Source organism: Spea bombifrons, chromosome 3 (assembly GCF_027358695.1).
Source record: "Spea bombifrons isolate aSpeBom1 chromosome 3, aSpeBom1.2.pri, whole genome shotgun sequence".
In the NCBI taxonomy this organism is placed as follows: Eukaryota; Metazoa; Chordata; class Amphibia; order Anura; family Pelobatidae; genus Spea; species Spea bombifrons.
Window position 1 is genome coordinate 101,689,706 of NC_071089.1, and position 57,794 is coordinate 101,747,499.

General features: G+C 39.6%; 2 protein-coding genes across 6 annotated transcripts; one reads left to right on the forward strand and one right to left on the reverse strand.

Moving 5' to 3' along the window:
- Window positions 1-9,028: 9,028 nt before the first annotated feature.
- LOC128484309 (NACHT, LRR and PYD domains-containing protein 3-like) lies at window positions 9,029-17,866 on the reverse strand. Of its 5 annotated transcripts, none has more exons than XM_053460645.1 (8): window positions 17,826-17,866; window positions 16,321-16,656; window positions 16,195-16,230; window positions 13,909-15,616; window positions 11,970-12,140; window positions 11,095-11,265; window positions 10,353-10,520; window positions 9,029-9,400 (listed from the first exon to the last, which is right to left on the reverse strand). In XM_053460645.1, exons 1-8 carry the CDS (start codon window positions 17,839-17,841, stop codon window positions 9,181-9,183), a joined length of 2,826 nt encoding a protein of 941 aa, XP_053316620.1. In that variant the 5' UTR covers window positions 17,842-17,866; the 3' UTR covers window positions 9,029-9,180. The 5 variants fall into 5 exon arrangements, with proteins under 5 accessions (XP_053316620.1, XP_053316622.1, XP_053316623.1 ...); XM_053460647.1 differs by having other exon boundaries at window positions 17,720-17,853; XM_053460648.1 differs by having other exon boundaries at window positions 9,211-9,400; window positions 10,396-10,520.
- A 13,781-nt stretch (window positions 17,867-31,647) lies between these two features.
- Window positions 31,648-55,034, forward strand: ANKMY1 (ankyrin repeat and MYND domain containing 1). Its single transcript, XM_053460431.1, has 17 exons — window positions 31,648-31,734; window positions 37,727-38,307; window positions 38,748-38,894; window positions 39,847-40,298; window positions 41,389-41,605; window positions 41,943-42,107; window positions 43,290-43,441; window positions 44,264-44,435; window positions 46,491-46,631; window positions 47,302-47,457; window positions 47,806-47,913; window positions 48,976-49,107; window positions 50,452-50,565; window positions 52,685-52,838; window positions 53,590-53,662; window positions 53,753-53,907; window positions 54,772-55,034. The coding sequence occupies exons 2-17, from the start codon at window positions 37,738-37,740 to the stop codon at window positions 54,930-54,932; spliced, it is 3,069 nt and encodes a 1,022-aa protein (XP_053316406.1). The 5' UTR covers window positions 31,648-31,734; window positions 37,727-37,737; the 3' UTR covers window positions 54,933-55,034.
- The last annotated feature ends 2,760 nt before the right edge of the window (window positions 55,035-57,794 follow it).

The following is a 57,794-nucleotide window of genomic DNA, read 5'->3' on the forward strand; positions in this document are numbered from 1 at the left end:
CTCTATGCCGCTGCAGGACAGTCAGCAATGATGTACTGCGTCCACCATCAACCAACCAATCCCCACACACACCGCCTTAAGTGGTATTTGGCTATGGTACCTGGATTACTTGGCAAGGTTGGTGTGTTCATTGTGTTTATTGTATATATATTTACATGTTTGTGTTTTGAGTCATTGTCCTTGTTAACGCACCTATGTTTATTGTTTCAGGTTTTGGCGTGACAATGACACTAATAAATAAAATTGGCTGTGGCCTTTTCTTATCCATATTCTATGGTGTGTGGCAGGCCCGGACTGGCCATCGGGCACACCGGGCATTTGCCCGGTGGGCCGGGCCGGGACAGGGCCACGGCCGGGCCAGGACAGAGCCACGGCCGGGCCGGATTGACTTAGGGGCTAATGGAGCTGCAGCTCCAGGCCCTTACCTTAAAATAGGCCCAGTCAGGACCGGACTGACTGAGCCTATGCGGCCATCCTTAACGCAGGGCAAAAGGGGCACCTGTCCCTTAAGCCCACAGCAACCGCGACCGGGCCCACTACTTACCTTGCAGACGCGCGAGCAGCGTCCCTTCCACGGCCAGGGGGACGCAGGAATCCAACGGAACGGAGCCATGTGACGTACGTCACGTACGCCACATGACCCTGCTGTGCGTCTGCTTCCCCTGTACAGATCTGCGGAATTCTGCGAGCGGCGCGTACATCATGAGTCCAGGTAAGGGGGTGAGGGAGGCTGTATGGAGTATGTGAGATTGAATGAAAGAGAGAATTAATGAGTATCTGTGAATGAGTGAGTGAATGAATGTTTGTGAATGAGTATATGTAAATGAGTATCTGAATGAGGGAATTCATGAGTATCAATGTATGAATGAATATCTGAATTAGTGAATAAATATTTGTGAACGAGTGAATGAATATGTGTGTGTGATAGCATGGATGTGTAGGGGGGGGCAAAGATGCCACAGGCAGGCTGTTTTGGTGGCAAAGATGCCACAGGCAGGCTGTTTTGGTGGCAAAGTTGCCACAGGCAGGCTGTTTTGGTGGCAAAGTTGCCACAGGCAGGCTGTTTTGATGGCAAAGTTGCCACAGACAGGCTGTTTTGGTGGCAAAGATGCCACAGGCAGGCTGTTTTGGTGGCAAAGTTGCCACAGGCAGGCTGTTATGGGGGCAAAGATGCCACAGGCAGGCTGAGTGAAACCGTCCGTGGAAACCCTCCGGATGCGGGTGTCAGTGTGGCATAGCCTGTCCTGGTGTTTGTGATTGGGTGTCAGTGTGGCAGAGCCTGTCCTGTTGTGTGTGTGGGTGTCGGTGTGGCAGAGCCTGTCCTGGTGTGTGTTTGTGTATGGGTGTTGGTGTGACAGAGCCTGTCCTGGTGTGTGTGTTTGGGTGTCGGTACGACAGAGCCTGTCCTGGTGTGTGTGTCTGGGTGTCAGTGTAGCAGAGCCTGTCCTGATGTGTGTGTCTGGGTGTCAGTGTGGCAGAGCCTGTCCTGATGTGTGTGTTCGGGTGTCAGTGTGGCAGAACCTGTCCTAGTGTGTGTGTGTTTGGGTGTTGGTGTGGCAGAGTCTGTCCTGGTGTGTGTACGAACACAGAAAAGAACCCCAGCACTCCAATCAGCTTCCAATCCTTAGGTTACTTTATTCAAAGAAAGCAAAACAAAAAAGCAACGTTTCGGCCAAACAGGGCCTTTGTCAAGCTTAAAAGGCCCTGTTTGGCCGAAACATTGCTATTTTTGTTATGCTTCCTGTTTTTGTTTTGCCCTTTTTCCTGCTAGCTCCCAGCTTCCTGGGAGTTGAGTGCTGAACCATTTCTTCTTTCTTTAACTGTCCTGGTGTGTGTGTTTGGATGTCGGTGTGGCAGAGCCTGTCTTGGTGTGTGTGTGTTTGGATGTCAGTGTGGCAGAGCCTGTCCTGATGTGTGTTTGGGTGTCGGTGTGGCAGAGCCTGTCTTGGTGTGTGTCTTGGTGTCGGTGTGGAAAAGCCTGTCCTGGTGTGTGTCCTTAATTTACAGTAGGAACTATTTCATTTTTACTTATCCAGAGATAAAACACCCTCGTGAATTTGTAGTGACTTCAGGGAACAAAACATTCAAGGCCCTGAAATCATTTAGTGGAAAAGATAAGGTATTGTGTTATTTACTCTATAATATAAATTTCAAGGATTAGTCGCACTAAATTGTGGCTTCAGGCTTCCCATGTTGAATGACCAAGTATTATGTATGTGTATGTACATATATGTTTTTTCATAAAAAATGGGCTGCTCAGTCTGAAATGCCCAGGCCTATTTTTTGTCCCAGTCCGGGCCTGGTGTGTGGTGTCGTTATTGGGGTTAATAGGGAGTGAAGCCTAGCCTGGAAAATCGAAGCTACAACAGTCAATGGAGAGCCCACTGAAATAAATGGGGCTTCTTCTGTAGACAGTGACAAAATGGTTGCCAACATTGCCTTACATCTTGCAGGGTAGCGGCTAGTTCCTAACCAGTAGAAGGACTCTGGTGATGTCAGCAGACCATGTGACTGTTTGGTCACATGGTACAAAGAACTACAGAAAGACGAAGAAGCAGCGTGGGAAGTGAAAATGGGCTGTGCTGGGCTGCTGTTTCTTTTTCAACAACGTGGGATGTGAGGATGAAGCTTTAACAGAAATACTGAAAATACAGAATATTATGGAGGAGAAAGAAAACTTGAATCTGTGAGATAATTCACAGTGAGTGAGAGAGTGAGATAATTTACAGTGAGTGAGTGAGATAATTCACAGTGAGTCTCTCTGTCTCTCTAGTCTGTGTCTCTCTCTGTCTCTCTATCTCTCTCTGTGCCAGTGAGTTTCTATTTCTCTGTGCCAGTGAGTGTGTGTGTCTCTCTCCCTCTGTGCCAGTGAATGTGTGTGTCTCTCTCTGTGCCAGTGAGTGTATCTCTCTCTCTTTCTGTGCCAGTGAGTGTGTGGGTGTCTCTCTCTCTGTGCCAGTGAATGTGTGTCTCTCTCTCCCTCTGTGCCAGTGAGTGTGTGTCTCTCTCTCTCTGTGCCAGTGTGTGAGTCTCTCTCTCTCTCTCTGTACCAGTGAGTGTCTCTCTCTCTCTGTGCCAGTGAGTGTGTGTATGTCTCTCTCTCTGTGCCAGTGAGTGTGTGTATGTCTCTCTCTCTGTGCCAGTGAGTGTGTCTCTCTCTCTGTGCCAGTGAGTGCGTCTCTCTCTTTCTCTGTGCCAGTGAGTGTGTGTCTTTCTCTCTCTGTGCCAGTGAGTGTCTCTCTCTCTCTCTGTGCCAGTGAGTGTGTGTCTCTCTCTCTGTTCCAGTGAGTGTATGTCTCTCTCTCTCTGTGCCAGTGAGTGCGTCTCTCTCTCTCTGTGCCAGTGAGTGCGTCTCTCTCTCTCTGTGCCAGTGAGTGTGTCTCTCTCTCTCTCTGTGCCAGTGAGTGTGTCTCTGTCTCTCTCTCTGTGCCAGTGAGTGCATCTCTCTCTCTGAGAGAGAGCGCGTGCAGAGAGAGAGAGAGAGCACGTGCGCTGAGAGAGAGAGCGCGCGCAACTCATACTAGTTAAGCCAGGGATCTCAACTCTCCTGCACATCATTTTTTAGTGAATAGACTTTTGTTATAGACTAAATGCCATGTCTGTAATTGAGACCTTCACAATGTATATGAGAATGTGATATAATAAAGCAACAGCTGTATATGTTTCATAATTATAATAGTAATAATAATATATGTTCACGAATAATTAAATGAACATAATGCATGTAATATTTTTGGAGTTTTTTTTTCTTTAACTCGATGTTTATACTGTTTTCTTCTTCTACAGTCTATCTCAACCACTCACAAAACATTAACTTTTTAGTGACATGGGTAGATTAATAGATTAGGTCCTCATGGTGGTGGCTTTTTGGAATAGGAGCCAGGCATAAGCTGTTGCCCACGGAGTATTGTGCAGCAGACAAGTGCAAAGGGAAACAAAAGGTGCAATGGGAACAGCTCAGCTGTGTGCGTCGGACCGCCATACACAAGGGAGAATATCCAAGAAAGCCCCCATTGGCTGTGTCTTTCTCCTGCTCAGATGATTAGGGACCACACAGGGTTAAGATGTGAATCCAGGACAGATGGAAGAATAGTGGAGTCATAAAAAGGACACGTCGGTACCCATTAACACAACAATTATTAGGAATATCTATGGCACGGCCGTCCAACCTGCGGCCCTCCAGCTGCTGCAGGACTACATCTTCCATAATGCTCTTTCAGCTAAGGGGCTGGCTGAGGAGGATGGGAGATGTAGTCTTGCAGCAGCTGGAGGGCGACAGGTTGGACGCCTCTGATCTATGGGTATGTTATGAAACCGTGTTCTAATAGACAATGTTTCTGGAATTTTTCTTGCCTTTATGACCATGGCATGCAGATGTGTGTTGTACCTAATCCCAGTGCCACTTTACAAAGTGTCAAGATGAAATAAACCAGTTTCATTCATTTTTAACAATCCTTAGACCAGTTTTGACCAACACACCCTTACCAAGGTAAATCGAAATGACCATAAAGAACACAAGCCACTGTGCAGACACAGGAACGTAGTGAAGTACAGAATTATCAGGAACAAAATAATAAATCAAATAATAAATACAGGGGTCAGGCAGAAGAGTAGTCGGGGTCACAAGCAGAGGTCAGGACAGGCAGCAAACATCAAAGGTCAAAAACTAGCTGGAGTCAGAACCAAAAATAACAAAACAGTACTGGAACGCTAGTGAAGGCTATAAGGCACTATCACAGGCAAAGGTGAAGTGCCTACTGAGCGTTTAAATATCCCTCTCAATATCTGGATCCTCCTACCAACCTAATTAGGGGGAGGAGGGAAAAAGATGTCGCTTTAAGAAGCGACATGAATATTCATGACGTCGAGACGCGCGCCTTTGATCTCAGCAGACAGAACAGGCAGGGGGCTGGACGCGCGCTGCGGCTCAGCTCCCCTACCCGCGGGATGACAGAGGAGGTAACACGCTGTGAGGGGATTTTTAAAGGTGGTGCACACTGAAATTGTGCCTAATAGTGACACAATCTTAGTGTTTGACAATTTATAATGCTACCCCGTGACAAAAGTAGAGTGTTTGCACTATTTTTGCTGGTTCAGACTTTCTTTGTTGCTCTGGTGCTAATTGCTAGAGTGCTTCCTGCCAAAAATTGCACTAATAATCTCCACCACAATGGGTGGAAGACTCAATTTCAGGAGTGCAAAAAAGTGCAATGAATTTTATAAATATAACAGCTATTGCTCCTTTTTTTTTTTTACTCTCCTGAAACTTGCGACTGCTGTTCACTCTCCTCCCTTCAGCTTCCATGGGTCAATATATACTACCCACACCACTCTCTCCACTGTCAGCAATCGAATCAGTTCTATTCCCCTCCCATGCACTGTATCGCAGTGTATCCCACTTTTCGCACTGCTACAGCTTTACCGAGTTGGGGGCAACTCGCTCTCCCTACCGGAGAGTAGATCTGGTCATAATGAGATGCAAGGGCAGCTGGAGATATGAGTCCCTTTGCAGTATAGGAACTAGGGATTGTTATGCTTGTAAAGGACCATTGTTAGCTGAAGGTATGAAAGTCCTTTAGCTGGATAGAAACTAGATTTCTCACTGTAAGCCGTCTAGTTCCTATCTCTGTAAGGGACCTGTGTGAGCTGGCGGTATAATTGTCTCTTGGCTGTATAAGGACCTGTGTGAGCTGGAGGTATAAAAGTCCTTTAGCTGGATGGAAACTAGATTTCTCACCATAAACCATCTAGTTCCTATCCCTCTAAGGGACCTGTGTGAGCTGGAGATATGAGTCCCTTTGCAGTGTAAAAACTAGGGATTGTTATCCTTGTAAAGGGCCTGTGTGAGCTGAAGGTATAAAACTCATTTAGCTGGATGGAAACTAGATTTCTCACTATGAACCATCTAGTTCCTATCCCTGTAAGGGACCTGCATGACCTGGAGATATGAGTCCCTTCGCAGTATAGGAACTAGGGATTGTTATCCTTATAAAGGACCATTGTTACCTGATGGTATAAAAGTCCTTTAGCTGGATGGAAACTAGATTTCTTACTATGACCTGTCTAGTTCCTATCCCTGTAAGGGACCTGTGTGAGCTGGAGAGATAAGGGTCCTTAAGCTGGATGGTAACTAGATTTCTCACCATGAACCATCTAATTCCTATCCTTTAACAGGACCTGGCCACGATGGAGCAAAAGGTCCTTTACAGGGATAGAAACTAGCTCTCTTTACATGAGTTGGATAGTTCCTATCCCTGTACAGGACCTGACCACTAGGGGGCAAAAGGTAATTTTGCTGGATAGAAAATAGCTCACACACACTGAGCAAGCTATTTCCTATCCCTGTAAAGGACATGGTCCTTCTACCGGATAGGAACTAGTCGCAACCTTTTAAGTTTTCCAGTTTGGCCGTTAGGTTTGCATCTGAACTGAATAAAGAACTGCTCTGTGTAGTGCCGGCTCCTGCTCTCCATGTTAAATACTACACACAGAAAACACTACATGCTGGCAGAAGTGCTGATAAGGATATTGTTACAATGACTTTACTTACAGCTTATCCAGCATCAGCATGGCGTTTTTCAAACCACCAGGCCCTCTGCGGTTCACAGGAAATATAAGTTGGAGGAGATGGGAGCAGAGATTTTTAATTTATGCTGAGGCAGTAGAAATTTACAAGAAGAAACAGAAGACTCAGATTGCTAAAGCCCTGCATGTTGTTGGTGGGGAAGGACAAGAGGTTTACAACACACTGGAGTCAACCCTGTCTGTTGAAAGAACATTACATTCAGTGCTGAAGTTGTTCAGGGACCAGTGTTCCCTCTAAGCTGTGCGCGCGTACACAGCTTTCAGAGGGAGCACACACGAACAAAAATTGTGCGCACAACCAGTAGCGTACCAAGGGGGGGGCGGTCCAGAGTAATGTCCGCCGCTAAAGAAGAGCAAGCTCGGTTGGGGAGATCAAGGATCTCTAACAGTCTTTAAAAAAATCAAGGGAGCTGGAGGTCTGTTAATGCAGACCTCCAATCCTTCTCCCTTTCGATGCGCACGGCAACTGATGCTGTGCGTTGGGATTTGATGTCATATCCCGGCGCACAGCACTGAAGCCACGCCCACCGCCTCCACTGCACAGGAAGGAGAGGACACAGAAGAGGAAGAACGAAGAGGAGGAAAAGTGACAGGTAGGAAAACATTCTGTGAGAGTGAATTAGTAAGTGTGTGAGAGTGGTGGGTGTTATGTTGTAGTTTAAACTTAATGTTTGTGAATGAGTGTGTGTGTGATAGCATGGATGTGTAAGTGTGTGGGGGAGGGATAGCATGGCATAGGGAGGCTGTAATCATATTCCTATCATGCTCAGGTTCCAGCATGTACTGGCTGCCCGAGCATGATAGGATTGCTGTTAGCAATTATATATATTTTTTGTTCAATTTTGGTCTGTTAACCACACCTTTATTAAAAGTAGGTAACACACCAAAGTTGGACAGCAAAATTTGATAACAACATTAATATATATATATGATTGCTAACAGCAATCCCACTCCTATCATGCCCAAGCAACCAGTACATGCTAGAACATGGGCATGATAGGAGTGTGATTGCTCTTAATCATATATATATATATATATATATATATATATATATATATATATATATATATATATATATATATTGTTATTGATTTTTTTGTCTAATTTTGGTGTGTTACTTTTAATAAAAGTGTTTTTTTTTGTTTTTGTTTTTCAAGGTGTGGGGGGGTCATTTTCGGTTTCAGTGAATGCTAAATTTTCAGGTCCAGAATTTTCATTTCGGTGCATCATGTCCAAAAACAATCGGTGTGCTTGCCATATTTTCAAAAGCCGCGATTCAGTCCTAGTTCATAGACACACGTGCAAAAAATGTGGATAAATAAATAAAGTGTCCAGGCCACTGTTGAGCAGCCAATTCAAGGGACCACTGTAATCCAAAGAAAAATAAAATGCCCAGTGTTTGGGTGTGTTTGTTACACCTGCAACAAAAATAATCACTTTGCAAAATGCTATAAATCTAAGAGCCAGGAGGGTGAGAAAGTAAAAACAGTTAAGACTTTATTTATGGGCGCAATATTGAGAGATAAGATGTCTAACCAAGGAAAAGGACACAAACTAAACCACTCAGCATGCTTCTCTGATATGCAAATCAGTCGTGCACCCATTAACTTCAATTACTAAAGACTTTATTAGGGCTGCAACAACTAATCGATAAAATCGATAATAATCGATAATGAAAATCATTGACAATGATTTTCATTATCGATTAGTCGAATCGACTTTTATCGATTATAAAAAGAGGGATTTTTCAGAGCAAATGCTCTGAAAAACTCCTCTCCTTATATAATCCGACCTCAAACAGAGATCGGATTATAACACTAGAATCCAGATCCCTCGCAACACTGCAGGGGACCTGGATTTCCCTCACTGTCTGCTGGTGGGTGTCCATGCGATGTGCACAGACAACTTCCGTCTCTCCCCTCCACTTCTGCTGGGGCTTCTACGATGCAGCGCCAGCATCACATGATGTAGAAGCCCCAGCGGAAGTGAAGGGGAGTAACGGAGGCTGTCTGTGCACATTGTGCAGACCCCCACCGGCTGACAGAGAATCGAGGTCTCCTGCAGAGGATCATCCTCTCTGTCAGCTGGTGGGTGTCTGTGCGATGCGCACAGACAGCCTCCGTTACTCCCCTTCACTTCCGCTGAGGCTTCTATGAAGCTCCAGTGAAAGTGCCTGTCAGCAACAGAGGTTCACAAAACACCAGGGAGTCGGGTAGAGAGGCAGCGTGGTGTATGGGAGGGGGAGGAGGCAGAGCGGTGTATGGGTGTTGAAAATAAAGAGTGTTTATGGAGTAGAATGTATAATTTACCCCATAAGTAGAATAAGAAAGATATAAATATCTCTCCTTTCCCACACTTTCAAACATTCAGAGTGACAGGATTGATTTATCGGTCTACACTGCAATATCCAAACCGGTCCAGACGGATTTACTGATCTCTTCTATGAAATGTTTAGTCCTCATATAGCAACCCATTTAACTACTACTTTCAACGCTATAGTTCAAGAAGGGAAATTCCCACAAGAAATGACACAAACTAATATTCTTCCCATACGAATATTATTAAAACTGGAAAGTCACCCACAAATGTAGCAAATTATAAAAATGTCTTTTTAATACTAGACACTAGATTAAAACAATTTATTGACTCTTTAATACATCCAGAACAAATAGGTTTTGTACCAGGAAGATATATGAGATTCAGCCCGTAAAGAAATGATCCCAGAGTCCTGAAGGTTATTCTCAGGGTCCAGTATATAATAATAACATCTCGCAGATCCTCACAGCAGGATGAGGTTAGACTACAGTGCAAGAATCTGCAGACAGAAAATAACAAGAATTAATCCCGATTGCTTCCTAGTGCCTAGGATTTTACCTGCTGGACATGAACTGATTATAAAAATAGTCTGTGCGTCTGACAGCTGTTTCTTTTTTAACTCCCAGTCCGGCTCCCCTCTTTCCCCTGTAAGCTGTTCTCCTTCCAGTTCCCACATGCACACGTTACATTTCCCTTTCCCCTCTCCTGTTTTAGCATACGATGATGATTGGAAAGTAAGAAATGTTCTGTATCCATCGTATGATCAGCGAGTCAGTGTCCTCACTGCTGATCTTCATTCCTAGACAGTGCGTTGTCTCTGAAACGAATTGCCCAGGACGCAGGACAAGTCCCCCTAAATGAAAATCCTAACCCAGAAAACCCTGGATGCGTTATCTCCCTAATACTCACACAGGGAGTTCTTCAGGACTTTTGTTGTGCTCATTAAATATTTCATTCCGTTCCAACTTTTGTGCTTTTGTCATAAGAGGTAATACATAACTACAGCACCATCCTAGATTTTAACCCATCTATGCCCTCAGGTGAGATGATTATTGTATAAATATTAGTCCAGCGTCACCCAAGGTCCCGCAGGATGCAGTCTGGGTGCCGGAGACACTCACGCATAAGTTTTTGTTCCAAGTCCTGAAGGTTATTCCCTGACAGATCCAGTTTGGTCAGAGATTGGTTTGTGAGAACATCTTGCAGATCCTCGCAGCAGGATGAGGTCAGATCACAGTCATACAACCTGCAGAGAGATGAGAAAAACACAAGAATTAGACCTGATTATTTGGCATTTTTAGTCTTGGATTAGTCAGACGGCCGTCACCAAGTGAGTGAAGTAAGCTGTGGGAACTTGAATGTTGCTGGATTTGGGTAATGTGCGACTTTGAATTCACAAACAAAACTTGACAGACCTGAGATAAACAAAAACATATTAGTCCAGCTCTCACCGCAGGTACCGCAGGGTGCAGTCTGGGTGCCGGAGACCCTCACACAGAAGTTTTACTCCTGAGTCCTGAAGCTTATTATATGACAGATCCAGGTTGGTCAGAGACCTGTTTGTGATAACATCTCGCAGATCCTCGCAGCAGGATGAGGTCAGATCACAGCCCCACAATCTGCAGAGAAATTAGAAAAACACAAAAGATAAGTACTTGTCATAATTACACTTTTAATTTATTTAACCCCTTCAGTTCAATCATGTTTTGTTAAACTATGATTTCCCTTTCCTTGTTTGATAAATCCCGACAAATTATTAGTAATGATAGATAAACACTATACTAAAACAGAAAACAACTATTTTATTTTTTATTTTTGCTGGTTCTACTCAGTAGGTGGTAAGATTTTATTGGCTCCGGACTGACCAAGATGGTGGCACGTGTTGTCTCATGACCCTTCCTCATTGGACAGCCTGTGAGGACTACCTCAGCATGTGAAGCATATGGGAAGCGGGCCTTCCCACCCCTTTTTTCTCTATATATCCTATTTCTCCCCTCTCCTTTGCCTTTGGTTTTTCCCCTCTCTCTCTCTTCCCTCTACTTTTCAAATGCCTTATTTAAATATTTTATTCCATTCAAACTTTTGTGCTTTTGTCATAAGAGGTAACACATAACTACAGCGCTATCCTAGATTTTATCCCATCTATGCCCTCAGGTGAGATGATTATTGTATAAATATTAGTCCAGTTCTCACCCCAGCTCCCGCAGGGTACAGTCTGGGTGACGGAGGCCTTCACACAGAAGTTTTACTCCTGAGTCCTGAATGTTATTCTCTGACAGAACCAGTTTGGTCAGAGATCGGTTTGTGATAATAACATCTCGCAGATCCTCACAGCAGGATGAGGTCAGATGACAGCCCCACAACCTGCAGAGAGATGAGACAAACTCAAAAGATAAGATTTTTAACCCCTTCAGTCCCAGTATATTTTTACTATATTTTTGTTAAATTATGATTCCCCCTTTCCTTGTTTGATAAACCCACACAAATTATTAGTGATGGTAGATAAAAACACTACTAACATTTTTTTATTTATTTTGCTTCTTGTACACAATAGGTGGTAAGATTTTATTGGTTCCGGACTGACCAAGAGGGCGGCACATGTTGTCCCATGACCCCTCCTCACTGGACAGCCTCTGAGGACTTCCTCAGCATGTGAAGCATATGGGATGCGGGCCTTCCCACCCCTTTTTTCTCTATATATCCTATTTCTCCCCTCTCCTTTGCCTTTGGTTTTTTTCCTCTCTCTCTCTTCCCTCTACTTTTCGAATGCCTTATCTTTGCTCTTCCTGCTCTCGAGCTTCATCAAGACCGTGAAATTTCTGTTGAATTCTTTTGGTGTGAGTATTTTACATTTAGTCCTCTGTGGCTTTTCTTACAATATTCTAAGAATACTCACACAGGGAATTCTTCAGGACTTATTGGTTGAGGTCATTAAATATTTTATTCCATTCAAACTTTTGTGCTTTTGTCATAAGAGGTAACATATAACTACAGCGCTATCCTAGATTTTATCCCATCTATGCCCTCAGGTGAGATGATTATTGTATAAATATTAGTCCAGTTCTCACCCCAGCTCCCGCAGGGTACAGTCTGGGTGACTGAGGCCTTCACACAGAAGTTTTACTCCTGAGTCCTGAATGTTATTCTCTGACAGAACCAGTTTGGTCAGAGATTGGTTTATGATAATAACATCTCGCAGATCCTCGCAGCAGGATGAGGTCAGATGACAGCCCCACAACCTGCAGAGAGATAAGAAAAACTCAAAAGATAAGATTTTTAACCCCTTCAGTCCCATTATATTTTTACTATAGCTTTGTTAAATTATGATTCCCCCTTTCCTTGTTTGATAAACCCGCACAAATTATTAGTGATGGTAGATAAAAACACTACTAACATTTTTTTTTATTTATTTTGCTTCTTGTACACAGTAGGTGGTAAGATTTTATTGGTTCCGGACTGACCAAGAGGGCGGCACATGTTGTCCCATGACCCCTCCTCATCGGACAGCCTCTGAGGACTTCCTCTGCATGTGAAGCATATGGGATGTGGCCCTCCCGCCCCTTATTTTCTCTATATATTCTGGACCAAAACATTCAGGGTTCACTTAGCCAAAACCGAAAATGACCCCCACCTTTAAAAATAATAATAAAAACTCACATTTTTAATAAAAGTAGGTAACACACAATTGGACAAAATTAGCAATATGACTTGGCATGATTTGGCATGACAGGAGTGTGATTGCTAACAGCGAGCACGGTCCCTTCATGCCTAGGTACCAGCATTTACTGGTTGCCTGGATTGCTGTTAGCAATCACACTCCTATCATACCCAGGCAACCAGTAAATGCTGGTACCTAGGCATGATGGGACTGTGCTCGCTGTTAGCAATCACACTCCTATCATGCCAAGTCAGCCAGTACATGCTGGTACAGGGTGGCTGTAAGTGATGTGCAGACCCCATACTGCTGGCAGCATCACTACACAAGGGGGGCAGCTAGCTAGGTTTCAGCATGTACTGGCTGACTTGGCATGATAGGAGTGTGATTGCTAACAGTAGTCACAGTCCCATCATGCCTAGGTTCCAGCACTTACACATCCATCCAGTAACTGCTGGAACCTAGGCATGATGGGACTGTGATTGCTGTTAGCAATCACACTCCTATCATGCCAAGTCAGCCAATACACGCTGGTACAGGGTGGCTGTAAGTGATGTGCAGACCCCATACTGCTGGCAGCCTCAATACACAAGGGGGGCAGCTAGCCAGGTTTCAGCATGTACTGGCTGACTTGGCATGATAGGAGTGTGATTGCTAACAGCAATCACAGTCCCATCATGCCTTGGTTCCAGCACTTACACATCCATCCAGTAAATGCTGGAACCTAGGCATTATGGGACTGTGATTGCTGTTATCAATCACACTCCTATCATGCCAAGTCAGCCAGTACATGCTGGTACAGGGTGGCTGTAAGTGCAGACCCCATACTGCTGGCAGCATCACTACACAAGGGGGGCAGCTGGCCAGGTTTCAGCATGTACTGGCTGACTTGGCATGATAGGAGTGTGATTGCTAACAGCAATCACAGTCCCATCATGCCTAGGTTCCAGCACTTACACATCCATGTTATCACACACACACACACTCATTTATTCATATAATCATTCATTCACAGATTCATTCCCTCAATCACACACACTCATTCAAACACCCTCCCCACCCCCTTACCTGCACTGCAGCTCCTCGATGCCGCTTACAGACTTCAGCAGGGGGCGCGGCCTCCCTCTGCCTTCTCTGCTAAAGCACAGAGGAAGTAGGATGTCACGTGAACTCCGCTTCCTCTGTGCAGTCCAGAAGACCCTCCCACAAGTAAGTAGCAGGGCTTGAGGTGCGACCCCTGCGACCCCGGTAGTTCCGCCACTGGATGAAGCCATGGCCATTAATCTACATGAACACCCTCCCCTCCATCTATAAATCCTACTCACAGGATCAGTCATGGTACAAACACTTACGTGATCTCTGAACACTCGCAAAAGCTTTTGGAGAGTGTCTTCATTGCCTCATCAGTCATTTTATAATGAATGAACTCCACTGTGTGAACTGTCTCACTATTCACCAAACAGTAGGCCATGGCTTGGACAATGAGGGTTTCTACAAATTCTTCATCATAAGCAAATAAGGAACGGATCTTCAAGTGCATCAAATGAGGCATCATTCTCTTCACAAACGTCGTATCCTGAGTCTCGTACAAATAGCACAGGATTTCTTTACTATCTGAAGCTGTGGATATCCTTTTCTTCATCCATTCTTCCAGAATAGGTTTCAGTCTCGATGACATTTTACACCCAACGCTTTTTACAATTTCATTTATTTGGTTTTCCCAACAGAGGCCAAACAAGAATTGTACAGTTAATTTTAAGTGTGATTGTTTCTCAGACTCCTCCAGCAGTCTCCTGACCTCCTCCTTATGACGGTTCGGATCAGATTCCTCAAGCAGGACATAATAGAGAGCTGCGAAGAACTGCTGTACACTCAGGTGGATGAAGCTGTAACATGTCTTAGTTTCAATGTCCCTCTGAAACACGTTCTCGTTCAGGAAGAGAGATTCTTTTTCTGACAAATCACATCCATACTCTTCCAAATCTCCTTTCTCAAATATGATCTTCTGGTTCCAGACTCCATTCTTGGCCAAATCACTCAGCTTCTTCATGTAGGACTTTATGGGCACATCGGACGTTCTGCTGTGATATTTTAACAAACCTTTCAAGTAAAGCGTGTAAACAGAAGTGGGTGTTTTATAACGAGTCACATTAAAAGTCTTTTTTATCTCCTGTTTGAGTACAGTGCATACAATCCAGCATGTAACAGGGACAGCACACATAGTATAGAGTGCCGCATTCTCTTTTATCGCATTGAGAGCTGCTTCAGCTTCGCCTTTATTCTCAAAGAAGCTGAAGAAATAGTTTTCACGTTTTTGCCCCGTAAATCCCAGAATTTCCACATAACGAGGACGCTCAAAATACTTGTTTAACTTCTCCAGTGAGAAAGGTCTTGTTGTAATGATCAGTGAAGACGTCTCGAGAACCTGTTTTCTTATCAAGCTGCTTAAGATTACTTCTTTGGGGACCACCTGATAAGGATGGCTACAGTCCTCACTGAGACCCATAAATGACTGATCCAATTCATCTAACCCATCAATAAGGAAAAGGATTTTCTCAGGATCTTGTAAAATTGACTCCATTGCACTCTGTGAGCATTTTAGCCGACACATTTTGGATATAAAATCAGCAATGCTCGTTTCTCCAATCATTCGGTTTATCTCCCTGCAACTCAGGTAAAACACATAATTAAATCGGTCTTCATACAGTTTTCCCGATGCCCAGTCCAGCATGATCTTCTGGGCTGTCATAGTTTTTCCGATCCCCGCAGGTCCCTGTAACACCACAGTTTTCGGAGAAAACCCATCTTCGTCAGGATCAAACAGCTTGTCAGCAGTGGTTGGGAAATATTTATCCGAACATCTCCGCTCCATCATCTCAAGGTGTCTTCTGCCTAAACCTCTTATTTCCTGTTTTCTCTCTTCTTCGTCACGCTGCATTTTTATTAGTAGTAGGTTGGTGTAGATCGTCTCCATGTTAACGTTCTCTCCCATCCGGCCATTTTTATATTGAATGCTTTGGTATTGATTCTTTACAAAATCCAGGTAATTTCTTCTGCACTCTGTGGAGGATAAAATATATCAGATCACCTCAGTGTGGAACATTTTAAGACTGGGCCAGAGTTTTCAGGAGAGATATGGTTTCAACCCTCCCAACTTCTCTATTTAATATTAAGGGCTTGCAAGTTTCTCCATCTAGGAAGGCTGAGCATAGTTCACTGTATAAGAAGACTAAATAAATCTTGCCAATTTAACTATACACCATACAGGGCCAGCCAAGCTTTTCCTGGAGTAAATGCTCAGTAGGGTTGGACTTTTATAATGTTTGCTAAAGACAAGGGGATGAAACCACAACTCTTGTAAGCTCTCTCTTCGGTGAATAAACCCAAATGTCATAATAAGAATATGTCTTGATGCTGGATAGTTGAAATATGATGGTAGAATACACGGAAGCTCTCCTTTTTTATGGGGTGTAGTCAGGAACCAGCGAGCATTGGGGGTTGTCCACCTACCCACGTTATCGCAGGGAGGTGGCCATACCTGTAAATCAATACATCTAAAAGAATCTGGTTCATTTCTGTGTTAACTCACACCATTGAACTGTTGGCATTATAAAGACAAATATCTATAATTTACATACCGTTAACGTCTTCCGACAGTTTCAGGCCGAATGAGCCTGAAATATAAAGTACGGCCAGTCAGCATCATGTAAATAAACACATTAAATAAATAGAAAAGTCGAATCTTCTACATTCACCAAACTTACATGATTTTAGTGTCTCTTGGAGTTTTTCTACAAGTCCCATCAGACCAATTGACTGTAAGACTTGACACGTCACATCCAGAGCGTTCCTCTCTCCATAATAATCCACAAGACGCCATGAGATATCAATAGGGTCTCCACCTTCCAGGTGTCCTCGTCCTAAGGGATCTTTATTGTTATATCTAAAATCTGACAGCTTACTCCGGAATCTGTTGAAATCTTCTCCTCCCAAATCATACAGAAAGTGCTGGAGAATGTTCAGAATAGTTGGTGTATCAGTCCTAGAGCACGCGTCTGGAGAAGACATGCTGGAGGTAAATGCAGCATCAGAGGATGAATCTGAGAAAGACATGGAAGGGGTGAATAAAATAATAATGCCATTCTACATCCACGTATATGTATGGTTAATCCTTTAAGGACAAAAAACGTATTAGCATTCATGGGACAGGGATATGGCTATCCTAACGAGACCAAAGACTAACTTACAGCTATCTCATTTTAAATACCCACCCATTTTGAATTTAGCATTTTTTTAAATTTTTTTTAATTTTTGGGTGCTGGGCATATAAGGGTTTTTCTAACCCTTCTAAGGGTTTTTTATTAAGGTTCACAGGATGCATTATTGAAATTTAAAAATACATTTTTTAATTTTTACTTTTTTTGTTTTTATTTTTCTTTATGTTTGGGAACCACAAGGATATTTCTTGTAACTAAAAGTAACCTCAGATGAGGTCATAATGATATTGCAGGGGGCCCTTTAAGACTATATCTACAACTACAACAGTTTTTTTTTAATAATTATTCATTTTTTATTTATGTATTAGTTTTTTAGGGTGTTTATATTTTTAAAATTATTAGTTTGTGTTTACTTTTGTAAATGCTTGACAAAGAAACAAAGAGTCTGAATATATCACAGAAAAAAAATCACAAACCTTATACTCTAGGGGCCCACAACAGGTTAATTTTCTCTGTGGGAAGAGCAGTAAATGTTACATATTCAGAGTTGCAGGGTCACTGCTGTCATAAATGCTGTAAAGTGAGATTGTTCATTCATTTTTAGTTCTTTAGCCTCAGATTGTGTACAGACTGCTGAACAGGAGAAGAAATGATAGAAGCGTTAAGAGAAAAGCTAAACCAAACATAAACAAACAGAGAACCAGGGAGTTCATGAGATAAATAGTGTAACAAAAAGCAAAAAGGAGGATAACACGCGATTCAAGGAAAAGAGAAATAATACAAATACAAGAAAATTTATGGTAATAAAAGCAGACACTGTAAAAGGAAAGAGAAAAAAGAAGGAGCAGAAATTGAAAGTGAAACAAGATGAAGGAGCGAAAAATAACATAAGGAAATTGGGTTGTTTAATTGTTCTCCTCCCCGTTAATATTTCTTTCCTACGTACCTTAGTGACTTTCCATCATAAGAAGAAAAACCTGATTTCCTGGGAGATGCTGATTTCATAGAGGTGTCAGCACTAATGAGAAGATGAAGGGGACGTGCAGCCTTACCTCTGCTTGCGTGCATACATTCAGCAGGATGGACTGGGTGTGCTGGGACAACTAACCCTTAACTGGGAATGGGAGGAGCTTTACTCTTCAGTAAAATACTTTAACCCCTTCACGACATAGACTGTACATGTATGGACTCACAATGCATTGTTCTTCAGGGGTTAAGGATGTCCCTGGCTTACTGACAGGTTTTTTTCATCTAATTATTTACCCCTAATTACTCTCTGTCACTTTCCAAATGGATCTGCGGGTACATAGGGTACACAAGTTTTTGTTTTTAGAGTAGCTGTCCCTGTCTATAGACTAAAAAAACATCCTTTCTAAAATCCACACCTTTAGTTTTTGTTTTAAAACTTTGTATTTTTCCCCAAAACTCTAAATGTTTACCTGCTGACGATTGCTGGATCCAAGGAGTTCATCTTCAGATGTAACACCGTATCACTATTTTTTAGCAAATGTAATATTGCTTCCTCGCTGCTTACTTCCTTAATCAATTGATTTAAGATTTCCTTCCTGTAACGACTCACAATGTAAATGTGTAACAAGAACTTTAAACCGTCCTCCTCTTGTTCAGTGACTTCTCTGTAACTGTCCTCTTCAACAAGTGGCTACACTCACGGAGCTTGCTCACAGTAAGGGCTTGCATCGACTTGCTTTCGGCAAGAGAGAGAGAGAGAGCAAATCATCCAGCGTATATGGGATCTGGAAGGAAGGGAAGCCCCGGCAGGTTGTGGTAGGGACCCTATTATTAAGAGAACAAACAGGGAAATCTGTGGTTCTGATCGCAGTAACCGAATAGTTTGCTGTCTCCCAGGTTCGGCATGTTGCAGATGGAGATAGATTATTAGGATTGGCTGGTGAGGATCCAGCTGTCTTGGTACACCAATAACATAATAAGAGGAAGATGAAGAGTCCTAAAAGGTAATTTTAGGGATAAGAAAAGGACCTCCCAGGTAGTATTCTCGGAGATAGTCGTGGCAACTGATAATGTTGATGTAGTGGCTGTTACTGAGACCTGGTATGAGAAAAATGATTGGGACATAGTGATACCAGGGCACTCTTTATATACAAAATACAGCAAGGGCAAGAAAGAGGGAGGGTTGGCCTTATATGTAAAAAATACAATAAAATCTAACCTAACACAAGTTGGTGAGCAGAACATGCAGTCAGTTTGGGTTACTTTACAAAGTAACGGTAAAAAGTAAAGTAACTCGTGTTGGTGGGATTTATTGACCACCTGGGCAAGTAGAAGAGCTCAATAATCTACTAATTGAGGAAATGGCTAAAATGACAGTGAAAGGGGATGTTATAATCATGGGTGACTTTAATCTTCCTGATGCGAACTGGAAAACCAAAGAAGCCGGTTGTGCCCGGAGTGCAGATATTCTAACATCCCTACTGGGATTATCTTTAAAACAAGTAGTTGAGGAGCAACTCGTAAGGCAGCCATATTCGATTTATCACAAATGGAGATTTGTTAATGGATATTACTGTAGGTGAAAGTTTGGACTGTAGAAGCATATTGTGCGCACAAAATTTTGGTTCTGGAAAAATTTTGCACAACAGAAATTTTCTGCGCACACCACCCAAGAAAAATTAGAGGGAACATTGCTTACTGTCCAAAAAAATTCAAATAAAATATAAAAACATAAACACATTGGGTATTTCTAAACCCAGGACAAACAGTAGAATCTATTTAGGAGGTCTTCTCTATAGCTTTCATAGATGAGTAAAAGACTTTTCTAGGGCTGCAACAACTAATCGATAAAATCAATAACGAAAATCGGGGGTGTTTAAGACATATTGGGGCACAGAATGGCATATAGGAAGTATAAGGCATATCTGGGGCAGAGTGGCAAGCTGGGGGTCAGATGTGAATAAATGGGGGGGCAGGTTGGCAAATAAAAGAATACAAACAAGAGGCATTGTTCTCATAGTTTTTATTAAATATGAAAAAAAAGTTTCCATATGAATTAATATTTACTAATGAAACTTTTTTATAGGTATTAACCCCTTAAGGACCGGGCTCATTTTTTCTTTTTGTACCCTGTGAGACCGAGGCTGTTTTAATACTTTTGTGGTGCTTGTGTTAAGCTGTAATTTTCTCCTCACCCATTTAGTGTACCCACATAAGTTATATATTGTTTTTTTCAGGACAAGATGGGCTTTCTTCAGATACCATTATTTTGATCATATCATCTTATTTACTATAAAAAAAATTAAAAACACATGGTGAAAAACTGAAAAAATACCCCAACATTTTATGACTTTTATTTGAAAAATCTTTTACTCACCTAAAAAAGCAAGTAAAAAAACTAGCTAAATAGATTCTACTACATGTACTGAGTTTAGAAATACCCAATGTTTTTATGTTTTTTTTGCTGTTTTTTGTAAGTTATAGGGCAATAAGTACAAGCCTTTCCAAACCTTTTTTAACAAATCTGGTCAGTCTGCCTCCATCTCCTCTTTTGGAACATCTTTGAATCCAGTTAACTCAATTTAACCCATTCAAACCATATATTTTTGAAAACTAGACACCCCAGGGTATTTCAAATGCTGTTATTTTAACCCTTTCCATGCACCAATTATACAACCACACTTTGTCAAACTTTGTAATAGTAATTCTTTTTTATTTTTTTTTCACACAAATTGTACTTTAGTTATAGATATACAGGTTCTGGTATATGTCACTGTCAAACAACACCCCAATGTGTGTTCAGGAACATCTCCTGAGTGCAGTGATACCCCTTAATGACAAAGCCCGTACATGTACGGGCTCAAAATGCATTGTTTTCAGTGGGTTTAGGGAGCGCCCATTGTCCTTAAGGGGTTAAAATGCCACATTTGGGAAGTGCGCTTTTTTTCTCCATTTTGGTGAGTCTGTACCTATGCCCTGTCTTTGAGCTCGGCCACTCCAATTTACCCCATCAGCCATTTTTTTTATATTAGACATTTGGGTATTTGAAGTGCTTTTAATTTTACTCTTTGTTGAGATTTTTGAGAAATTTTAGTACTTGCCCAAAATAATAAACTTAATTTTTTTATTAATTTTTTTTAATACTTTTTTTTATATTTTTTTTTACACATTTTGCTGGTACTGGATGGTTCCTCTAGTGACATCACTGCATAATTATTTTTAAATGTTAGCACATTTTTTAAAAATTTTTTTTTCCATTTTTTTTAATTATTTTTTGAATATTTTACTAATCACATTGTGATTCGAAAGCTGGGCTCCATTGACTTGCATGGTTGATTGCAGTACCTGAGTTCTCTAGAGGGTCTGGAGACCATCTAGCGAACTTTTAAAACTTTTTTACAGGGGGGCCGCCATTTTGCTGATGGTGAAGATCACCGGCAGTGGTGGCTGTGACCGCTCTCTGGAGCGGTCACAGCCCGTCTTAAGGTAAGTGATCGAGGCATTCCAGCGACACCATTTAAGTTTAGGAAGCGATCGTTGATCGCCTCCTAAACACTCTTAAAACAGGCATCCCGGGGAGGGACCAGGCATGGCCCCCGATGCTGATCTCGGCGTTACTGAATGCCTCGACATCAAGGCATTGCAGCAACGCCGTTTAAGCGAAGAAAGTGATCGTTGATCACTTTCTAAGCTTATTTAATTTTTTGACGGTTCAGGACCGGCAAAGGTCGTTAAGGGGTTAAAACCTAGTAGGGCTGCAACAACTAATCGATAATAATCGATTTTTATCGATTATAAAATGAGGGTTTTTTTCAGAGCACTGAAAAATACCCCTCATTATATAATCCATTTCAGTGACTCACAGCAGCAGCTCCTACTTACCAGTCCCTCCCTGTAATCACTGTGAAAACTGGCCCCGCCCCTTCCTTCTCCCAGAATCACATGGCTGTGACACTCATCAACTGTAAGTATAAAATTATCGTATTTGCTCGATTATAAGATGACCCCCCAAAATCTGAAAATTAATTTAGGAAAAAAAGAAAAAGCCTGACTATATGACGACCCTATAGGAAAAAAGTTTTACCAGTAAGTGTTAATTCATGTAAACTATTTTTTTGAAAATAAAAGCTATGATTGAGACAAATATTTTTTTGTTTTTATTTCCTTGTATTTTACAACCTGCCCCCCAGTTACGCACATCTGCCCCGAGGCTTGCCACTCCAATACGGCACTGTGGCCCATGATATGCCTTTTAACCCTCTATATGCCACTGTGCCCCATGATATGCCTTTTAACCCTCTAAATGCCACTGTGCCCCATGGTATGCCTTTTGGCCCCCTATGTGCCACTTTGCCTCCAGAAATGCCTTATACCCCTATATCCCACTCTGGCATTTAGGGGGTTAAAAGGCATATTATGGGGCACAGTGGCATATAGGGAGGTATAAGGCATTTCAGGAGGCAGAGTGGCATATAGGGAGGTATAAGGCATTTCAGGAGGCAGACTGGCGTTAAGGGGGTTAAAAGTCATTTCATAGAGCACTCTGCCTCCAGAAATGCCCTATGCCCCCATTTAACACTCCCCCCCCCCCACACACACACACACTTACCGGTGCTTCCGACTCCCTGCTGTATTGCCGGGGCAGCGGGTTGACGTCTACGCGATTCGCGTAGGCAACGTCCGCTGCAGCCGGAAGGAGGTGGAGTTGGCAGCGGGGGTTTGTCTGCGTCCATCACGCAGACCTTCCCCGGCTGTCAGAGATCAGAGTTCCCCATGCTGATCTCTGACAGCCGGGGAAGGTCTGCGCGATGGACGCAGACAACCCCCGCTGCTAACCGCACCTCCTCCTGGCTGCAGCAGACGTTGCCTACTCGAATCACGTAGACGTCAACCCACCGCCCCGGCTACACAGCAGGAAATTGGAAGCACCGGTAAGTGTGTGTGTGTGTGTGTGTGGGGGGGGTGTTAAATGGGGGGAGACAGGAGGATCCAGGTCCCCTGCAGTGGTGCGGCGGATCTGGATCTTAGTCTCATAGTCAGACCTCTATTTGAGATCTGATAATAAGACGACCCCGATTAGAAGACGAGGGGTATTTTTCAGAGCATTTGCTCTGAAAAAAACCTCGTCTTATAATTGAGCAAATATGGTAATATTTGGGCTGCTGAAAGCTAGGGGAGGTGGGGGTTAAGTTAGGGGCAGTTATGGTTAATGGGGTGTTTAGGGTTAATTTAGGGGCAGTTGTGGTTAATGGTGTGTTTAGGGTTAATTTAGGGGATGCTGTGGTTTATGGGGTGTTTAGGGTTAATTTAGGGGCAGTTGTGGTTAATGGGGTGTTTAGGGTTAATTTAGGGGTAGTTATGGTTAATTTAATGCTGAGGACTGAGGGTTAATTTAATAAAGTTAAGGTGCATTTAGAGATAAAGGGGGGGCAAACTATGGGAATCTAAATCCTGGGCGCAGCGAAGATTATTTATAAAAGTATGGTGTCAGTGTGATGTGAACGGGTCTGTGACTCTATGAGGGGACTATGAGATATCTGGGGGGGGTATAAGGTGCTGGGAGGACGGAGTGACATATCTGGGGGTATAAGGCATATCTGGGGGTATGAGGCATATAGGGTATATAAGGCTTATGTGGGGAGGGCAGCATGGCATGTCTGGGAGGCAGTGTGGCATGTCTGGGAAGGATGGAGTGGTGTATCAGGGTATAAGGCATATCTGTGGCCACAGTGGCATATGTGGGGGTAGAGTGGAGTGGCATGCCTGGGAGGCAGTGTGGAGTGGCATGTCTGGGAGGCAGCGTGGCAAGCTCAAATGTGCATAAATGGGGGGCTGGTTGGGAAATAAAGACAAGAAATGCATTTTATCACAGTTTTTTTATTCTGCTGTTTGTATTTAACATTATTTGTTTATTAAATTATTTTAAATAAATGAAAACTTTACATTCATTTGTTTTATCCGATTAATCGAAAAAATAATTGGCCAACTAATTGATTATGAAAATAATCGTTAGTTGCAGCCCTAAAACCTAGTTTGAGAAATATTGTGTTTGTGTTCTTGTAGCTTTTATTATTTATGTCAGTAAAATAAGAAGGGGGATAGAGAAATGCCATTGTGATAAAGAGATAAACGTGTTAATGTGTAAATTTTAAGTTTTTAATTCTGCGGTTTGTTCATTACATTATTTTAAATAAAAGAGAAATTAGCATATTGGTTTTTTATCCGATTAATCAAAAAAATAATCGGCAAACTAATCGATTATAAAAATAATCATTAGTTGCAGCCCCACCATATGTTTTTTTTATAGTAAATTATATGATATAATGGTATCTGGAGAAAACCCTTCTTGCCATGAAAACAATATATAACTTGTGTGGGTTCCCTAAATGAGAGAGAAGAAAATTAAACGAGCTAAACACGAGCAGCGCAGAAATGTTACAATAGCCTGCACTGATATATGGGGTGCTATATATTTAACTTTCCACAGTAAAAATGCACCAGGTCTAATGCACATTTTGCTAATCTAAAGAAAAGCGTCTGATGGCATGACCACTGATTTGAAAGTGTCTGATAGCTTGACTCCAGTTAGATAGGAACTAGTCGCAACCCATCTTGTAGGCCTTAGTTGCCATATATTCCTTCCAACAATGCCCAGTTCTTCTATACCTGAATACTAAAGTAAATAGATACAGGGCCGGACTGGGACTGAAAAGCAGCCCTGGAAAAATTTGGAGACCAGCCCCATATAGTTTATCTCACGGTGAAGCTCTTATACCCACACGCACCCCTTATACACACCCGAGTCACACTATGTGCCATTCTTTTTATCTCATTATTTGTATTGAAATGCCAGAAAGCAAAAGTGTTAAAAGGCCCTAATAAATGAAATACATTACACATAATGGGATCAAAACATTTACTACTGCGAACATTTTTAGATGAAAGAGTTCCATTTTATTCAGTGGAACAGAACACTGATCACATTATTCTTCACGATATTCTGGTGAGAAACTTTTATTTCTTTATTAATTCATGTAGACTATTTTTTTCCATATTTAATAAAAGCTATGATTGAGACATGTTTGGTTTTTATTTCCTTTCATTTGACAACCTACCCCCGAGTTATGCACCTCTGCCCCCAGGCTTGCCACTCTGCCCCCTGATATGCATTCTAACCCCCTATATGCCACTCTGCCTCCAGAAATGCCTTATACCCCCTATATGCCACTCTGTCCCATGATATGCCTTCTAACCCCCTATATGCCACTCTGCCAAATAGGGGGTTAAAAGGCATATCATGGGACAGAGTGGCATATATGCCACTCTGCCTCCAGAAATGCCTTTTACTCCCTATGTCACTCTGCCTCCAGAAATGCCTTATACCCCCCATATGCCACTCTGCCTCCCTGATATGCCTCAACCCTCCTATATGCCCCTCTGCCCTGTGATATGCCTTTTAACCCCCTTTTTGCCACTCCACCTCCAGATATGCCTTTTGACCCCCTATATGTCACTCTGCATCCAGAAATGCCTTATACCCCTATATGCCACTCTGTCCCATGATATGCCTTCTAACCCCCTATATGCCACTCTGCCATATAGGGGGTTAGAAGGCATATCATGGGACAGAGTGGCATATAGGGGGGGTATAAGGCATTTCTGGAGGCAGAGTGGCATAAAGGGGGTTAAAAGGCATATCATGGGGCACTCTGCCTACAGAAAAGCCTTATGCCCCCTATATGCCACTCTGCCTCCCCAATATGCTTTATACCCTCCTATATGCCCCTCTGCCCCATGACATCCCTTTTAACTCCCTTTATGCCACTCTGCCTCCAGATATGCCGTTGACCCCATATATGTCACTCTGCATCCAGAAATGCCTTATACCCCTATATGCCACTCTGGCATATAGGGGGTTAAAAGGCATATTATGGGACAGAGTGGCATATAGGGGGGTATAAGGCATTTCTGGAGGCAGAGTGGCATAAAGGGGGTGAAAAGGCATATCATGGGGCACTCTGCCTCCAGAAAAGCCTTATGCCCCCTATATGCTCCTCTGCCCCATGATATACCTTTTAACCCCCTTTATGCCACTCTGCCTCCAGATATGCCTTTTGACCCCCTATATGTCACTCTGCATCCAGAAATGCCTTATACCCCTATATGCAACTCTGGCATATAGGGGGTTAAAAGGCATATCATGGGACAGAGTGGCATATAGGGGGATATAAGGCATTTCTGGAGGCAGAGTGGCATATAGGGGGACACACTTACATACACACACATGCCGATTTTTTTTGTTTTTAACAAATACAAAAAACATTATACAGTACAAAAAATACATTATTTTACTCACCTTCTACTTCTCTTGACTTCCTGGTAGCTGCACACTGTTCTCCTCTATGCTGACAGGATGCCACTGACCTGACATCCGGTGCTGCAGCAGTCTGAGTGCAAGGGGGCGGAGCTTCCATCTCACGCTGCTCCTATCACTATGCAGCCATCAGACTGCTGGGAATGTAATCTAAACGGCCGGTGCGTGCTGATGCCGCCGGCCAGAGCTACTTTAACACTTTTTTTTTTATTTATATGGTAAGCTGGATCGGCTTGCCATATAAAGTAAAAAAAAAGTATTAAAGCAGAGGCGGCTGGCGGCATCAGCACGCACCGGCCGTTTAGATTACATTCCCAGCAATCTGATGGCCGCAGCGTGAGGGGTGAAAGGTCAGTGCGAGGGGGCGGAGCTTTCACCCCTCACACTGCTCCCATCACTAGACGGCCATCGCACACGGCTGCTGGGTGCTGATGCCGGCCGGCCGCATCAGCACCAGCACCCAGCGGCCGCTTTGATTAGATTTCGGGCAGCCTGGGGGGAAGCTCAGCGGCTGTCTTCATGGCCGCCCAGCCCACGGACCTTCCGGCCCACCGGGAAATTTCCCGGTATCCCGGTGGGCCAGTCCGGCCCTGAATAGATATAGGATTTTGTAGGGACGTACTAAACAGCATATTGGGGATGATGGGATGATGGGATGATTGGCTGCAATGCTCAGCACTATCAATAGGTGTCAGTATACTTTTTACACTTATGGTAAATCAAAGTATGTTCTTTTTGGTAGTTCTTGATACTAAGTTGCAACGAATACATTGCAAAAAGAAGCTGCAAATGTTTAACTATTTACTTGCTGAAATATATACAGTTTTATAACTGAATCATAGTAAATTCTATAGAAATAGAAAAATGTTATGCAATCAAAATATTGATGCATGGGCAACACCATATTTTACCTGTTTTGATTGGCAGTATCTGGGAATAATATGGGAATCTTTTTATTTTTACATGGGGATTATGGGTGGAATATTATAGTTACACATGCTAAGAAACATATTTGACCTTTTTCTGTTAAGAATATGGCTATAAATATTTTTTACATGGGGATTATGGGTGGAATATCATGGATACAGATGCCAAGGAACACATTAGACCCATTTCTGATAAGAATATGGGAGTATTATTATTTTTACATGGGGATTATGGGTGGAATATTATAGTTACACATGCTAAGTAACATATTTGACCTGTTTCTGATAATAATATGGGTATAATTATTTTTAAGGGAGGATTATGGGTGGAATATTATAGTTACACATGCTAAGTAACATATTTGACCTTTTTTCTGATAAGAATATGGGAATATTATTTTTTTACATGGGGATTATGGGTGGAATATCATGGATACAGATACCAAGGAACACATTTCACCTCTTTCTGATAAGAATATGGCTATAAATATTTTTTTACATGGGGATTATGGGTGGAATATCATATTTACACATGCCAAAGAACACATTTGACCTGTTTCTGATAAGAACATGGGAATATTATTTTTACATGGGGATTATGGGTGGAATATCATGGTTACACATGCTAAGGAACACATTTGACCTGTTTCTGATAAGAATATGGCTATAAATATTTTTTTACATGGGGATTATGGGTGGAATATCATATTTACACATGCCAAAGAACACATTTGACCTGTTTCTGATAACAATATGCGATTATTATTTTTACATGGGGATTATGGGTGGAATATTATAGTTACACATGCTAAGTAACATATTTGACCCTTTTCTGATAAGAATATGGGTATAATATTTTTTTTTTACATGGGGATTATGGGTGGAATCAGGGCCGGCCCAAGGCAAAATGCCGCCTGGGGCGAATTTTAAAATGCCGCCCCCCCCTCTTATCTACCCTTCCTCTCCCTCCGTCCCTGCCGCCCCCCCCCATTATCTACCCTCCCCCCCCTTTCAGCAGTCCTGCGGCGAGTCTCCCTGTTCGGTCTCGGTGCCGGCTTGTAATGCTGAGCGCTGGAAATCTTCCGGCACTCAGCATTACAAGCCGGCACCGAGACCGAACAGGGACACTCGCCGCAGATGAGAGAGAGGGTCGCCGAGCGGGTACTGACAGCTTGGTAAGCGAAAACCACTCGGCGCCCCTTTCTCTCTCTTTCGCTTTAAAAAAAAAAAAAAAAAAAAAAAAAAAGGGGCTTGGGGTGGCGAAGTGCCGCCCCTTTAAAAGTGCCGCCTGGAGCGGTTGCCCCACTCGGCTCCATTGTCGGGCTGGCCCTGGGTGGAATATCATGGTTACACATGCTCAGGAACATCTTCGACCTGTTTCTGATAAGAATATGGGTATACTCATTTTTTTTAAAAGGGGATTATGGGTGGAATATTATAGTTACACATGCTAAGTAACATATTTGACCCATTTCTGATAAGAATATGGGTATAATTTTTTTACATGGGGATTATGGGTGGAATATCATGGCTACACATACTAAGGAACATATTTGACCTGTTTCTGATAACAATATGGGTATAATTATTTTTTTTACATGGGGATTGTGGGTGGAATATTATAGTTACACATGCTAAGGAACACATTTGATCTATTTCTGATAAGAATATGGGTATACTCATTTTTTTACATGGGGATTATGGGTGGAATATTATAGTTACACATGCTAAGTAACACATTTGACATTTTTCTAAAAGAATATGGCTGTAAATATTTTTTTTACATGGGGATTATGGGTGGAATATCATGGTTACAGATGCCAAGGAACAAATTTGACGTTTTTCTGACAGGAATATGGGAGTATTATTATTTTTATATGGGGATTATGGGTGGAATATTATAGTTACACCTGCTAAGGAACATATTTGACCCATTTCTGATAAGAATATGGGTATAATTATTTTTTTACATGGGGGATTATGGGTGGAATATCATGGTTACACATGCTAAGGAACACATTTGACCCATTTCTGATAAGAATATGGGTATAATATTTTTTTACATGGGGATTTTGGGTGGAATATCATGGTTACAGATACCAAGGAACAAATTTGACCTTTTTCCGATAGGAATACGGAAGTATTATTATTTTTGCATGGGGATTATGGGTGGAATATCATGGTAACACATGCCAAGGAACACATTTGACCCATTTCTGATAAGAATTTGGGTATAATATTTTTTTTACATGGGGATTATGGGTGGAATATTATAGTTACACATTTGTCCTTTTTCTGATAAGAATATGGGTATATTATTATTTTTACATGGGGATTATGGGTCGAATATTATAGTTACACATTTGACCTGTTTCTGATAAGAATTTGGGTATCTTTTTTTTACATGGGGATTATGGGTGGAATATTATAGTTACACATGCTAAGTAACATATTTGACCTGTTTGATAAGAATATGGGAATGTTTTTATTGTTACATGGGGATTATGGGTGAAATATCATGGTTACACGTGCCCAGTAACATATTTGATGTGTTTCTTTTAAGTAAACGGGTATAATTATATTCATATAAAGGGATTATGCGTGGAATATCATCAGAAATGGGTTCCTTGGCATGTTACCATGATATTCCACCCATAATTCCCATGCAAAAATAATAATACTTCCATATTCCTATCGGAAAAAGGTCAAATTTGTTCCTTGGTATCTGTAACCATGATATTCCACCCAAAATCCCCATGGAAAAAAATGAGTATACCCATATTCTTATCCGAAACAGGTCAAATATGTTCCTTAGCATGTGTAACCATGATATTCCACCCATAATCCCCATGTAAAAAAATAATTATACCCATATTCTTATCAAAAAAAGGTCAAATGTGTTCCTTAGCATGTGTAACTATAATATTCCACCCATAATCCCCCTGTAAAAAAATGAGTATACCCATATTCTTATCCGAAACAGGTCAAATATGTTCCTTAGCATGTGTAACTATGATATTCCACCCATAATCCCCATGTAAAAAAAATAATTATACCCATATTCTTATCAGAAATGGGTCAAATATGTTCCTTAGCAGGTGTAACTATAATATTCCACCATAATCCCCATATAAAAATAATAATACTCCCATATTCCTGTCAGAAAAACGTCAAATTTGTTCCTTGGCATCTGTAACCATGATATTCCACCCATAATCCCCAGTTACAAAAAATATTTATAGCCATATTCTTTTAGAAAAAGGTCAAAGTGTTACTTAGCATGTGTAACTATAATATTCCACCCACAATCCCCATGTAAAAAAAAAAATAATTATACCCATATTGTTATCAGAAACAGGTCAAATATGTTCCTTAGTGTGTGTAGCCATGATATTCCACCCATAATCCCCATGTAAAAAAATGTTATACCCATATTCTTATCAGAAATGGGTCAAATATGTTACTTAGCATGTGTAACTATAATATTCCACCCATAATCCCCATGTAAAAATAATAAAATGCCCATATTCTTATCAAAAATGGGTGAAATGTGTTCCTCGGCATCTGTAACCATGATATTCCACCCATATTCCCCATGTAAAAAAAAATATTATACCCATATTCTTTTAGAAACAGGTTAAATGTGTTACTTAGCATGTGTAACTATAATATTCCACCCTAAATCCCCATGTAAAAAAATGAGTATACCCATATTCTTATCAGAAATGGGTCAACTATGTTCCTTACCATGTGTAACTATAATATTCCACCCATAATCCTCATATAAAAATAATATTACTCCCATATTCCTGTCAGAAAAAGGTCAAATTTGTTCCTTTGCATCTGTAACCATGATATTCCACCCATAATCCCCATGTAAAAATAATAATATTCCCATATTCTTATCAGAAATGGGTCAAATGTGTTCATTGGCATCTGAAACTATAATATTCCACCCATAATCCCCATGTAAAAATAATAATATATATTCCCATATTGTGCCAATCAAAACAGGTAAAATATGGTGTTTGCACATACATGTACCATCTTATATCAATATGTTGATTACTTAAAATGTTTCTATTATTTCTATAGAATTTACCATGATTCCGTTATAAAACTGTATATATTTCAGCAAGTAAATAGTTAAACATTTGCAGCTTCTTTTTGCAATGTATTTGTGGCAATTTAGTATCAAGAGCTACCTAAAAGAACATACTTTGATTTACCATGAGTGTAAAAAGTATACTGACACCTATTGATAGTGCTGAGTATTGCAGCCAATTCTCCCATCATCCCCAATATGCTGTTTAGTACGTCCCGATTTTGTATGGCCGCTATTACACCACCACCGCCCTAGCTGTAAATACACCGTCTGAAAACTGTACAAGCATATGTAAATCTCCTCACAACTCTCCACAAAACCAATACCAAACAAAACCACAAAGAGCGCCACAAAACCACCGGAAAGTTCACCGGCCGATCCTCAACTAAGAGAGAGAGAAAGAAAGTAAAAAGAAAAAAATATATATTTTACGTCACTGGATTGCGACTGTTTCTATAGGACGCGTTAACTCACGTGTCTCAGCCTTGATTCGCTTTCCGTGTCCATGGAAACCAGGGATACAGATCCAGCCACAAAGTTTCGAGAAATTGTTCCATAGATGGCGATCACTAACCGGTAGTTGGCAGGTAACGATGTTTATGAAAAATTAAGCCTGACGCCTGCGTATGATTATCTCTTCCAGAATCATGCTTGTATATGATCATCCAGATCAATGAACGCATTCCAATCAAAAAATGTCACCTGATCATAGAGTTTACTAAGGTTTCCGAGAAGTGTTTTAAATCGCATTCACTTAGATTATTATATTGTGGATATGTCTTTAACTGGATGAATATGTTTACAGTTATTGCAAAATATTTTTAGATTACCTGCACGTTTTGAATAATTGCAATTTGGATCAAGTCGAATTTTTTGCGTGAAATACATATTACCTGTAATACTGTGTAGATATTATATTGAATACATATTGCCTGTAATACTGTATAGATATTGTATGTAATACATATGACCTGTAATACTGTGTAGATATTATATGGAATACATATTGCCTGTAATACTGTAGATATATTGTATATAATACATATGGCCTGTAATACTGTGTAGATATTGTATGTTATACATATTATTATTATCTTTTATTTATATAGTGCCAACAATCTACTCAACGCTGAATTCAATACATATTGCCTGTAGTACTGTGAAGATATTGTATGTGATGCATATGGCCTGTAATACTGTGTATATATTACATAGAATAGGGTACATATTGCCTGTAGTACTGTATAGACACTGTATGTAGTACATAATGCCTGTAGTACTGTGTAGGTATTGTATGTAATGCATATTGCGTGTAATACTGTATAGCTATTACATAGATTTCGTATTGGCTCTAATACTGTGTAGATATTACATGGAATACATATTGCTTATAGTACTGTGTAGATATTGTATGTGCTACATATTGCTTGTAACACTGTGTAGATATTGTATGTAATACATATTGCCTGTAATGCTGCGTAGATATTGTATGTAATACATATGGCCTGTAATACTGCGTAGATATTGTATGTAATACATATTGCTTGTAGTACTGTGAAGAAATTGTATGTGATGCATATGGCTTGTAATACTGTGTATATATTACATGGAATAGGGTCCATATTACCTGTAGTACTGTATAGATATTGTAGTTCATACATATTGCCTATAGTATTGTGTAGATATTGTATGTGCTACATATTGCCTGTAACACTGTGTAGATATTACATGGAATACATATTGCCTATAGTACTGTGTAGATATTGTATGTGCTACATATTGCCTGTAACACTGTGTAGATATTGTATGTAATACATATTGCCTGTAATGCTCATAGATATTGTATGTAATACATATTGCCTGTAATATTGTGTAGATATTGTATGTAAATACTGCCTGTACTTCTGTGTAGATATAGTATGTAATACATATTGCCTATAATATTGTGTAGATATTACATGGAATACATATTACCTGTAATACTGTGTAGAAATTATATGGAATACATATTGCCTGTAAAACTGTGTAGATATTATATGGAATACATATTGTCTGTAGTACTGTATAGATATTGTATGTAGTACATATTGCCTGTAATACTGTTTAGATAGTAAATGTACTACATATTACCTGTAGTACTGTATAGATATTGTAAGTAATACACATTGCCTGTAATACTGTATAGATTGATTTACATTGATTATATATTGCCATTATACTGTGTAGATATTGTATGTAATACATATTGCCTGTAATACTGTGTTGATATTACATTGAATACATAGTGCCTGTAATACTGTGTAGATATTACATGGAAACATATTTCCTGTAATATTGTGTAGATATTATATGGAATACATATTGCCTGTACTTTTATATAGATATTGTATGTAATACATATTGTCTGTAGTACTGTGTAGATATTCTATGTAATACACATGGCCTGTAATGTAATACTGTGTAGATATTACATGGAATACATATTGCCTGTAATACTGTGCAGATATTGTATGGAAAACTGATTGCCTGTAATACCGTGTAGATATTACATGAAATACTTATTGCCTGTAGTACTGTATAGATATTGTATGGACTACATATCGCCTGTAGTACTGTGTAGATATAACATAAACATATTGCCTGTAATACTGTGTAGATATTACATGGAATACATATTGCCCATAGTCATTGTACATTTTATTTTTTATTATTCAAGTGTTGGAACCCCAAAATTATATGCTGTGTAATACAGTGGGCGGTTGATGGATATAATTATTGTGCAAAGTATGGTTACTCCAGAAATCTTTGAAAGGGTTTGGGGTTCTTAGGTTTGCAGTAATGTTTATATGTCCTTGTCAGTCTGTTGATGGCTTCCATGGAAAGGACTCTCCTTATAACTAAGATATAATTACTCAGTAAATGATATTTGTGAAATTCCTGTGGGTACCTTAGATATACATTATTAGTTGTTGATTTAATTCCTTTTGTCCAGAACAGCGAGAAAACAATAATTTAACTTTAATCTCCTTTAGAAATTCTGGATTAAATACAAATAGGTACTATTTGTATTGTGCGATTATATGAGACCGTGCCAATCCTTGAGGTAAATTGATATAATTGATATTTTCTAATTCAACAAAAAAAGGGGAAAGGACAGTGTCCTCACCATGGCAACCAATGGAATGGCCCAGTTGTTGATTTGGTGATATGACAGCAACAGTTCTAGGTATACTTGTACACGCTAGTTTAAGGAATTTAAAGGTTGTTTCAAACATCTTGGAGAAATAACCGCACATCTCCTGTGGATTTAGGCTAGGTTTCCATTTGTTTTTTTTTTGCTAAAAACGCCTATAAAAACGCCAATAGGGCCACCTGGCGTTTTTTTTTGTGAAAAACGGCTGCAGCCAGATGTTAGCTGTAATTCAATAGGAAATCGCAAAATGCCATTTCCACTTGGCGTTTTTCTGTTTGGCGTTTTTTCAGTCCTCTTTGGCGTTTTTCTGCTTTTTTGGGCTCTGTGGCAGTTTTTCAAAACTGCAGCATGTTGACACTCTGGCGTTTTTTGCAAGAAATCTTGGCTTTTTTTCTCCAATAGAAGTCTATGGGAGAGAAAAAACGCCATGAAAAAGCCATGTGGGTTTATTGCCTTGGCGTTTTTTATGGCGTTTTTTCCACAGTTACAATGCAGAGGATGGACCCAGTATCTGTGTGTCCTACAAGAAATAGGCTGAAAACAAACAGTTTCACACAAAACAAAGTCCTGGACTGGTTCATATTGAATTTTACACCATTTGGAACAAACACGCCATTACAAACAAACATACGCGACCGGATCCTGCGTGCCAAAAGCAACAGCAAACAATTTGCACCATCATTTGGGGCCAATCTTCCCAGAGGAGCAGACATTCGAAATAAAGCATGCCTTACAAACCACAGAAAAGAGACAAAAGGGTCTACCAAGTAAATGACATCAGGAGAGGGCAGATACTTGCCATTTATCCTAATCCCTTTTAGCTGGGTGAAACTTCTAACTTGTAAAGGCTGGAAAAACTGCCTAAGGTCAAAAAAAGCAATTTCCACAGAAAGGCTAAAACGCCAGAAAAAACTGCAGAAAAAACGCCAAAACGCAGGTAAATGCAGTGGCAGTTTTCTTGGCAGTTTTCCTGGCGTTTTTCATCAAGAAAAAAACGCCGGACAAAAACCCAAGTGGAAACCTAGCCTTAGGCGCCTCAGTTGCTTCTCTCTCTATTCATGTTATCCCAGACAGACTTGATGAGGTTGAGTTCATAGCTCTGTGGGGCAATACCATCACTTCCAGGACTCCTAGTTTTTCTTTAGGCTAAATATAGTTCTTAACCCCTTCAATCCCAGGGGTTTTTGGTACCTCAAGTCCCAGAGCAATTTTGCCATTTTTGTGGTATGTAGGTTTAACGATTATTCTCCTTTCCTGTGAATAGTGCACCCATGTAAACTATATATTGTTTTTTCAAGGAGAGATAGAGCTTTCTATATATGGTATAGTTTGATAACATAGTTGGATGATTAGCTGAAAATTTAGAATGAGAAATTTAGTAAAAACTAGCGAAAATGAGAAAAAACACCAAATATTTTTTAAATTTTCCCTCTGAATCCTTACAAAATTAGGTAAAGTGATGGAAAATCCCCTCCAAGTTTATCAATTCAGGTGTCCTGATTTCAGAAATACCTAATTTATATAGCTTTTCCATACTTTCCCAGCACCAGGGAGCATACTATAAGGTGTACATTTTTTTGCCTATGGCTTAACGGGTTTGGGGGTTGTGAACGGGGGCAGGAGGATTATACTGGCTAGATATTATGCTAGGGCAATGGGATGTAAGGTTTTTTAAATTTTTTATGATTATTATCTTTTTTATATATTTTTTAAATTCTTTTTATTTATTTATTTATTTTTAATATATATTTTTTTACACAGAAATGGTTAGAGGTCCTCTTAGGGACCTCCTGAACATGCCAGTGATGTCACAATGACATCACTTAGCTCACATTATTATTTTTTATTATTATTTATATTATTATTTTAATTATTTTTTTAATATTATTTTTGAAATGACTAACCTTTTTTTCTGCTTTTCTGTTTCAGGACTGGAGAGGGGGTGAGAGACTTGGTTTCTCACTCCCCTCCCCGCGATCACCCTGCACCGATCACACTGTGATCTCTATGCAGGTCCTCACAGATGTGCATAGAGATCTCAGCGTCTGTGCCTCATCGGAGGACAGGATATCAGCAGTCATGCAACCCGGAAGGGAATGCCCGATCGCGCAATCGTGCATTCGAAACTGCCCGAACGCGCGATCGAGCAGTTTGAAATGTAACAGCTTTCCGGCTTTCATGCCGGAAGCTGTTACATCGGATCGGACACCAGAAAGCCGGCGATGCTAGCTTCTGCTGTCAGTGGGTCAGCCTGATCTCCCGTGCAGCGGCAGGGATGTGTCCCTGACGCTGCAAGAAGGGCTGGACGTACCGGTACGTCCATAGGGGTTTCTTAAGAGGCGTTTTTTGGACGTCCCGGTAGGTCCATAGGGGATTGAAGGGGTTAATGTCTTTTGCTGTATGTTTGGGGTCGTTGTTATGCTGCAGAAAAATTGGGGCCAATCGGATGCCTTCCTGATGGTATTACACGATGGATAAGCAAATTAGAATGCACTTACAAGATGGTTGATTTCAAATGGCATATTCAGCTTAAAAAGTCTGAGGTCCGGAGAAGGAAACAAAGTCCTCACGGGGTTTCTTCTCCGTTAAAATAAAACAATAATACTGCGATTTTTTTTCTTCCTTAGTGTCTGTTCTCCGATAAAATAAAACAATAATACTGCGATTTTTTCTTCCTTAGAAGAAACCCCGTGAGGACTTTGTTTCCTTCTCCGGACCTCAGACTTTTTAAGCTGAGTATGCCATTTGAAATCAACCATCTTGTAAGTGCATTCTAATTTGCCTTTATTCATCACAGGAAGTTACTGCACTATGTAGTTTTTTTTCATTCTTTTACCTATAGATTTTAAGAAATAAAGAACTCATTTGACTTTCGAAGAGCCTCTTTTACCGGCACCGTTTGTGAGTGCATTTACACATTTACATATATTGCATTGAAAATAGACGGTATCACACTATCATATATTTATTTCTTTTTTTCCTATATACACATGCGCCCTGATTGCTGCTTTGTACATTTCTGAACACTGAGAGGAGTGTTTTGTTGGGTTGCGGCAGTGTAATAATAGGGAAGTATTTTTGCTTTTTATTTTCACTTTCATTTTTGACACGTGATTGGGTGTTAACGGTTTTGTATTCTGGTTATCACACAGTATTTCATCTCACATGCAATCTCTCTCACATCCTCACAGACCCCTTTTCTCCAAATACAAAGAGACCAAAATGAAGAGATGTGTGAGAGCGCTCCAAATTATCTTTATCTGTGACCCAGCTTTTGAATAAGTGTCTGAGTAGATGTACTATTGTGTGAACATAAATTGCAGAACTGATGTTCCTTAATGGTATTAAGGTGCTAAGCAGTCAATATGTTTATTGCCTTCTTACAGGTGAAGAAGACATGGCAGGAAATCATAGATCAGCACCGCTAAATGAACTGTGTGTACACAAAAACCTAAAGGAACAAAGCAAAGGACAAGCACAAGATAAATTATGTGTATGGGGACACTGGGAGAAGCATAACAGATGGAATGATCACCATAATCAACCCTTGGAGAAAGACCAAATAAGGGAGGTTATGATGGAGGATCTAGAGACACATAAAAGCAAAGAGGATACATGCAGCAACAATATTACTAATGACCTGGGTGTAGAGGTCCACAAGGAGACAAGTGTATTGGATGATTTGGACAGTTTAGATGGAAAGAAAGGCCAGCAGGAGAAAAGCAGAGTGAATACACCAGAGAGTACACAAAGGGAGAAAGATCAACAAGATATGAATATTGAGGGTCATTGGGAGAGTCTAGGCAGAGAAAAAAGCCAAATGGACACAAATTTAAGGAAGGAATCAGTTAAAGTATCATCAGGAGCTCATGAACTTCAGGAGTGGCCTGATGGATCGTGCTACAGAGGAAATGTTTCTATGAACATGAAGCTGGGTTATGGAGAGTTTAAATGGGTTAATGGAGAGGTATGTTCCCATGAAGCAATGTCCAAGAAAATTATACAATTTCAAACAGCGTGTCGTGTTCAGGACACATAATGCAAATATTATGCATTTGTTATTATTTTACACTTCAGATGACATAAAACATTATATGAAGTAAATCTAGTTACTTTTAGTCCATAAAATAGCATGTAGCATTAGAATAATTGATGAAAATGCAGAGAATCCCTTTAAAATTGCTTTTATGTGCAATGTTACAGATAACAATGCATTAACAAGAAATCAATATTGTATGTTTAGAATTAGTTTGTATACAAATGTTTAGCCTATAAGGGGTATCATAAGTCTCGGTGTGACAGACTGATAAAATGGTACAACATATTTCAAAGCATTCCTTTAATAATAGCTTTATAGTCTCAGGTTAACCACTATTTACTACCGTTAATGTTTGTCTGAAATTGCAGAGCTATGCTGGGGAATTTTACAAAGATCATCAGCACGGAAAAGGAGTTTACTTTTGGCCAGATGGATCCAGATTCACTGGTTCTTTTTATCTTAGCCGAAAGGAAGGTTATGGGACTATGGCATTTCCTGACAGCAGAAAATTCCAGGTATTAAAACTGTTAGATTTTCCTTTTTTGGACCTATATCAAAGCTGATGTGGTCAGAGGTAAGATGAAACTAATAAAATCCATCAGTAATGTATGAATAATGTTCAGATGCAGCTTTACTTCAAATACTTAATGTGTTATCTTCCAATATATGTTCTATTATATTACATTATGTGTTCCACTTCCCAGAAATACAACCTTTTTTATTCTAAGCCATTACATTTTAATGTCTAAGAGCTAAGATAATCGTATCACTGAAGTCGCCTTCCTCTCTAACATAACAAACCCTTTGTTTGCATGTTATATTAACTTGTTCATAGGGATTTCATAAGGTCAAATGAGATTTAGAAAGTGTATAGGAGTCTGGTCCTCGTACCATTGAAGTCACATATAGCTGAATTACAAACTATGCATTTTTTATTAAATTGGTTCAGGATATATTTGGGAATATAGGGAAATTGCATGGGGACATCATTGCTGAAAAAGTTCTGTTGTATAGCAATGTTAGTTTAATAATGCTATGCATGGGCTTAACAGAGAAAATGTTCCTAAATTTCTAATATGTTTTGTGGGATATCTTCAGATAATGGTTCACAAGTTACATCTTGTGATTTTAGAGATGTAGAAACTTGAATAAGCTTGCAGAATGCAAATCAATTGTCCATTGTCCATGTCCTGAATAACAAGTGAATTCTATCCCTAGTTTGAGATCTCTTTACAGCTTTTGACTCTAGTTTATGTTCAGCCTCAAGAGAACAGTTCCGTAGCAGCATGACTGATCCGTAGGGGTATAATCCTCCTATTTATCATTTGTTTTGGATGTGGGTTGGGGCATACTTTCCTCTTGCTAAAGTAGACACTTTTTAAAGTCTTTCTTCCATTGAGTTATCACTTGCAAATAATATCTGCATCTCATTTAATTTGATTAGTTGTCACTGTTCCTGTTCTACAGGGCCTATACAAGGCGGATGTCCGTTTTGGGCCTGGGATTGAAAGCTACAGTGATGGCAGCCAGGATGTTGGCATTTGGATAGGACATCACCTCATTAGGTTCTGTAATGTGATTCCAGGCCCATTCACTGTTTCTTGTTACCCATTGCTTTGTCAGAAGCTTGATGACGAAACATCTAATAACGAAGGTCTTAGTCCAAGACTAGATGCAAATTTGGTGGAAGATCCCTTTTACTATAGATTCAAGATCCTGCTCTTAGAAGACAGCTACACACTACCTGATAGAATGTACTCATATTCTTCAGATACAGACCATCTCCCTCTCCCCCCCTCTGTGCGTGCAGACTTTGATCACCATTTTTATAGCCCTGCCATTAACCAGCAAGAGCAATCCCAGAATGTACAATGCAGCGATCAAACAAAAGCAGTGTATTTACATGTTAACAAACACAGGTAAGTGTAAAGCAAGAGCCATGCACGTATTTATTGAATATAGACTGCACAGGAAGTCCAGGGAAAAAAAGCCTCACAGCATATTGGGAAATTGAGGCGTACCAAAATTATGTGATGGCGATTTAGACTGGCCAGATAAATTGTACAAAAAAGCAATGCATTAAACTTAAAAGGTAAAATACATGGCACATGTCCAGTTGTAGGCAAACAGTGCCTCTTCTACCTTATTTTGAACTACAGCCATCATGTTCCTCGGGCCATCGATAACCAACCAATTACCTGATCACTGCAACATTTTTTATGTAGAGATATTTTGTAAGCATAATCCCATTCTCTGATACCATGTGCATAAATTCAGCATTTACACTTGTTGGCCAAGATCTCTGCATTCAGCAAGGTGCCATTACTTATTCCCAATTTAAAAGCCACCATAGGTGTTTCCCCTCTCTTCTGTAGCTGTATCCTACTTCTTGTATCTTCCTTTTATAATAGAACTGATTGGTTCTTTTGGACTGGTTTAAGAGTTTCCTAGTAGACACATACAAACAGTTGATGAAATCAAAAAGAAACCTTGGTGAGAAAAGAAAAACAGCCAGCACATTACCAAAATTAAGTAAGCACTCAACAAATATTCACAGCATTAAAAAGCATTTATGGGCCCAATATATGTAAGCATAAAGGTTTTTGAGAACTCTGCCAGTAGGGGCAAGAAACATACGAGAGAAGGATCCTCGACAAACATGAATGTTCCACAAATTGGATGTCCCACAGACTGCCAGCTCTTACACATTTATGGTCTTTACACCATATATTAATTTGTATACTTAATATTTTTGTTTAGATAGTGTTTGGTGTTACACTTGTTTTGTAATGTATGTGCTGCCAGGCTACCTTATCTCTGATATCTCGATAACTACAGTATATGTACATCTCTGCCCCCCTGTAAGCTGCATTGTTAAATACATCACCCAGCCACTACTTTTAGAAATAATTAGTAAACCTCATCTTAGTCAGATATCACTATTATTATGTGATATTGTATCCTATGTGCGGTTAGAAAATGTAAAACCTGATTGTTTATCCTTACAAGGAACAGTCCAGAACACTGTACCTGGAATATCAGTTCTATCATGTGTGGCAATCGAGAGCAGTTTGGTCGCAAAGGCCCCCAGGAGCTTATAGCGGAGAAAATTATTGAGATGGCTTCAGTGGGAGATTATGACGCTGTTTCTAATATACTGCGACATGACGTGGCCCATGTGGACGTGAGTGACTTTAATGGGAACGATGCCCTGCACACCGCAACTGTGAGTATTCCAGAACTTTTCATCACAGGTTCTTGTCCATATAAAGCAAGTTCATGACACACATCTTCTAAACCAAGTCATGTTTTATTGTGACTCAATAATTGAGTATTTTATATGCACAAATCTTTTGCGAGACAGCACTAATAATATTCAATATTTTCCGCTCATGCCCAGCGACCTAGGAAAATGTTTTCCAATAATCTAGCAACGGTGTAGCATTAAGGCGGAATATGGATTTCTAGATACTGGGCATTGCGTTGTATGGGCTTGGCAGTGTTATAAATTCCCTCTTAGAAATGTAGGTTTGATTATAGTTTACTGACAAGATCTTTTGTAGGTCAATGGTAATAATAACATCATTAACCTTCTGCTTGATAATGGAGCGGATGTTAATAGGCAGAATGATGAGGGACTTTCAGCTCTCGCTTTGTGTATGATGGCTTTCTACAGCACGAAGACAATATGGGCAAACGTGGCCGAGAGGAACTTATTGACTTATGAGGTCAGTAACTTTTTAGATACATTTTTTTGTCTTTTCTTTTTAAACGATGTCCTCTGTATCATCAATGTTTAACCGAAGGTCTGCAATCTAGACGTGGCCTATGTACAGCTCTATTCTTGTTAAAAACGCATAGTCTCAAATGTACTGTACATAACTGGTCTAATTGGCTGGCAATTTGGACCTAATGTATCCGCCATGTATCCCATTCATAGCAGCACTATGACCCCTCCCTCGCACTCTTTATTGGGGCTGATGATCCACTAAGCGGCCTTCTCTTACCCCACCAGCCCATCGCATTTAGACTTATGTTCAGAAGAAGTGAGAAGGCTGATGATTGGTCACTTGTAAAAGTGGAAACAACAATCATTTAGAAACATAAGCCATCATATGTATTTATATAAATATATTTTTTTACGTAAAAATGGGAAGAGGAACCTGTGACCCTCAGCCAGAATGAGTAATCTGCAAAAATCCATTCTCCAGGGTGTCATACTTGTTAAAAGGTGTATTATATGTGTGGCATTTCTCATGATATGTTGTGTACTGTTACCTACATGAAATCTGTGTGCATCCTGCATATACAACCATACAGTATATATTGGGTACATTTAATAAGGGATGTCTGGGCTTTTAAGAAAAGTATTTAATTGACTTATTCATATTTTTATTTTATTTTATTTATTTCTCCTAAACGTGGAATGTAGGAAAACTCAATTTTCTTTAAAAACTATATAGATTTAACTTGGTACAGTGTAAGCTATTGTCACCTAAGCCTAACAAGGATAAAACAATGAAATCTGCCCCATCCTATGGCACTCAAAGGGTTAAATTCTCATGGTTTTTTTAAGTGTAGATTTTGTAAATATATATATATTCATGAATACAAAGCATGTTGATTTAAGCATAAATTACCAAATACAATTTATAATCACATATTCTTTATGTATTTTATAACTACACTATTGTTGTGTTTCCATGACAATAGACCCAAAACACCTAAATATTTTTAAATATATTTATTGCTTCAAATGATGAATAATATACTTTATTCTGTAAAGACATTTATACAATGTTAATGTGTATTATTTGTTTATTTTAATGTGTTACTACGGTAGCACGCTATTGGAAAAGTATTAGATTCTGTGTTGATAAGTTGTTGATGTTATTACTTTTCATCAACAGGAGAAAAAAAATGAAGGCGAGATGAACCCCTTGCTAAATGACACAATCCTTAGGGATGGAGACACTGACAGATCTAACTCCCCACCAAGTGACTTAAAAAAACGTGAAAATTTAGAAAATAAAGGATTTTTTCCATCATTCAGTCTAAACAGGTATTACAGCAATATTTCAATCCTTTACGCCAGGCGCTGGTTATTTAATGTACTGATTTGTGGTAGACTTCTTTTTAGCATTGTCTTGGCTCAACATTAGCTGTGTTTTGGTCTCTGCCAGTGTATTGTGTGCCCATCCCTTGGCAAGGCAGGGGTTACTAAAGGGTACCATTGTTTAAGCCTAATCACATACCTCCACCAACCAGTCCCATCTGTTCAAAAAGGTCAAGGTGCACTACTTCATCAACTCCTTTAAATTGCAAATGAGAAGTAGGTATACAAATCAGAATTAATATGCATGGGAAGCTTATATCCACAAAAGCTTATACAGGGTAGTGTCGTTTAACTCTATGATGTAGCAGAGTACATAATATTCAGATTATAGTGTTGTTTAGAAGACTGTCAAATTGCTTTAATAAAACAGAAAATATGGAGATGTGTGGGAGATTGGAGTGTAGGTGGACTTTCATATGGTCCGCATAATTTCATCTAAATTGCATTGACCAGCATTTAATGGCAAGGAGAGATTGTCCACTAGATGGCAGCATGGTTGCCATGTATTACGCTAAACTAAAAGAAAAAACACATAATGCAATAACATTTAATTACTAGCCTAATATGTGGGTCCTGTTATGTGACGGGAACCTCACCATACCTAGAGAGGCAGTCCAATTAGTAAGTTTGCATTATGTGCGCTCACCAATATAGAATCTTTTATGTGCTGCCCACATGCTAACACTTGTATGGCATACTGCTGTCAATGGCGTATGAATTTTGTATTCTTACTTTCTTGAAATAATTCTAATGTTTGTATTTATCCAGCCCCAACAACAGAGAGGCCACCATGAAATTACTTCTCTTGCGAGGTGCTGATCCCAATAAATGCTGTGTGCCAATGCATGCTTTGTTCCTTGCAGTGAAAGCTGCTGATGTAAGCACTGTTCAGCTATTGCTGGAACGTGGGGCTCGAACAGACATACGCCTGGCCACAAAGGTAACAATGTCTTTTCAGAAATGCATCCATTACTCAAATGTGTAGTCCGCTAAATGGTTAAAAAGTCCGAGACATTCAGCCTTCCCAATTTATTATCTAAAGGAAAGCAAAACGAAAGCCCCACTGACTATATTTACTATCCTCATTTGTTATGAAAATCCAATTTTACCTGGCATTATATATGTAAATGCATTACCCTGACTGTCTGTGTTAGAATTATGTCCAGTCTCTTTTTGGGTATGGATTAAGTTCACATAAACAACTTCATTTGGCAGTAAATGACACAACTGCTTACTCTAAAAACCTCCTTCCGTTCAAGGACATTTATTCCCTTTTCCTCTAACTTTAAACCCCACGTCAAACAGGATATAGATAGGATATGATAGCATTATACAAATACATAGCGGGACAATACCATCTGCTCTCTGATGTCCTGTTCATTAAAAGGACTGTGCAAGGTTAACCCCTATCAGTCCTGGGGGTTTTCATTACCAAAGGATCAAAATGTTTTGTCATTTTCACCATATGAGTGTTACAGCATGAATCCCCCTTTCTATATATAATGAAAATATTTATATATTATTTTGTTGAGGAAAACAAGTAGGGCCCTCTTAAAATAATTGAAATACATAAGCATAATAATTATTAATGTTAATAGATAAAAAAAATCTATACTATAATAGAAAAAATCATATTTTTGCAATCTTAGTGAGATTTTCTTCTATACTATGAGCACCACAACAGAACAATGGTCCAATTTGGTTCAGCAACATCTCCTGATTGCATTCATACCCCACATACATATTATTTATGTTCCAGAGGGCCACATCCGTGCTTTACATATTACCCTATGTTACATGTTTTTTAATACTATTGACTTACGGGGTTTGGGCATAGTGATTATTTTTGTATATTTTGTTTCTTATAGTGGAAGTGGTAACGGGCACTTTTTTTACCATTTTTTTTTTTTTTGTGCTGAGATCCTGAGATTTTCCTTATTTTTTTTAAATTTTGTTTTACATTTCTCCCTGTCCTCCTCCTGATCTGTTTGCGCTGATTAAAATGTGATCAGCAAGCAGGGCTCCAAAGCCGTGCATTGCGATTACAATAATAAACATACATTCTTGCGTATGGAGAGTTTAAGTATACTTAAAAAACCCAATACCTAGGAACTGTGAGATAACATGTGAGGTAAAACTGTCTTTATAAAAAATGATTAATAAAGCACTGAAAAACATATGTAATTTGTTATGTTTATGTTTGTAATATTATATTATGGTTTTGTAAGATTTATATTCTGAATTGCCGGGAAATGATCCTATTGGCTTCAGCAGTAAATTGTAGCGTGTCTCCTATTCTCTGTCTACGTTGCTTTAGCAGACCGCACGTGATTGTCTTACACTACGACCACGGACGATAGTAGCCCATCATTATAATCACAGGCCTAAAAAACTGTTTCTGTTTCTTTATTTTTTTGTCCCAAAATAGTGAAATAGGTATTTTTATTATTCATACTCAAGTAAGCAGAAGGTTAACAATTTAGACAGCCGACTCTGCAACCAGTGTTCCCTCTAAGCTGTGCGCTTGTGCGCGCGCACATACCTTTTTTAGAGAGCGCACACGTCCCAAAAAAAGAAAAACATATTATTTTTTTTGAAACTCTATGCGGCGCGGATATTGTGCGCACAAAATTTTTGCTCTGTGAAACTTTTTGCACAAGAGAAATTTTCTGCGCACGCCAACTAAGAAAAATTAGATGGAACATTGTCTGCAACCCATGTTGAAGAAACTCCTTAGGTTCAACTTATCGTACATTCTTGAGGCTCCTCTTGGTTTGAAACCTGCAAAAAGCCACATTGAAGTACTTTCCGAGTTTACTTCAAAATATATCAACAATACACCTGTTTTCACATTTACGCCTATATTTGGTAATAGTACTGTGCTGAAAATGCATCCAAAGCAAAGGATCCTATCCCGAAACTTGAGAGACATTTGGTAATGGCTAAGGCCATTCCGTGCATGATTGATACGTAACGTTTATTGAATTCTCCTCAGCATGGCTCGGTTACTCCTCTTCACGTTGCGGCTGCACTTCCAGTCCCTGAGGGAGTCAGAATAACGGAGATCTTGTTGCATGCAGCTGCTGACCCCAATGCAAGAGCGGGAGATGGGGATGATGTTTATGAACAAGACAAGGTACGATATTTTGCAGAGAGGGTGGTAGATAAGTAAGATGGCCTCCAAGGAGAAGTGGTAGCGGCTAATACAGTGAGGGAATTAAAATGTGCATAGGAACGGCATAAAGATACCCTGAATCAAAGACAACACCAACAACTGATTAAAGCTCATATATCAGGAAAAATGAACAGACTACATGGGCCAAATCTGCCGTCAAATAAGCCTTTATTGTATAGAAATGAATATAGTAAAGTGTTTCATAGCTCGGCTGTACATACCGGTATATGGAATAAGAGAATTCATGTGATATATTTATCCATATACATCCATATACATTGTATTATCTCCATTTCCAATAGCAAAATCTGAATTTGATTCTGTACCTTGTTGTCTATCTATATTAAAATTTAAATTGTTTTCCTTAAATGACACAAATGTATCACTTACTGCGAAACTACATTGTTAACCTTGAAGAAAATTGCTCAGATGTTTGTTACAAAATAGGATTCCAAATTTGTGTTTCAATCACTCGAATGTTCATACATCAGTCCGAATCCATAATAAATATGAGTGCTCTTTTTGAATTTGCGTGTGCCACAGCATTTCTTACACTAACCAAATAAGTGAGTATTAAGGAAATATGCACTTTTTTTGCAAAGATGAGTTATAGTTTATTATTTCACCCCAGGGTGAAAATACAGGTCCCATCGCAGGCTTTTTTACGAAAGGCTGTCTGGACTCGGGCTCTTCTCTGTCTCATTACTGCAGTCGAAACCCCATCGTGCCGGTGGAGGGAGGACGGACACCTCTGCATGTAGCATGTGAGCGGCAGGATAACTTCAAGGTAAAGTCGTGTCTTTGTGCCATCTGTCTGTGTAGCGCTTCTTCCTTCGTTATTCCAGAGGTCAATAAAAACTTAATAAAATGAGAGAAATACTTTTGATTCCTGGAAACGTACGTGAAAAAGAACGTGTTCTGTCTGGGGAAATTAAACAAACTGTGCTAAGTGGCCCGCCTGGCATTTGCTGCAGTGATAAGACCACTATAATTGTTCATATATAGCCTCATCATATTTGTTTGGTTATATATATAACTATATGATAGATTTTGGATATCTTTAATTACAGTGTTTCCATTTAAAATAATACTCCAGTGACTTAATATATTTACACAATCGTTTGTGTTTGTGTAGCATGCTAGAGACATAATCTGCCTGCTTCTGGACCATAACGCCGAGACGAACGTTCTCTGGAGTGGCCACTCTCCTCTCTCCTTAGCCGTGGCCAGTGGAAATGATCTGGTGAGATTTCAGAAAATATAAAATATCTAAAGACTTTCTTGTGTTTATGCTCCAGTGTTAAATATCTTGGATTCAGTCACATTATAGGCTTCGTAAATCTGCGGTGTTTTTAACAGCCAAGGTGACTAGCTACCAATATGACTGATTCAGTCTATTACTATTTGATGGGTAACTTTGGTGTAACCTGCTGAATAATAAAGAAGGTACATTCAGGAGAAACGTACCACAGTGCGGGAATTTATATCACCTGCATGAGCAGTGTCGTTGACATACAAGGCTATTTGATTGGCCATCAATCCAAGAACAGAGAACACAGCGGTCCGGGGATGTTGCAAGTGAATCCACACGTTTAATAAGTGTGATGACGGAAAGGGTGGAAGCACAAACGTTTTGGGGTACACTTTGAAACATCCCTGGGGTGCTGTGTTTTCTGTTCTTGGATTGATGTCTTATTGTGTACTCGGCTCGTTGGAGCGGGAGGGCTTATGGATATAGCTGCACAGGATTTTCCATTTGCTTACTAAGGCACCTTGTGTACATATTCCATTTTTTGTCTTTTGGGGTTTTTTTTTCTTTTTTATTAAAAGGGACCCTAAAACCTTCACTTGGCTTTAGCCCTCCAAGATTATGTTTTAGATCAATGCCTTAAACATAACAAAGTAACTAAAAGTTATGTTTCTTATTACTGTGTATATTTGCTGATAAAGGCAGACGGCTCTGATACAGAAGTTTTCAGAAGCTTATTCTGCTGCTATGACAACAGAGTATTCAAAGTCTCCATATTTTTTATGTCTTTAAACTTTTTCTTTTTTTTGCTCGGTTAGAATAGCAACTTAATGTTTTATCTAGGTGGAAAGAATAAAGGGATAATAATAACTATATATGCTGTGATTGCTAACAGTTTTCATGTTTCCATTCCAATCAATTAATTATTTAAAGAGCTGTTTAAATACAAAAATAAGACGTCTCTCATTGCAGTGAAATCACTTAGTAAATAACCTTTATAGGATCAGACGTGCTGTGATATGCAGGTACTGAATGCTTTGCTAATTTTGACCCCAGGCTGTGAAAGAACTTTTAGCAAGAGGAGCGGAACCCAACTTGGCCCTCACCCATGGAGTGGGCAGTGCTCTCTGTGCAGCTGTCAGTACCACTTACGAGAGGCAGAGGACCTTAGCTGGGCGCTTGGCTCTGGTAAGAATCCATTTAACAAAATTCTGCCCGAACGTATATAAATGGTTTACATTAAGGGTGTAGTTTTCCTTTTTTTGTTTTTATTATTCTGTAAGGATCAGTGACCACGTTTGCTTCACTGTCCAAAAATACATACTTATATTCAGGGCCGGCCCTACAATGGAGCCGAACGCTTTTTTTTTTTTTTGAAGCGGAGGAGAGAGAGGGTTTTCGCTTACCCGCTCGGCGCCCCTCTCTCTCCTATGCGAGCCCTCTAGCTTGGTCTCGGTGCCAACTTGTAATGCTGAGCGCCGGAAGTGACGTTAATTTCCGGTGCTCAGCATTACAAGCCAGCACCGTGGCCGCAGGACTGTTTAAAGGTAAGTACAAAGGGGGGGGTAGGATAGATACTAGGGAGGGAGGGTAGATAATGGCGTTGGCGAAGTTTAAAAGTCGGCATTTTAAACTTCGCCCCAGGCGGCATTAAGTCTTGGGCTGGCCCTGCTTATATTGGTCTTTTGAAAGGTGACACTCTGACTCTTATTAACAGCATGAAAGCCTGTCATAAAGAGTGTCCTTTAACCGCTTGGTATAAGGTTTTTTATAGAAACACAGTTTTCATGTACAAGCGACGATATATTAAATTAATTGTAACGTACATGTTAAATTAAAACAATTGCATGGCCCTTTGAGTTAAAACAATATAAACGTTATATCGAGTTTTGATTCAGTGTGATATTTAAAAAAAATTATATTTGTCACAGAAGTAAAAAATACTAAATGTACTAAAAAAATAGTTTCCAATCTTATTCAAAAAGATTATGTCAGAATGGGATGTTGTTACAGATGTTATATTAGATGTGATATTTCAGTTTGGTGAATCATTCGGGGGCATTATCAGAAAAGGGGTTAACTTAATGTATCTTTTGTGGTCTGTTCACATTAGACTGACTTGATCCAAGTGCTTCCCGGGGGATTTTCTATTCTATCAATTCACAAAGCTGATCCCATTTCCAAGACACCTTAAGCAAATCCACCAGGTGCTTTTATGAGCAGAAAAATTAAACATGAAGTTGCTGCTGACAGTTTTAACTGCAATGTTGAGATTGATTTGAGTTTTGTATAGGGCCCCAGTGACCTTTAGCGTAATGTGAAATTACCACCCATGGGGAATTCCAGCAACACGTTTTAATTGTTTTCAGAGATTTTGGGATGCAATGTTCTCTCAAGCTCGCAAGGTCACACATCCTGAAGACAAACCCACTGTGGGAGTGAAAATCCTTCATTTAATAAGTAGATTTCTTTAAACTTTAGAAAGATGTCTAGAGTCTTATCTGACAGCGCTGTTCTTTTTTCTGTTCGCAGGTAGACAGGCTCATAAGGGCCGGTGCAGACATTCTGATGCCAATCACACTCGTAGCAGGGAAGAAGACTGCAGTGGGGACAGCCACAGACTATGCTTATTACAAATTCTTTAAGGTATGGTACATTTACTTTATTATATATTTGTGTGTGTGTGTGTGTAAATATAAAGAAAGGTAGATGATCTCTGCCTCCTCCTGGACATACCTTTACAGCAGCAATATCTTATGGCTTAGAAAGAAATCCAGACTAAATTTTGCATTTTAGGACCACCAACAACAACTTCAATGCTACATCAATAGATAGACACATCCAGCAGCAAGCAGAGAGGTGATATTTTGGTAGGAAACATGCCAGATGTCTTCCTGGAGTTATTGGTCACTGAGACATAGTTTAAAAATTGTTAAGGAAGCAAAACAGGATGAAGAGTTGTCAGAGTTATAACAGATGTTTTCTAGGTAAGGTCCTGCAGCCGACGCCGTCCACTGGAGCTTTTTCTGAGGTTTAACCTGTGTACCATCAGACAGGATGATAAGACGCAGCGGATTAGGGCTTTTAATTCATGGCTGGAGAAGTGATGTCAAGAACAGGGGCTATCTCTATTTCCCACACTAGTCCTATTTGGAATAAAAAGAAACTGTATAAAAAGATGGATTGTATCTTTCTTCTAAAGGAACAGAAATTTTCTATTGAGCAGTTCAGTGATTTTATTAACAAACATATAAACTAGTGGGGGGGGGGCAATAGGATGCTACAGTGTAACACTGTTGCATGTATGAATTAAGACAAGGTATACCTGTGACACGGTAAATTTAGATGCCCACAGTTTAAGGAATAAGATCTAGGAACGTACAGCAATCGTATTATTAGTTATTGTTTTATATAACGCCATCATATTCCATAGCGTTGTACAATGGGTAGACAGGACATAACAAGTAGTACATAACATAACAATTCGACTTACAGAGACAACAGGTAAGGAGGGCCCTGCTCAAACCAGCTTTGGAATCTAGAGGGAGTTCCGGTGTATCACACAATAGGTAAAGGTGCCGTCGTTAGGGATGGAGCAGCCACACTAGTAAAATTATTGCAAGAGAGGGACTAGGAAAGGAGAGCTAAAGCGATATGGGAGGAAGAGTGTTAACTTGTAAGGTTGTTAAGAAATGGGTCTTGAGGGATATTTTAAAGGATCAAAGCTAGACAATTTTGATTCATTTATTCCTCAGAGTAAGGAAGAGGATAGAGAGGCAGTAACAGTAGTAGGCCACTGGCAGACCTATACATGAAGCCATGTTGTATGGGACTGAAATTTTCCTGCCCCATTAATGCCCATTGGGTTGGACACCCCAATATTCTGCTCAGAAGAAGAGCTCGCTGCTGCTCTATGAGAGATCAGAGCCAGACTACAGATGGTGTGGCTGGTTTTGTGTGGATGGGACATAGAGTACAAGGACTGGATGGTAAATGGGAGAAGTATACTATACTAAGTGACTCCAAAGCAAATCTTTTTATTTTACTGTATAAACATCCAAAGTTCTCCAGGGCCAGACAGATGCAAGTACCCAGCACATGGTATGGCATGTATGCTGCCATGAGATTGCATCAGTACTTTGGGACTATTGAATAACCCTTAAATTATTAACTATTGCGTTTACATAAGCATATATAATTCTCCTATGCTTTATATATACTCTATATACTACATTACACAAATACTTAAAAAAAGAGTCCATTTGATGATAGGTTTAACTTAACTAGCTAAGTGTTATATGTAATACTATTAATCTATCATTCTAATATTATGCACAATTACATGTTCTTCTTCTTAAAAGCAAGTACTACTAAAGTTCTGTTTTGCATATTTTCATTTATTAGCATTAATTAATAATGTGTACTTTTTAGCATCCACTCAGAGCCTGGAAGTGCCAGGGTTATAATATCATAGTTGGCTGGTGTTTCTGCTAACAGTAAATTGCTTTGTGAGCCGTGTAATTTAGCATCTCTCGTGACAGATTTTTGGATGGCTTGCGGTGCGCCAGAGTGACAGATTTTACAATGAAAAGCTGTTGGAGATGAAACTAATAGCGACCCTATAGTCATCCCTGTGGAACTGAGCTGGAGATTAGAAGTCGCATAATGTGTTGGGCATGTGACATGATCTTCCTAAAACTCGCATCTTATGAGACTCAGCATGTTTATAACCATCACCAGTAGTACATTTACTCTTATGTTTCAGGATAAAAGAATAGCAAATACCCCTTATCATGCTTTGTCACCAGAGGAGCGTGAGATTTACAATGAACGGAGGGAGCTGCTAGAGCACTTGAGTAGCCTGACCCGAGATGCTGTTATCCTGAAAGACAGAGAGTGGGCAAAAGAAGGCATCTTCAGTAAGTCTGCCATGTACCAGGGATGATACAATATGAACAGCTATGTGTAACATCTGAAAATGATGAGAAACATGAAGATTTGAAGGCATTGTGAGAAGGAACGTGATGGATTCTTGGAATTGTCTCCAGGATGAAATAAGAGTTTAGAATGATGGTATTTTGGTTGTAAAACGTTCCTACAGGGTACAAACGGGTGTCTCATATGCAAGACCTATGGTTATATTAAGGGGCATATTCACAGGTTATATTAAAGGGCATTCACACTTGAGCTGAGCACAGTAGTTAAAAAACCCTTTTAGTTTATTTTCGATTAAACTACAGTTAAGTTCAGAAAGAACTCAATAGAAAGCATGGAAATTGATGACCAGGTTTACACTCAGCAGCCCAGTGATACCCCTAGAAGTGAAAAGACGACTTTCTATTACACCCAGGAAAAAAACACAGAAACACAGCAGATTCGGTGAATATTGTGAAACTCTATTAAGGGCAAACAGAAGGTCCGTGTGAACTGCTTACTCAGAATGTTAACTGGTATATCTTATACTGGTATATTCCTTATGATTCTGCATGAATGAAATATGCACACCTACTATGTGTCCCCTATTGTCCATGACTTACCTGTCAACTGTAATCCATATGTGCATGTGGAGACATTTTTCCCACAATACCGGGAGGTTAGCGCATGGGAGCAGCTAATTATTTGTACTAACAAATCCTGTAATACAGCTTAGTTATAATATACATTATGCAGGTGCGTCTGGGGTATCCAGAGATTCAACAATAAAGAGGCGTGTGGAACATTCAACTGACGAGTCGCTACAGAGGTGAGAGATATGCCATGTATTTCTATGCTAAGCATAGTCATTGTTTTATGTCCTAAGGATGTTAAATGGGTTTTTTGTTTTATTCCCCAGAAAATCCTTCTTCAAGTTTTGCTACCAGTGTGGGCGCTCTGTTGGTGTGAAGCTAATGCCGTGCTTGCGCTGCTATTCCATTTACTTCTGTAGCAAGCAGTGCAAGAAGAGATCATGGAATGAGCTTCATAAAGAGGAATGCCAACTATTTACAGGTAACTAATAATGGTTGCAAATATACACTTTCCCTCACCGCAATCCTTTGAGAGCGAGCAAGACACTGGTTTAAATTACCATAGGCTTTTTGTACCAAAATGATCTTTTTATCTCATACTGTGAATTACAAATTGCTCTTGATCCGTGATCACCTGACTAAAGCAGTGCACATGATTGTGTCCTGTTGTAATGTTTGATCTTTAATATAGCGGGACTGGACAGATGCCAGGGCTGGTATAAATTCACCGCCAGTACATAACCATTTTGCATTGATCTTTATGTATACATCTATTTCTGGCTTCTCATATTTTCTACCTGGCTCCATAATGCTACATAGATTTAAACTACTCTCCCTCCGAAGAGATTTCTAAGTAGTTAGGAGACTTGGGACGTAGTTGAGAGCCTTGGGACACAGCATAGAATCACATTGTTCTTAAGTCCAATGGAAACATGCTACTAAGAAAAGCCGGTTTTATTTCATTTTGTTCCAATAAAACATTTTATCTGCAGACCTGTAGGATGTCATTGTAATCATCCATGCAATAGTTATGATAACTTTCTAACACCACACCGAGATCCTGCTTGTCCACTGAAACCCTTTCCTCCATATACTTTCAGAATGTTATTGTTTGGCTCAATCCTAATCACCTATTTTACTATTTACCTAAAGGTAGTGTGATATGGAGTCAGTTGATGTCTAGATTTGGCTAAGACCACATACAAATTATTAAAATCCAGCTCTACATATTCTATAAAAACCAGAACTGTACAAAAACAATACAATATTTTTGAAAACTCATTCTTATGTGATACTGGGTATCGAATACATTCTCATTTAAGTTTTCTCTTGTCTGCTTTTAAAGGGAACCTCATCAACAAAAAAACCTCTGCAAACAAATTAGAAAAGGCGAAAACAGATGGTAAAGTGAGCCCATCAAAACGTGTAAAATCAGGAAACACTACTAGAACACGCGTAATGTCAGAAGATCTTCCAATCATCGGTGAAAACTACAGCTTTAACTGACATTGTATCACGTGTAACAGGGCATGGCTCTCCTTATTGTTCTAATAAATAATCACTCACTCCTTGTGAATCCTAAACTTCGTTAAAAGTGGCGCACGTTAACTGCATCCCGCTTTTTGGATATACTTCAATCGAGGTATTGAAAAGTGCCGTAAGGGTGTTTAATCTGATTTATATAATGATGCTTTAGTTGGCAGATCCACTTTAAATCTAACAGATGTACAAAAGCTGAAACATATCACTAACAGATGGGGCATGTACCTGCTTAAAATTCATTTGGATTGTGATCCAAGTGGGTAGCATCTGACTGATTCTGGTGACATATTATTCTAAAACATGGACACACTCTACATAATACAAAATAGAACTCAATGTACCTGAATATTATAATGTGGGAACTATAATGTTGGCATAGGTTGTAAGGTTGCGTCTATCTGGTTGAATCTAGCATAAAGCAGATATGTTCTTATCCGACACGGATGAGATCCAACATGATCCAAACATATGTCTGTAGGTGGATCTCTAGAAGATTTTACTAAAACTCCTATCTGGCAATGGGAAAAAAAATTAAAAAAGTTACATAATTTGTACTTTGCACGCCTCTGCATAGATCCCGGAACATGCATTGGTCATGCCAATATGACTATACATATACATTTTGCTTGCCCTATTCTTGATGAAGCCGTTGTACATGCTTTAAAGTGGACCTGTCTCCTAAAACAAATCATTGTTTAGTAATACAGAAATAACCTTTAGCCTAATGAGTTCCTGGATATGTAAATTAAAAGTTTTAATGTAAAAACTACTAAACAGATTACAAAAAATACCACATATAGACAGTTTGTTTTTATTCTCTGTTGATTTAATAGAAAGTTCTTTTTAGGTGACAGGTTCATTTTAAAAACAAAATGACACTAGACATGAGAGAGAAAAATAAACGTATACACTGATTAGTGTGAAATTAGCGATTAATAGCACTGCCCCTGATAATATTTTATGTACATTTTTATAGAGCATTGGGTTATCTCAAATAACTTTGTACAATAACAATAAAAGTCCATATGCATATTTTTTTCCAGTAATATCACCTCTTCAAGCAAACAGATCGCACTGTATTCCATTACTAACCTTATAAATGGACCCACACACACATATATACACCTGAAATATTGACATTACATATCGGTGTCCTAAATCAGGCCACTTTACAAAATTAAAGTAAAAAATATATTTACGAAAAAGAAAAATTTCAATTAAGACACATAGAATAAACTTGGGTCTACTCATGAAAATATCAGCCTTAAACTTTTGACCTTGTAAAAGACAATCTGTTTCGACTTCTTGGCTATTTGCTATGGGAAGAGGAGTGATGGACCTGACGGCTCTTGAGAGAACATCTAAGATAACTGGTGAGTTACAACTATGCCTGAGAACACTTGAGTTTTAGGTCATGTGATGTGTGCAGGAGAGCTGAACATATCAACTCATAGATTTCACTATGCATTATGAAGGGCAAATCCTGGCTTGTCCTGCAAGAAAGGCTAAACTAACCCTACATAACACCATTCATGTGGGAAGAAGTTATCTCATCTCATGATGGGTACAAAAAGTTCTGTCCTTTTAATATTATGTTCTGCATGGAAATTGGGGGATTGTTATTTATGAGGTGGTCAACAGAACTGTCACGGCTGCCTGGTTCATTAGGACCAACCCATTACCCACCAGGAAACTTTTACCTGGTATATGGATCATTTTGATTGATGGAAACTATACTATACATATTATTTTTCCACCCAGCATAATTGTTTTAGAGATACATGAGATCCGTGGCAAGAGTAGAGGTAATTATGCAAATACAAAAAAATGATAACTACTCACATGATATACACATATGATGGGTTTACAGCCATATACTGATTTTTCATAAACACAATTACATAGATTTATTAAGTAGACTAAACCCCACCCCGCTGTATATTATATATATTAGATTACAGATATCATTTCTTCTTAAAACATTGCAGTTATTATTCTAGAAGTAATCAGATTTAATGGATTCCATTATACCTGCCCACGGTATATAAATCTCAATTTTATATAGTGCCACCAGATTCATCTTAGCTTTCCCACTATTTAGACATTAAGTTATAGAGTTGTTAGATTAATTCTGGTGCAAAAGTAGTCTTATCACAATAGCAACAAATTGAAAAGTCCAATCAGCAGGACTATTTAATTATTTGCTAAGGTCACAAGACCAATTATATTGACGAACTGATTGTTGAATGGTTTATTGCAATGAACCACCTAAGATGAATAACCCTGGTTGTACAACACAGAGGAAAATAATCTGTTTGGGACAAGGTGTTTTAATGTTTTTTAATGTCCAATCAACTAAAAATATAGGGGATATCTGTGTGAAATGGATGAAGCTTTTCATCGTGATTCCAACTGCGGAAAATATTGGAATGATTAACATTAGGACAGAGTTGCGTTTCTGGAATGATAGGTGCAAATCAGTAAGTAAGGAGCCTGACCGCATATATCGTTTTTTACTGATAAAAGAGTAAAATTGTAGAGAGCCTGCCACCTAAACAGTATATTGAGAGTAAAAAATATTTACACTGTGCCTGCAGATCCATGAGACTGTACAGATGTAATTGTGTTGGTTCTGCCACCAGCACCAAGTGGCCTAATAAGTAAATGAAACGATTGCACAAGAGATAAGAAATCAACCACAGATTACTGTTAAATTATAAATTGATTTTTGCATGCCTGTAATTATACACAAGACTCCCAAATGGTGCTTTTAAATAGAGGTGACCCAATTAAGTTTACCTTTAAATGATGAGAAGTATCAGAGGA

Coding starts and splice junctions, on each gene's coding strand:
- ANKMY1 (XM_053460431.1), top strand. CDS start 37,738: ATGGCAGGAAATCATAGATCAGCACCGCTAAATGAACTGTGTGTACAC. Junction 38,895..39,846: donor CTGACAGCAGAAAATTCCAG/GTATTAAAACTG, acceptor CCTGTTCTACAG/GGCCTATACAAGGCGGATGT. Junction 50,566..52,684: donor CTTATTACAAATTCTTTAAG/GTATGGTACATT, acceptor CTTATGTTTCAG/GATAAAAGAATAGCAAATAC.
- LOC128484309 (XM_053460645.1), bottom strand. Junction 16,231..16,320: donor CCAAGAGACACTAAAATCAT/GTAAGTTTGGTG, acceptor TTTATATTTCAG/GCTCATTCGGCCTGAAACTG. Junction 10,521..11,094: donor TGTACCCTGCGGGAGCTGGG/GTGAGAACTGGA, acceptor ATTTCTCTGCAG/ATTGTGGGGCTGTGATCTGA.